The 60,083-nt window shown below is 31.0% G+C and overlaps 3 protein-coding genes and 1 long non-coding RNA gene across 4 annotated transcripts; all 4 read right to left on the bottom strand.

Moving 5' to 3' along the window:
• Positions 1-1,976: 1,976 nt before the first annotated feature.
• On the bottom strand, positions 1,977-12,343 carry LOC134694658 (uncharacterized). The gene is made up of 3 exons (XR_010102575.1): positions 12,236-12,343; positions 6,678-9,659; positions 1,977-6,040 (listed from the first exon to the last, which is right to left on the bottom strand). It is a non-coding gene; the product is annotated as an uncharacterized LOC134694658 (long non-coding RNA).
• A 730-nt stretch (positions 12,344-13,073) lies between these two features.
• LOC134695372 (uncharacterized) lies at positions 13,074-16,575 on the bottom strand. Its single transcript, XM_063556602.1, has 3 exons — positions 16,496-16,575; positions 15,162-15,336; positions 13,074-13,323 (listed from the first exon to the last, which is right to left on the bottom strand). Exons 1-3 carry the CDS (start codon positions 16,554-16,556, stop codon positions 13,074-13,076), a joined length of 486 nt encoding a protein of 161 aa, XP_063412672.1. The 5' UTR covers positions 16,557-16,575.
• Positions 16,576-31,503: 14,928 nt separating this feature from the next.
• Positions 31,504-37,413, bottom strand: LOC134695371 (low-density lipoprotein receptor-related protein 6-like). Its single transcript, XM_063556600.1, has 6 exons — positions 37,313-37,413; positions 35,491-35,629; positions 34,671-34,845; positions 33,527-33,739; positions 32,535-32,647; positions 31,504-31,790 (listed from the first exon to the last, which is right to left on the bottom strand). The coding sequence occupies exons 2-6, from the start codon at positions 35,549-35,551 to the stop codon at positions 31,504-31,506; spliced, it is 849 nt and encodes a 282-aa protein (XP_063412670.1). The 5' UTR covers positions 35,552-35,629; positions 37,313-37,413.
• A 7,153-nt stretch (positions 37,414-44,566) lies between these two features.
• LOC134695154 (low-density lipoprotein receptor-related protein 8-like) lies at positions 44,567-50,339 on the bottom strand. The gene is made up of 5 exons (XM_063556354.1): positions 50,226-50,339; positions 48,214-48,388; positions 47,276-47,488; positions 45,927-46,042; positions 44,567-45,529 (listed from the first exon to the last, which is right to left on the bottom strand). Exons 1-5 carry the CDS (start codon positions 50,275-50,277, stop codon positions 45,216-45,218), a joined length of 870 nt encoding a protein of 289 aa, XP_063412424.1. The 5' UTR covers positions 50,278-50,339; the 3' UTR covers positions 44,567-45,215.
• Positions 50,340-60,083: the final 9,744 nt, after the last annotated feature.

Genomic DNA, 60,083 nt, shown 5'->3' with positions numbered 1-60,083 from the left:
TATGTTGTACCATTACATCACTGTCTCAGGTTAAGGGGAAGGGTTGGCACCTTCAAACATTAACCCCACCACATTATGTATGTTCCTGTCCCAAGTCATGAACCTGTAATTCAGTGGTTGTCTTTTGTTGCTGTGTCACATTAGCAATCAATTAGCATACCACATCTTCCTTTTATATTGAAACACAAATATTGACACATAAAAATCTGTCAGATAGAAAGTCAGAATGCGACTTATGGATAAAAACTTAGCAGACTTTCAGCTCACACTTATCATAAGTTAACACAATCATGGTTAACATTTAAGCACAATAAAATGTTCGTCATGATTGTATTCTCTTTGCAGCAGAATAAATATTAATAAAAAAAATGACAAAGATATACTTAGAGGTATAGGGGGAGGGTTGATATCTCACAAACATGTTTAATTATAACCCAGCCGCATTTTTGCGCCTGTCCCAAGTCAGGAGCCTCTGGCCTTTGTTAGTTTTGTATTATTTTAATTTTAGTTTCTTGTTTACAATTTGGAAATTAGTATGGCGTTCATTTTCACTGGACTAGTATATATTTGTTGAGGGGCCAGCTGAAGGACGCTTCCGGGTGCGGGAATGTCTCGCTACATTGAAGACCTGTTGGTGACCCTCTGCTGTTGTTTTTTTTATTTGGTCGGGTTGTTGTCTCTTTGACACATTCCCCATTTCCATTCTCAATTTTATTTAACTATACGTGTTTTACTACAGTATAGTTCACTTTTCCTGGATAGAATTAATAAAGTCATATTAATTAAAATCAGGCTATGCTGAAAAATAAATTCAAACTGACAAATAGTCAGGATAGTTCTTGTATCAGCTGTCTTGTATAATGTTTTTACCCTAATTAGTAAAATGATATTTGGTACAACAATTTCTTCTTTAGACAATGAATGTACTTATAACTTGAAAGCCAATTTGAGCAGGTACATGTAGCATTAAACAGAGAAACTATGTGGCAAACCAGTTAAAAAGGGCATTTGGATGGAGAGTTGTCTCATTGGCACTCATACCACATCTCCTTATATCTATTATTCAGGATCCATAAGAATTTAAAAAATATATACAAACATACATCATGGGAAGTGAAAGTTAGTGCTTCCTGAGGTTAGAATCCCTACTTTTTTGACAATCAGTGCTTTTGAATGGGGACATATGGTTAAAACACCCCTTTAAAAATGGCTGGATCAGCCCTATGGAAAAAAAATAACAATATCATCTGTAACATTTGATCTGCCTGATGATATTTCATCCGGATAGAATTTTGCTTATCATAACCATCTATCTATGGAAGACTTCTGACAAGCCATGTTTGTTAAAGTGTAAAAAAGAGAATGTAATGTATTGAGACTACCTTAAGATTATTGTTATCAATGGTGGAAACACTAAAATTAAATTAAAAAAAGAAGTGAAGTTGCATATATACATGTATGAGATATGTCAATTATAACAATTGACAATTGTAGAAATGGTTTTGCCCATACTTTAATAAGGCCTTTAGTTTTCTTGTTTGAATTGTTTTACATTTTTATTTCGATGCCTTTTATAGCTGACTATGCAGTATGGGCTTTGCTTTTTGTTGAAGACCTTACAGTGACCTATAGTTGTTAATTTCTGTGTCATTTTGGTCTCTTGTGGAGAGTTGTCTAATTGGCAATCATACCACATCTTCTTTTTTATATGCCCGTTTACGTCCTCAGGACGTATTATGGTACATGTATACTGTTGTCTGTCCGTCAGTCGTCCACTTGTTGTACAATAACTTAAAAACGCTTCATCCAGTTTGTATGCAACTTTGGTGGATGGAATTAATATCTATTGACATGAGCTCCCTTTCGATGTTTATAAATTTTAGATTTTAGGTTTCCAAGTTGTGGGTTTTTTATTCATTAAATTTTAATTTTATACAAATACAATACAAGTTCTAGCTTCATATGTACAAATAAAGGCAACAGTAGTATACCGCTGTTCAAAACTCATAAATCCATGGACAAAAAAACAAAATCGGGATAACAAACTAAAACCGAGGGAAACGCATTAAATATAAGAGGAGAACAACGACATAACACTAAAATGTAACACACATAGACAAAATCCCACGAGAATAATATATATATAACATCAAAACCAAATACATGAGTTTGGGATAGACAAGTACCGTGACACGTCTTATCGCAATGTGAATTTACACTCAAAAATAAGAGAAAACAAACGACACAACGTTATAATGTAATACACACAGAAACGAACTATAATATAACAATGACCATATTCCTGACTTGGTACAGGGCATTTTTAAAGGAAAAAATGGTGGGTTGAACCTGGTTTTGTGGCATGCCAAACCTCGCACTTTTATGGCCACGTGAAATATAACATCAAAATGACAACACAGGACTACAATATAAATAAATTGGAGAACACAATTAACAAAGAATCACACGAACAACAGCCAACAAAAGGCAACAAGTTCAAAATTTTAATACGCCAGAAGTGTATATTGTTCACACAAGACCTATGTGTGATGCACAGATACAAAAGTTTGAAAACCGAAACGAGTACAAAGTTGAACAGCATCGAGGACCAAAAGATCAAAAAGGTTGTGCCAAAAACGGCAAGGGTTTTCTGTTAAGTTACCAGAAAATCCCTATAATGTAGAGTAATTTATACTTTTGCAAACAGTAAATTTAATAAAATGAATATTCAAAAGATGAACATGATAAAGCTGAAGTATTAACTAATTACAGGAAACAACTGAAATACATTTACATAACCAGACATTTGAAACACAAAAGTAGACACATCCGAATACGTTTAAACCTCTACGTCAAGTGACGTCCTATTTGAAACTGAAAAATGACGAAAAAATGACGTCATTTGAATTAGTAAAACAGAGCATAAAAAAATGAAAAATGACGTCACATAAGAATGAATAAGATAGAATTAGGATTAATTTAAGATTATATATTTGAACTAAATACTGATATTGCATTTAATAACAAAGCACATTTTAATTCTTATTTATATAAAACTGAGGTAGCAATTAACTATATCATAAAACTATGTCCGGTTTTCTATGAATCTATCTTCAAACGTAAAATATCGTACTGATTACTTTGAACGAAATCAAATCTTATAAATGAAGACGGTGATTAATTTTCTTTACCATAACACATACATATAATAGAAAAGACGTCAACACATTTGACAAAATCCGATGAGAATTACAAATATAACATTAAACATTTAAACTAAATACATAAATTTGGGTTGGATAAGTACCGTACCACGTCTTATAGTAATGCGAGTTCACACTCGGCAAAACAGTCACAATCGGGAATAAGTCACGTTTGGTAATTAAAAGATTAGACGACATTATGACAAAACACAATCTACCATGTGGTAAAAATGTCCTTAGCTAGTTTGGTCAACGAAACATCGTATGGATCCACCAAATCGTGATGGTGTCCATAAAATTTACGGAGTGTCAATTTTAATCTGTCCTCCTCATAACTTTGTTGGAGCAGTTTCTGCGTAAGGAGCACACTCCTGTATATGAAGTCCGTATAGTGTGAACAAGCACGAGAATAACGTATCAATTGTGATATGTAAACACCATACGAAGGGGCAGAGGGTATGTTACTGCTGAGAAATGGGAAATTGATAATTGGGAAGTTGAAATCGTCCCGTTAATCATAGATTTTCGTTTGAAGTCGTCCATCTACGTCAATATTGAGGAAAAGATCAAGGTATGAAGCAGTCTTTCTAGTATCAGTGGTATCCTTAATTTCAAGTTCACAGTTGATATATGAGATGTAAGTATTGGCTGAAATATGGGTTATTCAATGATAGAACATCATCAATATATCGGAAAGTAAAATTAAAGAATTTCGCAAGGTGCTTTTTCTTTTTGTCTTTTAGAAGGTTCTGAATGAATTCTGCTTCATACGAGTACAAAAACAAATCAGCCAGCAGGGGTGCACAATTAGTACCCATTGGAATACCGACTGTCTGTTGAAATATAAATCCTCCAAACTCAACAAATACAAAATATCAATTATTGACCTTTGGTTCAGAGGTCAAGTCACACTGCAGTCGTTATAGCAGACGACCTACCCTCCTTTGATTTTACACGTACTTAACAAACTTCATATTAATCTGTATAACAATGAAAACAAATGTTTTGACATCCAATCAATCATGCATACTAGAAATGTCAATTATTTAACCTTGAAGCCAAAGGTCAAGGCTAAATTACTAGCTTCCCTGATGGTATACAACAAGCTGTCCCGTTGGTTTTACAAAAACACACAAAACATCATCGATTTATCTCAAAAGACAAAAATATTACGGCTCGGACAATTAACTACAAGTTCATAATATAACACTTAGATAGTTTTCAATAATTTGACCTTGAGGTCAAAGGTCAAGTAAAAAAAGCGGACTCGGTGGTACATAACTCACCCTCTTAATATTAAACACTAGCATACCAAATACTATTGCTGTATCTAAAGAATCAAATTAAAATCTGAACAAGAAAAAAATAATATTTTCAAATTTTTTCAATTCATGAATTTAAAGTTAACTCCCTTTTTTATCTATTTTCTTGTCAAAATTAGCTTGTATCTTTCTTATATGGACGGTGACCTACCATTTTTTTATCTTAACTTTTAAATTAATGTTTGGAGAATTCAAAAACACAAAATAAGGAAGTTCTATGGATCAGAAATACAACTTTTGATTCAAATAATGTATCAAATAACGTTTTTTCCTTCATAGTCTATACGAAATTTGTGTCAAAATGTTCATTTTGCCTTAAATTTTCAAATCAAAATTTTGAGCTTGGAACACTGGTGACCCCACTTTTTTATTTGATAATTTCAGAGTATATATCACTAATAAGTTTTCCTGAAAAAATATAAAAAATCTATGGATAAAAAATTAGACCCCCCATCTACCTTAAAACATTATTATTTACTGTAAATGTATGTATCTGTACTATCTTTCTCAAACAATATAAATGTATAAACGGTTACAGTAAGTTTGATAACTTCTCCATTTAATGAGACTATCCGTATTTGCAATGGATGATGATGTCATGCAGGGTACATTATATCAATTATAAATTCATGATTATTTTTAATTGATTAAATATAAAAAAAAAAATATGTGGTTTGATTGCAAATGAGACAATATCCACAAGAGACCAAATGACAGAAATGTATTATGCAGTTAATGCGTACATTTTTACGAATTAGCTTTCAATATTGCACAAACATGTAATAATGAAAGAAAAACGTATGAATTGCCTGTTTTCGAACTTAATAAATAATTATAAAAGTACATTGCTTTTATAAATCCTATATCAAGAATTTTTTCAACAAAATATAGTTTATCAGTTGTAATATATTTTAGATGGTACAATTAAATCGCATCACGTCAACACACACATTTTTGTTTAATGCATGCACGTTCTGACGTATTGGTCACTGAAAACAGCCTACTTAAATCGCCTTTTGCATTTTAAGACGGTAAATGTTTTTGTTCAAGTTTCTTTTAGAACTTTTTTAACACAAGTTGTCTTATATTCTGCATTGGTAATTAAAACCATTGACCCAAATACGCTAGCAGTATGGCTAATGCATATATATGTCATCTCAATTTACATTTTCGAATGTCCTCTGTTGAATATACTTATTATTAACATCATAGTCTGTGTTACGTTCCCAAGCTTGTCCGATTGTGTCAATAGTGTGTATAATAAATGTGTTGTGGTACTCATTCTTGCATTCTCATTATCTGTTATTTTTCCTTTAAATGTTTCCTTTAAATTAATGAATGTCCTTGTAACCATTCTTTTGGTAAAAGTTTGAAATACGAGATAACTCCAAAATTGGGCTTCACCGCATGTACAATGTAATGTGTCGTTTAAAATCCATACGTTCTTCTTTCGTGCCATTCATTTTCAAGTTCAAGAAGTGTAGTAGTGATCAATTATTTCCACTGCCGACATATCTATTAAACATAAATATAAATATTTAAAATATGAAGTTTTGTATGATATTCAGGGAAACAATCTCCATCACTGATTAATTGCATGTAATTAACAAAATGTAGGTCATCGTGTGGGCTTCCATATACTTAGTAGTTAATCAACAATTATAGGACATAAATATATAAGTTCATGTTTTCCATTCACCTCAACTGTACACCTGTTTATAGCACCAACAAGCAATGTAAAAACTCGGTATATTCTAAAGAGGACATTTACACATGAATGTTTAAATAAATGTGTTCAATGATGTCTTTTTGTTTACATGTCTGTGAATTTCAAGATACCAGGATTTACAAGCAAACACATAGAAGACCTGATAAATAATCGTATAGAAAAAAATATGAAAGAGGGGCGAAAGATACGAAATTGACATTTCAACCCATAGATAATAAATAAACGAACAACGCCATGACTTACAAAGAAATAAACAAACGAAAGTAAGTACACAAAAGTACACAAAATACAACATTTTTTAAGGATAACGATTATGAATTGTACGCATGGGTAAGACATCATACGACACTAAGATATTTTTGGAATATCAAAAGTTTCTATTTTCACTAATCTGAACATGCACTTTAAATAAGCAATACTTACAATGTAGGATATATTCAACAGAAAGTTAATTAAAAAACTGTAAGTCCGGTACGTTAAGCAAAACCTTCAAATAAAAAAAAAATGTCTTTGTTCAAAATACTGGTACCAGGATTTACGTAAACACTTGTCTGTATTTATATTGTATGTTTCTCTGTACACTTGTATCTTGTTTTTAGAGAATAAAGTATCTATCTATCTATATATCTATCTATCTATTTATCTATATTCATATAATTAAAAAAAAATGTACTGATTCTGTTTCGTCGTTGGATACTCTATATTTTAATTGTGTGTATAATATACTTTATTATTTTGTAGACAAGTGTTTGTGCAATGTGATATACTTTGTAAAGTCTAGTCTGCGGATAAAAAGCTGTTATGTTGTTGATCCACACTTGCAATTATCAAATGTGCGCGAAAAACAATAAGAAAAAAGTGTGTTCAGTTTAACTGTGGATATAAGACTATATGGTATGAGTGCTAGTAACACAAATCACCATCAAAGCTACAATTTGTAAAAAATATGTGTATATTTAAAAAAAAAAAAAAATTTAAATAACAATAATTTGGTTATGCATATGTACTTTTAAACATTGCTGTGCTAGTTTCTATAACACGTTTTGAATTACTCACCTGTGAATACAAGAAGAGTTAATTAAGTTCATGTTTGTAAAAACCTCATATATATATATATACATTAATTTTACTCATGTCCTTAAGGAAAAAAAGAAATATGATTATATCAAATTAATAAAACATATGTTTGTTTAAAATCATTATATTAACATGTGCAAATTTAAAAATATGTATAATCAAATATCAATAATTCATCAGATGACGTTCTTTGATTTGCAAACCATTCTTAATGGGGTGTATATTTTGTTTGCAGGAAAATATTATTCGATAAAAAAGAAAGTGGATACAGGTTTTATTTCAAATATGACCTTATCAAATAAGTCAAACCAAACATTAAAAACGTATAACACAACTTGACATATAAGATTGATGTTAACTTGAATTAGGTATCTAGAAAACATCTTAACTTTATTGTAGCATTCCACTTATGTTCATTGTCAATGCCCTCGAAATTAGATTTACGAAAGAACAAAGATCTGCAGTCTATTTTATTTATTATTATTGTTTCCCTTTTTTACCGGAAATTGATTCACATCACCGTGTAGGTACACAAAGTAGCATATGTTTATTCGGTTGTACTTTTAAGTTGGCTAGGTTGTTTTGTTCATTGATTACTCATATATGGTCTTGAAGTCATAAAACTTTGACCTAATTTTCCTTTGTACTCATACTCCAAAATTAACCAATCAAAATGTTGGATTTTAGGTTTGGAGCCTGATTTTTGTGCTTCGAGCACTGAGCAAAGTTTTATGACTTCAACCCCTGATGTCTGAGTTTTGAGCGTGAATAAATGACTGCTCCCTCATATTCTGGACATCCATTACAACGAATATTGATTGTATTTAATTGAAACATAGAAATCCCGAATTTTTAATGTTTAACGAACTACAAATTTTCTATAGGATTGTATGCAGACTTACCATTTACGTCAAATTAGATATCCTTAAAAATGCAAGGTTTCCTCATTCCACGAACATTGGTAACAACCAAAGTGCATATAATACACGAAGCTAGATACTAGTGTTAGTTAACGTTGACAATCTTTTAACGTAATGCGAATTAATAGCTATGAGATAATATTGATCATATATTACTCAATTTATTTCACTTGTTTGGGCGGAGTTCAACTGGTTCGCTCATAATAAACCAGTCCATCTATAGATAGGTGTTTTAGAATAAACTCATCAATGAATCGTCCAGTCATTCTTTTGTAAATTCATTTGATGACACTGATAGGTGATTAGAAATCAGTTATATTTATAACGGCAATCATCCTTATAACACACAATTTCAATTAGACTGTCCTTATGCAAATTACAACGAAAGCTCCGCCCGATCAGTTGAAATAACATTGGTAATAGTTGCAAAGCACAAGCAGTACATAACTATTACCCAATATTGTGACATTGACTCATACAAAAACGGTGGACATCATTAGCTAATGACAGATAAAAGTTGCAGATAAAATTGTATAAATAATATAAATATATTATATGCATTATATATTTAGGTCAATAATTCAAACATTTGATGCAAACATTATTATAATATATTCATCTTAATATAGGGGCAATATACATTGTGGGTATGCATGTGGTTGTTTAATTTACCATGTTTACTAATATACAATTAAACATTGTATTCCTCAATCGTAAGACATCAATAATTATACATAATAAATGTCATATTATCAAATTAAAAGAATTACTCAACCATATATGAATTGATTCGTTAAAACAAGTTTTTCACCCATTTGATGTATGGTACTGGTAATCTTATCAGTAAAATATTTGATTTATTGTCTGGATAAATATCGACAAATGCATGTAAAACATGTACATGTATCATCCTTCAATGGATTTTTGGAACTTTCAAATATGAAATGAAAGATGACTTTTAGTCTATTGTTTAGGCTTTTTATATCCACTAAACAGTGAAACGTTTTGCATATAGATTTTTAAAACGCGAATTATTTTGATAGATGTTATGTTGATCATTTGCAATTAGTGAAATTGAATTTTGTGTAAAAAAATGGTATCGTATATGTCAGATAATTTGTTTTAACCCTTTTTCCAATACGTTGATTCTTACCATAATAAAACAGTACACTATTGATTCCAGCTGTGTCTTTGTGTATGACCTCTGTCATTGTAATTGATGTTACTGTGACCTTCAATATTTGGTTACCATTTGAGCAATATATTTTGCTACCATACACATTAATGCCTATGTTTGTTCTAGTTTTATTCGTGCTGACAACTTTGATAGCATTTGTTCCATTGAGATCAGAGGATTCTAAATCACCTTTTTGATATTCCATCCAATACAAACGATTCTTATCAGCATCTGAAATAGCAATGGTGTTCTTGGATAAACTAACATCAGTTTTGATAGTTGAATATTTCAATATGGTGTCACATGGCATTCATAAAATTAAGAATGGAAATTGGGAATGTGTCAAAGAAACAGACAACAACCGAAGGCCACCAATTGGTTTTAAATGCAGCTGGGAGCTTCCGCACACAGCGGCATCCTTCAGCTGTCCCCTTAACAATTATGTATACACGTTCAGTAATAATGGACGCCATTCTAAAACGAATAATAAACAAGAAAATGAAACAACATGTACAAGACTAAGCTTTGGATTTCAAATATTTTGGCAAAGAACATCACTGAAGAAACATATATTGTCGAAATGCGCAACTGGTGCAAGAAAATTGGTACCTTTAATTTTATTAACAAATGCCGTTATTATCATGATTATATTGAAAGGCAAAAAACACACTTATTGCTTCACGTTTTACAAACGATTTTACTCTGTTTATTGGTTATTACATGTAATACATAACACAATGATATAACTACACACATAGTATTAGGTATAGGTATAATGATAAAGACACAGCTTAAATGTTGACGACTGTTGGGTGCAACAACGATTTTTGAATATAGTTTCGCAGTAAATTACAGTAACAACTATAGTTTTTCAAATCGAATGTTACGACAAAGGTTGAAATTGATCTTTTTTTCAAGGAATCAACACCGGTCTTACATCATTAAAAACTGCACGAAAGTTGCTTCTAAAAAAAATACTCGAAATTGATTAGTAATCAATCTCTGGCTTTAGCTTAACAAGTGTTTTAACATTAATTTTGGATTTCTATTGAATGATACTACAAAACTGAAATTATAACTTGATAATAAATATCTACATAATTACTACCAGCTCTACCAAAAGTAGGAATATCCTAAATGAGATTTACAGCATATTTGTTGATAGCTAAGATTCAAAGAGTTGTACATCGATATGAACTTTGTAATATATTAGTATGCTATAGATGACTTTTGGCTATTTCTCGCTTTTTTACACTATCATTGTCCTTTTGAACCTCCATTTTTTATGGAAAATACTCTTTTGTAAGAGAATAAAAGCTTGATAATAGCTCAACTTTTATTGTTTAACATTAGTTGCTCCCAATTCATAAATACTTGCCTAAGGAGAAAGTAAAATCGTAAGCATACTGAAAAATTCAAAACGGAATATCTCTAATTAATTGGAAATGTACTTTCAAACGCGATTGTAGTACTAGGGTAAGGCGTATTTTCGTCACCTTCCATAAACATGAACTAATTTCAAACGAATGGTAACATAACACCTCTATACTCTTCTTCCATAACATGTTCATAATACATTGTTATGTATTCTTTTCGTTGTTTTACTAAATCCAAGGATCATAACTTGAACTGGAACTGTAACTTGTTTAGTTAAGACTATATACCTATTATCAAATCAATATCTTGAAGAGTGAAAACAAAATGTGGACAACTGATTAGTTTCGTGATTTTTTTAAGTCAAAGAACCATAACTCTGCACAAAATTAAGTAATAAAAATTTGTAATTTTAAAAACAAAAAACCTACTTATAACAGTAGCCAAACTATAAATTATCCAATTGGCCTGGAAATTTCCTAAAAATATTTATTTACCTAAACATCACTTAAAATCCCTTTTGCATTTGCTCTAACTGTTTATGAGATATAAGCCAAAAGCTACATGTGACCCTTATGTTTTTGTTTTAGCAACAGTTGTCATGTTTGTTGATAGTGTTTGATTAAGTGTCAGTGTAGAAAAATGTTAATGTAGGCAAATATGTTGAACAAATTGTGTTAAATTGTTTTTAAAAGGCAATAGCTTCTTAAGAGATCAATTGGCTATTTCGGTTGTTTTCACTTTTTTGAAGAACTTGCAATGTACTTTGCTAAAGATTGTTGCTGTTTGTAATTTATCTTGATCTTCAAACATATTCATGATAATAACCAAAAACTGGATAATTTCTTTTGAGTTAACATATATATGTGGCAGCAACCCAACATTCTGTCTCTACATTTCAGGTCTGATAAACAGACGACGATGACGACAGAATACCGACGACAACAAGCCAAGTGATGGTATGAGCTCACATGGGAACCTTCGGACCCAGTGAGCTTAACAATGATGACAGAAAGTTTTAAAACTTAGTCATCTATATCTACCTACAATTTCCAGAGTTCTCTTTTCAAATCGCGGTTATTAATCATCGGAACGACACATGTTATATTTGACCTACCGAATTAGACTATTTACCGGATTTGTAATCACATAAGCAACACGACGGGTGCCGCATGTGGAGCAGGATCTGCTTACCCTTTCCGGAGCACCTGAGATCACCCCTAGTTTTTGGTGGGGTTCGTGTTGTTTATTCTTTAGTTTTCTATGTTGTGTCATGTGTACTATTGTTTTTCTGTATGTCGTTTTCATTTTTAGCCATGGCGTTGTCAGTTTGTTTTAGATTTACGAGTTTGACTGTCCCTTAGGTATCTTTCGTCCCTCTTTTATACCCATGTCGTCTTATTCTTTTAACACAAATTATTGTGTGTACATACCTATACCCAAACCAGTTACATCGACCGACTCTTTGACAGTCTGCTTTTCACCACTTGTTAATCTATATCTTCTTATTTTGTTTGTCTTGGTACTATAATACAGCCAGCTGCAATCACATAGTAAAAGGGAATAAAATCAAACATGAAAGAGTTATGAATTGATGGTGTTAGTCGACATCAGATCAGATGTTGGCATATTCTTTAAAAGGAACATTATGTCGCTTTGCTTCCATCTCATGAACACATTTAATTATTTTACAAATATGCTTATAACGTCGATATGTTTTCCATTTTTTTTCGTCATCGTTAAGTCAATATCACGTTGGTACCCTTTGGTGATATTCATCAGCGCATCTTTCATGTTTATTCGGTGGCATTACCATAAAAAACAACATATGTGAACCTAATTAATGATCTTAGATCCAAGTAAAACCCTTTACTATCAGTGTATTTCAAAAGTTATCAGAGTTGGTTGACTTTTATGCAATATCTGTCTCATATATGATAACGGATACTTTCACGTTACCTTTCCACGATTGTGACTTAACGAATAAAACGTTTAATTGGATGTGTACTTACATGAGCAACGAGACCGGTGCAACATGTGGAGCAGGTTATGTTAGCCCTTTCAGAGCACCCCAGTTTTGGTTGGCTTAATAACTTCCGTAATACATAGATACCCCTCATTTAAATTCAAATCGTCACCTCAGACACGAGTATAGCGAACACATTGTGATGTAAATCTACTATTTGACGGACCTCCCAAAAAAATTAAACAATCGTCCCTTTAGTAGTATTGTTTTGTTAAGACTTCTCAATGTAAACAAAATATATATCACTATCTCGAAAAAGACAGTTTTGCTGTTAAAGTATACCTGTTTACAAAATCTAATGTAATCGCATATAGTTGATCATCTTGAAGAATGAGTATCTTATTTGTTCCATCATAATTACACCTATATATCTTTTGTTGGTATATTTCTGTCCAATACACTTGATTCAATAACGGATCAATAACCAGAGCTATTGGTTCCCTTGCAGCTGCTACGGGTATTGTGCTGTAAGCTGTATCTGATGGATAACGAAATCTATGAAAAGTAAATAAACATTTTGTATAATATCACACTTCCGAGCGTCACTGTTGAGTCTTTTGTAGACGAAACGCGCGTCTGGCGTATATACAAAATTTAGTCCTGGTATCTATGATGAGTTAATTTACTACAACTGGGTCGATGCCACTGCTGGTGTAGATTTATTTCCCCGACGGTATCACCAGCCCAGTAGTCAGCACTTTAGTGATGACATGAATTATCATTGATATGGTTATTTTTATAAATTAACTGTAAACAAAATTTTAAATTTTTGAAATACTAAGGCTTTTCTTCCTCAGGCATAGATTATCTTAGCTGTATTTGGCAAAACTTTTAGGAATTTTGGTTATCAATGCTCTTCAACTTCGTACTTTTTTTTACCTTTTTAACTTTTTTTGATTTGAGCGTCACTGATGAGTCTTTTGTAGACGAAACGCGCGTCTGGCGAATATACAAAATTTAGTCCTGGTATCTATGATGAGTTTATTTCCGAACATGGAATAAATATATTCCGTGCGTTCGAAGCGCTTTTCAGGATTTCCTTCTTGAAATACCGTTAATTATTGCCAAAAAAGAAAAACATACAAAAAAAGTGCCTGTTTACGGAGTATATATCTCAAAATTGGTACGATATTATCGGGCTTGCATTTTCTATCATGATTTCCTTAAAAGGGGTTGCTCATCACATGGAAGCTATTAAACCAAGAGTTCCAAATGGTGAAGTTGAAATAATCCCTTCGTAAATTTCACGTTATGCTACTAAGTATATACGTTTCACAGATGATATCGGATATTTTTCTAATAACGTTACTACAATTTCGTTCCCTTTTCACGAATGTAACCTACAAAATTATACTTTTCACCGGGTATTTAAGAACATGAGTAACATAAAGGATGCCATATCATGCACATGTGGAGCAGGATCTGATTATCCTTCAAAAGCATACGAGATCACCCCAATTTGTAGGAGGGTTCGTGTTGCTTAGAGTTTTATTGTTGTAATATTGTATGTCTGTGTGTCCTTGTCTTTTATAGTCATGGCGTTGTCAGTTTTTAAGTCTATCAGTATGATGCTTTCAAAATATCTGATGATTTCACCGAGACTTTTTGTTCAAACATTGCTTTCATTCATTGGCGATCATTTCAAGATATCATAGTGTTATTAAAAACGATTTTCCTGATAAGTACCGAGCAGGTCACAACACTATAAAGTAACACTGTAGTAACTATTTATATGTATCAACATCCCAGCTGCGCATGCATACATATATTTCTCCAAGTTGATACGACTAATATTTCTTATCACGATGTCTTGGATAGTAAACCAGGAGTCACACGTGGTGAAGTAAAAGGTATCCCTTCGTAAGATTTACCCACGCCCTCAAAAGTGGTGTTCCTGTAATCAAGATCATGGAATATCTGTTTCACTGATGAAAACATGTACATGTATATTAATAATGTCGTATATGCGGTCTTGTCCACGTTTACCGAATTTACTGAGCGATTTAGCCTTATACAACATACATATGCATATTGTCTTTATATATGGTTCATATGACATAAGTGTTTCTCGTTCCTCGTTTTTTATATCGATAAGACAGTTTGTTTTTCCTAATTTGAATGATTTTGCACTAGTAATGTTCGGGGCATCTTGTAACTTGCTGTTCGGAGAGAGCCAAGGCTCCGTGTTGAAGGTCGTATTTTGACCTATAATGGTTTACTTTTATAAATTGTTACTAAGATGGAGAGTTGTCTCATTGGCACTCATACCACATCTTCCTATATCTTTATATCAATCAATTTCAGGATTATAAGAACATACTTAAATTGATTACCTCAAAATGTCGTCTTTATTATGCCTTGGGAAAAACACATATCCAGTTTTATAATCATAGTCTAACGAATATATATTACTTTGTAGATTCGATAATAAAGTTGATACTTCTCCATTGAGCAAGTTTCTTTCTTTGATTGAACCATGGATTGAAAAGATTATCTTGTTTTGTAGCCCTGGAATTAAATAGAAAAAAATATATTTTATTATAATTACATTCAGGTTTTTTTCATCTTTTTGTTTACTGCATAAGCCAAGCAAATATCGTTTTGGCTCTAGTTGCTGTATATTGTATTGGAATTTTTACGAAGAAAGGCTTAACTGTCTACTTTAGACACATTGAATCAATAGAAATTACCGTTCCAGATGCTTTGTGTGGTGTTGCACGTTGGCCATTATTTTATGTTGCTATCTTAATGTCTGTATACATTATTACAATATTAAATATCAAGATAGTATGTTATGATAACATACAGAGTTTAAGCATGTGTGAGTCTCACAGATTCATTTCACAGAGGCTTTGACATATTCGTGATGTTTTTATCAAAACAAAGTTTCACTGTATCTCTGTTCTGTTTTGCTTTCTGGTTTGCTTCTTTTGTTATGACGTTCTGTTGATAAGATATTAGAAAAAAATGACCAAGAAATCAGCTAACCATGCTGACCATGGCATGTTTATTCAAAAAGAAAAAAAATAACATATTTTTTTTACCACAATTCACGTCAAATAACAGTAAATGGGCAATGTCAGACATTGTCTTATAACTTTGTATACACCTTATGCTTGTTGAAGAGAATCTCAAAATAAATGCCATTATCTTTTCCCCTTAAATATACTGATTGCATTCGTTCGAAATAGGCGCCTTTTTTTTTTATAGAAAGCTTATACAATAAGCAAAAAATGTCCTAAAAATTTGACTTCAAATCGCCAAATTTCCAAAGTTTACTCAATATATTTTTTCTTAAAATACTATTTGGTCTTAATACAAAAAAAAGATCATCCTTTTGTAAGGAAATATAAATGTATATAACATGTATAAGATATCAATGATCACCTTTTAACTTGATACCAATTGTATTTATCATTTGTCGTAAAGAGAATTGCGTGCTCGTTTTGTTCCATTAATTTAAAACTATTACGTGAATGTCTATTTGAAAACAAATATGTGCCTTATTTGGTTTTCCCGTTTTAATGGTTTTTTACTAGTATTTTTATTATGTAGCTTGCTATTCAGTGTAAACCAAAGCTCCGTGTTGGAGGCCGTACCTTGACTTACTTTTATAAAATGTACTTGGATGGAGAGTTGTCTCATTGGCAGTCATATATCTACTTACCTCTACCGAAGAAGCAGACAAAAATAAGCAGCTCAATAAAAACACAAATACTGTATTTCATCACGATGTTATCTGCAAAGTATAAATAATTTATTGTTAATAATTCAAAGTAAAAACCAATCCTTAATGCAAATTGTTATAACATGTATAATATATTGAAAATTAAACATTTTTAAATGGTGAATAATCATATCGTTTATTTGTATCGGGCATTCTCTGTCTATGTTGTTGGTTTTTTATTCAGACTGTGTTGAGCTACTTTTCTGTTTGATAAATGTCTTAGTATTATTTGCATTTCCTTGGAATAAATAAAAGTATTAGTAGTACATTTTGTAAACCTCTGTTTAATAAAACTATTAAGCGAAAACAAATCCGAGTTCAATATATATAACCGAGTGGAAATTATCAGTTGTGAATGGAGAACAACGGAACAAACTTACTGCAAAAAAACAAATTTCAACGGACTAGTTTGTAGCAATAACCCTATACCTGACTTGATGCATACATTTGAGAAGATTTGGTATGAGTGCCTTTTAGACTCTAAATCCACGTCACAATTTGTAAAAAGTCAACCATTATTGGTCAAAGTGCGAGCTGCAACACGAAGCCTACTCTTACATCGAATAGCAAGCTATAAAGGGCCCAAAAATTGACTATTGGAAAATCATGTAGACACTTGTGAATCACATCAACAAACGACAACCGCTAAACATGAGTTTTCTGACTTAGGACAGATGCGAAAAAAACCTTCACCGTTACCTGAAACAATAATGTTACATCACAATCTAACAAGGAACACTATAAAACAGTATATTTTGCGAAAATATGATGTGTTAGTAACGAAATTACTACTAGTATCAATTACCCTGAGATGTACTATAAAATAAATTGCAAAAGTATTATATATTTCCAATCAAAAATCCTATTGACAAGCAAGGTAAATAATGAAATGCAAATATAAAATGTTGTTACTAAATTCTTCCGTATCAAATTCCAGTTTGATGGAAGAATGACCTTTCAGTTAATATTATGTTTCTTTTGTGTAAAAACTAGGTTTGACGTTCCGCATCCTTTGTAATACTAAAAGTTTTTTTTAGATATCTCGTAACGAGTATATTTTGTTTACATTTAACACAAGTAATGAATACACGAAAAGTGTTCAACGATAGAGACATGGATACTAAGAGTTGTAACAAATAAATTATTCTAAACTATGTACCTTTAATACAGATAATTTTCATATTATTGCTTTTAACCACGTCATTTGTACTGTTCAACCTTTGTATTTTAATTCAAGTAAAAGAATGTGATATGCTTACACTATATTTTGTTGAGTTTGTAAAAAAAAATGTATCATCAAACATATTTAGAAATACTTACCAACTCTATCAGCTAGTAAGTTAATAAATGATATTCCGTATCGATACAACTGATATCACTCTGTACAGTAACAAGTATTTTCTCATAAAAACTATACTTGATACGGTCGAAGTACTTCAGAAACATGATACAACGAAAATATAAACCATAACGTATTATGTCTTATATGAAAGGATTATACAATTTACGTGTATTCATTAAATATTTCACGTTCACACAAATAAATATTGATGATGATTGATTGCCAATGAGACAACTTTCATTAAGAGATAAAAACAAAACGCAGGCGAAAGCAATTGCAGGCTGATGTACGTTCTGCACGAATCAGAAACACATATGTGTACAGCCAGTTATGAAAGACCCCGACATAAAAATGTGAAACAATACGAATGAGACAAATAACAGTATAATTAATACAATGAAACTAAAGAAAAAAATTATGTCAGCTATGAAGGGAAGACAACTGTTGGACTTAAGTCTGACTTTGGACATTAACCATGTTAACTTAAGAATTTCTGTCAGCGGTCGATCTTTTACCATCTGTTTTTTTTTTTAAATATCAACAAAATGTAAATTTATAAATTGCTTACCTTAATTCGATAGTAGCACACATGACATAAAAAAACATAACAAATATATACTACGCTGAAATAAAAGAGTTCAAACAGTTTACGTGCAATTTATATGTTACCTTTTTATAATCATATCTTGTTACTCTGGAGACAATACTGAAAACGTTCATATACATGTAGTTTAAAGTTGACTGGAATTAACCAAAGTTGTTTTGTTTTTCAGTGTTAGGAATAAAATATTTACAACGCTAAAGATGTAATTAACTCTCTGTTTATTGAGAAATGGATGAACACAGCTGTATACGGACAACCAAAATGTGCAAAACATAGATGGTTTATTCAACAATTAGTTAATTATCCACTCATGCAGTAGACTTCTTACCAAACTTTTTTGAGTTTGATGGAGTTGTCTATCTTTGTACTAATCCCAGCACTCAATGTCAAATATCTTTCACCAGTCAATCGTAGAGTAAGTTTATCTCAATATACTCATTAAATATCAGATGATTATTGCAGTCAAATCTTCCATAATATAACCGTTCTGTTTTAGGAATATATTTTCTATTTCTCGTTATGTTACAACAAGCAATTTAAAACAATTCGTGCTAAATGGAAGGCTTTAAAACGAAAAAAGCAATTTAGTCGGAATAATCATAAAATATATGTATCTAATGAGGTTTCTTTTAAGTTAAAACAAGTTGGTGTAGGTCTGATGACATGTCCTTTCATTATCTTATGGTAATGACCATGTAGCATATTAGATTTGTAAACTTATTGAATAAATGTTTATTTTAAAATGATAATTGGCCAATACAAATAAGACGATGTGGTATGAGTGTCAGTCCGACAACACTCCATCCAAGTCATAATGTATAAAATGTTAACAATTATTAGCAATTTACGTTAAACAATTGGTCGTCATGAAATCCACGACCCGTAATTATCCCTCCAGCACAATCTAACTCTGAATTAAAATGCCTGGTTATTTCGGACGTATGATACCTCCCACATTCCAGTCGTTGGAACATAATTCTAAAATTTAAGATTACATAACTCGTTTACATATAAATTTAAAGTTGTAAATGCATTATTTTTAAATCTGGTATATCATCAAAATGGTTTTGTTAACATTTTTTTAATTATCTTATCGTGAATCTCTGAACAAGTGTGTGTTGCCTTAATTGCCTATCCTTTATTGTTTGTTTGTTAATTGCATTGTTTCAGATCTAGCTAATTTATGATATTGTATAGCTCCATCTTCGGTATCTTATGTTTTTATTGTGTAAAAATCCATCTCCCGACATACTTGTCGTTTGGTTTATGCTTAAAAGGAATCGCTTCGGCAGAAAATAAATTCAGGTTGTATACTTCGAATCTGGCGATGGAGAAGCGAGTAAGAGCATTATAATCATGACATAGTTTAAATGTAAAATGCATGTATTCAATTTGTTTACTGAGTTAATCCTAGAAAATATATATGCATTACGTTATTAATCACACATTTTAAAATTGTGTTCTATTTTGATCATGATGGAAAAAAGTAAATTCACAAAAATACTGAAATCAGGGGAAATCAAATCGGAAGGTTCTTAATCACAAGACATAATTTAATGACAAAACACATAAAAAACGAATGGACAACAACTGTCATATTCCTGACTTGGTACAGGCATTTTCAAATGAAGAAAATAAGGGATTAAACCTGGTTTATAGCGCTAAAACTTTCACATTGTACAACAGTCTCATCAAATTCCGTAATATTTACAATGATGCATGAACTAAACAGTCATAATAAATGAAAAAGTCAAACTATAGGTACATCAGTCATCATCGTGTTGCAATTTAAAAAAAAAAAAAAATTAACAAAACACAAAAGCACCTATCAAATCTAACATATGCATTGCTTCGCGTGTCTGACGTTAGAAAATGTATGCTTCACATATTTTTGTCGTTCAATACTTAAATATTGTCAAACAATTTTAAAATTTGAATAAACTATGTTAAAACAAATAATATAGACAAAACTTATCTTTAAAGAAGCATAATGTATACAAGAAAACACACATGTCATATAAAACACATAGAACAGATGTTGGTCTTGAATTTGTTTAATATACAATATCATAACATCAAATAGGTACATGATACATATACAATCTACATACTTCAGCTATATTATTATACTTACAACCATTTTATACAGAACGTTCTTTTACCTGTCAAATGAAAACAAATAAGTAAAATGATGTTGTCCTTAAAATAAAAGTTTTGCTATGTAAGATATCAATACGCGGGCATCGATCAGCTAACAATCAGTCAATGTCGGGTCAAACCCAAGTTATGATTTTGTTAGCTTTATAATAAAATCGTTGATTGATCGGAGGGACCAGACGATTCGGATGAATAACCCTTTTTGATAGTTAAAACTCAACTTTGTCGAATCAAAGTAATTAAATGTCAAAGTACGGCATTTCTCACAACGAACAACTAGCTATAAAGAGCAACACAAACTAGTTGTAGAGATCTAAATACAAATGTATTACAACTTCTAAAAAAACATTTTGTTTAATACGATCGGTTACTTCATCTATGATTTCTGTACAAATCATTACATATCTTAAGATTTCTAAGACTAATGATAATGCACGCATGTCGTGTGATTTGCCTAAATAGATTAACGCTCCCGAAAATACAATTGGAAAACAACCTAATGTCATGAAGGTCTTTGAAAAACTTATCTCTGCAAATGATATACAACCTTTGACATGAAATAAATGGATATAAACGATGAAACATTTGAGCACAAAAAAAAGCTTACATTCAATTTAATTGTTTTCTAAATTAATCCTTGATTATTAGCTTTAAATGTAAAATGATATTTCCCTTTGTGTGTTAAAAACATGTGTGCCACACTATGTCTTTTTATATAAAATATACAAATCAATGACACACATAGACTTCTGTTTTTGTGTTGATGTTTAAAAAATTTATGAATGAGGAAGAAACGATAATTTAATTTAATATGTAACACTGGTATTAAAGAGATAATCGTAACTGCAATTACGATTATCCCAATATGGCAACGGCAGATATAGGTAAAATCTTTACAGTAATTTTTCTCAAATGTAGCATGTTTATGTCCACGACGGAACGGTTCATATCTCCTTCAGTATCTGGTTTTTGAATTATGAAAAAAATATCAGTGTACAGCTTAGTAAGTGATTTCATGAATAGAATCATTCTTGTTGCTTTTGCAATTGAGGGATTGTGGGAAAAAAACATAAAACATGTGAAATTTTCCACTACAAAACTGTCACCTACGAAACAAGTATTTGAGATTTTGTATTTGTTCAATTATATTCGTGCACAACAAATACCAAGGGTTAGTTTCATGTAATTTTCAGTATGTTATCAACATAGAATATGATTAAATTGTCTCTGGCGAATACTTAAAGTTATTCCTACTTCATTATGACATAATAGAGTTTGGGCTAGAATTGAATAAGCAGTGGTTTCCCGGGGGGATATCAAATGTAACCACCTGCAATAAATGATTTAAAACAATATTTTTTTTACATTTACTTCGATTTTATTTAGGATAAATCAATGTTTTAACAGTCTTAATCACAAATCTGATGTAGGGTGACACATGCGTTTCGCCTGACAATTATTCCCATACATCATAACTTCCTTTAAAATTGCTTTTTCGCTCATTCCGATATTTTGTTAGATTCCTAGTTTTTTTAGTTTTTCTGAATTTTAACATAGTTCGTGTTTTCCCATTTCCAAATTTCTCCAAGCTTGTTGAACCTTCCAATTTTATGAAATTATAGTATGTAGCTGTTTTCATTAGAACTATTATTAATATATGCACACAAATAAATGTCATAAGATGTTGAAACGTAATTCATCCATCACCATAATTTAATCATGTGCTATCATTTATACGTCTTAAGTGTCACTAACAATTATACACTATCCAGTTACGATTATCTTCTCATTTTTCAATACCATAATTACGATTATCTTCTTTCCGAGTTACGATTATCATCCCGAATTTTTCAACGGCAATTTTCAAAGCACATAGACAATTCCAGTGCACCGTTAAGATTCAGAAATGATGTAATGGTATAGAAAAACCTTGCAGCTGAGTAACTTTTGACAAAAACATGGTGCATTTGAGAAAAGTGACTGTAAAGATTTTACCTATATCTGCCGTCGCCATATTGAGATAATCGTAATTGCAGTTACGATTATCTCTTTAATACCAGTGATGTAACGGGATAGATTCATTAGACTTTTACAGTTTTAGAATACGGACAATACGTAGAGACAAAATTACTGACTTATTTATTGATATTCACCAATTAACCGTATATTTAATATGTACAAACAATTGGAAACACTCGTCAAGAATAGTTATATATGTTTTAGCGGATTTACATAGACAACAAATCAATTCAATTACTATTTTAAAAGGAATGATGCATCTGCACGAACACACTGTTAAAAATACCTATTTAACATGTTGGATCAAGTTGCAACTGATTTGCTTTGCAAAAGTTAATCATCATTTGTAAGATTCGGTTAGTATAACAAAAAGCGGTAATTTTTTTTTAAATAAAACATACACAATATTGATTGATAACTAAAATAACATGAGAAAATAGAAAATATATACGTGGAATGTAGAAAGGCTGTTATCGTAGTGTTTCAATTATACCTTACCAATGTCTACAATGTATTTCTTCTCCTCAGAAGCAAAAGTTCCTAAATCAACTATAAAATAATTATAGTTAATACCTAAATAATACTTTTAAATGTACACTGTTTAAAAGGAAATTACCTTATCACAAACATTGACACACTTCAGTTAATTTTATTAATTCTCCAATTAAATCATGTGACATAAAATATGTCTTCTATGTATTATGTAATAATTCAACGTGAATGCAAATAGAGTTTATACCACTGCATCGATTGTTATACGTTACATCTCCTTTTTAAAATTGAGGTATCGAAAGGGTAAAAGAAAGGCGATGAATATTAAAGGGATGTTCGGAAATGGTAAGAAATGATGTGATTTCTCTTTGATTCGTCATTATACCTTGTCTAGTGAAAAGAAGCATCGTCGAATACAAAGTTAGGTTCATATGCTGCTTATCAACCTTTTTTTGCATTAAATAAGATAAATAAGAACGAAACACGACAGACAGTTATCAAATTATACGTTTGAACACATGGTTCCTAAGTTAAAACATATACCTGGAAAATGTTGTAGAATTTGTTTGGAGGTTCCTCAAATTCCAATTAAAATAGAATTGCAGGTAGTTTACATTTTCAAATGTCCATATGTGTCAGTATTATATTTATTGGTTTTCCAAGGATTTAAATAAAATCATTACGTTATATGTGGACTTCTTGAATGCTATTAATAATTTTATAGTAAAGGCTTTATGGAAATGTATTATAAATGTCTAATGCAACGAAACATTTAACCTTTGTATAATCTTTAAAAAAAAAAGAAGCAACAGAAACGATAGGGAAAGATCATCACATAAATCGAAAATTAACTGACAAAGACAGAAAAAAATCAAAAAAGACAAACAAACACAAAATTAACACAACATCAGAACCACTAACATAAGCCAAATAAAAACATCATTAAGATTTTTTTTTATCGTTTTCATTAGATTTTAATTGTTCAGAAACTATACTGTATAATGTTTTTTTTTATTTTTTATTTATTTCATCAAGCATCAGACATGTCAGAACTAAGAGTTGCATATACTAATCAATTAGCTTTATTATCTTCAACAATCTGTCCTATATTTTTCCAAAAATAATTATCTACAATTGGGACTAGTTTTACTATTGTTTCTTAAATGATAAATAAAAGCTTAAGATACCGGAGGGGCAGTCAAAATTTAATGATAGATACCTAACGTGTAACGAGTGACGCTATTGTGTATCAATTGTAATGCAGATTTCATTTCATGATTGATATTTGTGAATTATAATGCTTTTTAAGATATTCAATGCATATTGTATAAAACCAGGTTCAACCCACATTTTCTTTAAAAATGTCCTGTACCAAGTCAGGAATATGGCCATTGTCATATTATAGTTCGTTTCTGTGTATGTAACATTTTAAAGTTTCGTCGTTGTTCTCCTCTTATATTTAATGCGTTTCCCTCAATTTTAGTTTGTTACCCCGATTTTGTATTTTGTCCATATATTGACGAGTTTTGAACAGCGGTATACTACTATTGCCATTATGTATGTATTGTTTTTTTCATAATAAATTTCAACGTAATATGATTTGTTTAACACATGACATTTTAGACATTTATTAACAAATTAAAAGCCATAGGCAAAATTTCGAAAAAAAAGCCAAGTTGCAATGAATGGATGCGAACATAACATTTCTCTGAATCAGTTATCAAAATATAGTAAACCAGCTGCACTATCTTTTTGAATTCACTAACAACTTGTTTAATGCGCATTGTTTTACTATTATGAACATTGAATTGCTCATCTGAACACCCATCTGGTACCTTTGCATGCAGTTAAATGCATATTGCGTACCCAGAATGCATACATGGCAAAACTAACCCATCGTTAATAAATCCATCAATATACGATGATTTTGCATGGACATCACTTACTTATTTAAACGTGATCATTAATGCAGCCTGTTTGTTGCATTCATTTGTATTAATATTAGACAATTGCTTCTACTATCATCGAAGTACAAATCATTGCTGGAAATCGTGGCGATCTATCTGACATGCCATGTATGTCATTGTTAACCCAAGTCGTGTCCTTCTAATCAGGTTATGACAGGTTATAAGTAGCCTGATAAGTAGAAATATCGCCAATGTTTCCACTGCCGATATATCAATCAGATATTACATGTATAAACCCACATGTAATAACTTTTTTTGTTACATTTGTTGCAATAAATTACTATGATTTCCCAGTAAAAACATTTTTGTCCCTTGTGAAAAAAACGTGGTTATTGCACTTCTCTGACGTCATACAACAATCGACATTGTCAAGACGTTGGTAACGTCGGATAAAAAAAAACTGTGAATGGGTAGAAAAAGATATAGTTCTTTACATTTTCGACATTAATTTCATAAAAAAAGCCATTTGCCAGTGTAATAAAAAAAAATAACGAATCAAAGAATACAAATATCAAAAAAAGTTCATCTCGTGACACAACAACACTGATAATTAACTCATGCGCTGCACGCATTCGTGAATTTATGTGTTATTCTGTCACTCGTTGCATATGTTTCTCTATTTGAATTCTTTGATAAGTCATTCTATAACTATCATTTGTCTTTAAATTGTTTATTCAAATGATTTTGCTAATAATGGTTGTGTATATCACGTTTTGATTTAGGATAGAACTATGGAATAAATTATAATTATAATAACTATTCAGTTTCTGTTATTCCTTTGGACTACTCTTGTTAAAATCATTTATTGTTTATATCAAACAACTTAATTCATTATATGTTTGTCTAATTACAGGCAAAATATATATAACATTACCACCACAACTTTAACGAAAGAAATAGAAGCTTCCAATCAGACATATCACACACACACATCAGTGAACAAGTAGAGAAACGTAATATATATTCAATCTATTTGTAGTCTCAGGAAGAGGGCATTGGCTATGTTCATGTAGATGTGATGTTTTAGGAACATCAAAGGTTAGAAAAAATCAATGATTGACAAACATAAAACGATGTAACATAGAATAAGAAAACAAAACACAGTATGACAAAATAGATTTCATACAACACAAAAACATGACATATCAACGTCTGAACAGCACAAACTTCACTAAAATATCGTGTTTGATTTTGTCATGATGTTCGTTTAAACAGGGCAACCCTATATTTTGTAGATCATTTAAATGTTGGCTACTTCTGACACTAGAAGCTATATTGCTACTTTCCTCTTCACAAAATAAGTGTTCATATAATGCTATACAGTACTAAAACTATACTGAAATTAGTTTACATGAAATACAGAATAAAAATACTTTGGTTTATAGCATTTACCTGTACTGTACTAATCATATCAATCATAATGATTGATGTTTTTGTTCCTAGTGACAAAACGGATTTTTAATTTATCAAAACCAACCTGTACATGAATTATATTAATAACACAATTACAAGGCTTATTATCGTCACATGTTTGGCAATCTTTAGAATATGCATAAAATGTTTGATGTTTGAATAGTTATCAAAAGTACCAGGATTATAATTAGGTACGCCAGACGCGCGTTTCGTCTACATAAGACTCATCAGTGACGTTCAAATTGAAATATTCATAAAACCATTGCCAATTGGTGTATTGAATTGTTCTTCCTTTGGTATTTCACTTTCCTTATTTATGGTCAATATCTTATCTTTTAGTCAAGAAATGCTTGTATTCACTATTCAAATAAAACAAATTTTAAAACACAAAAACATGTATGTGATATTGATCTTAAAGTGCTTTCTTACTTTTCAAAACTGTCATGGATAAATATCAGATACCAATGGATGTCTACTTTACCATATGATACATGACATAGGCGAACTAAAATCGTCATATTTGATTCATGATGCTCGTTTACATGTTAGCTAAATCTGACATAAGAAGCTATATTTGTTACTCCTCTCTACAGAAAATAAGTGTACATGTAATACTGTACAGTGCTAAAACTATACTTGAATAAGTTAAAATGAAACACAGAACAAACAAGAATGTGACCCCAATACACGGATGCCCTATTCGCACTATCATTTTTTATGTTCAATGGACCGTGAAAATGGAAAAAAACTATAATTTGGCATTAAAGTTAGAAAGATCATATCTAAGGGAAAATGTGTAATACGTGTTAAGTTAATTGGACTTCAACTTTATCAAAACCTACCTCGACCAAAAACTGCAACCTGAAGCGGTAAAAACGGACGAATGAACAGACGAACGAACAGAAAAGCAAACGAACGATCAGACTGACGCAGAGACCAGAAAACATAATGCCCATAAATTGGGCATAAAATACTCTGGTTGGTAGCATTTACCTGCACTGTACGTATCATATCTCTCAATTATAAACAATCGTAATAATTGATGTCCGAACAACATGAACAATTCATATCTTTTTGTTCTTATTAAAAAAAAATATTTAATGAATTAAAAACAACCCGTACATGAATTATATCAATAACACAATGACATGGCTTATAATCGTTACATTTTAGACGTTGTTTAGCAATCTTAAGGCTATGCATAACATATTTGATGTTTTAACATTGACATGTCTGCAGTATGAATCAATCTGTTCCTGTTTTGGCACTCACTTGTTTCTGTAAAACAAAAACACAAACATTTTAAGTTTATAACGATTATTTCAATATGATTTACACAATTAATGGATGGCCTTGCCATGGCTATTATTCATTAAGAGAGTTAGAAACTTATTTTTGTTTGAATATCTAACTATAATAATAAAACGGCAAACTCACCAGAGGGAATATACACATTAAATACACTAATGTTGGAATTTATACTTCTATAACATAAACATGATCAATGTTGTTTCCGACAGGAAAAAAACAATTGATCAAAATATGTTTAAAGGGGTGTGATTCCCTTTAAACAAGCAAACAACTATGTGTATATGCCATCGAAAACGACATAAGAATTCTCACATGAGGACAATCTCGATATCGATTGTGTTCTTTGTCACAATAACACGGTGTGGCATCTATTGGAAATGATTGACATTAAAAAGGTAACTGTTAAACCAATGTTTCTGCTATTTAGACCAAATTATTTTAAAAGTTTCGTGTGACCTTATGAGATACATAATTGAGGTGAATACATTTTTTATAATTGTTTACAAAATAATGTTATAATTTTGCAGTTTAGAAATCATTGAAACAACAACATAGGTTGGGGTTTATGTTAGCATTATGATTAGGGTTGTGGTTGTAACTCTCATAATGATCATAATATACTATCGTTAATTTAAAATTCCGCTTTATTCTAGAGTTTCCATTCGACAGTTTTCTATGAAGATTTCTTCATTATAGTGACAATTATATTATATATATATATATATATAAAGATACATGTATTCTCAGACGATCATTGGAGTTTTTAGATTGACATTTTTTATTTACGTGCGACATAATACTAGATTGTGAACTTATTGAACATCTATATTCCATTTGAATTCATAGTTAGGAGATGAATTCCGAGTAAAGAAAAGTAACAATTTTAGACATGTATTTGAACAATTAGGTTGACATTTCAATTTGTATCATATGACTTGTAAAGTAACATACAGATATTGTTGAACTCTTTGTCTTTCGTTGGCTACCATTTAAAAGTAATTCCTGGCTGTATGACAACTCAAAGTGTCTCCATAACTTTAAAAAATATGTATAAAAGTATAAGTTCAAGATAAATCAAATCTGCAACATACTTGGTCATATTAACAGAACTGTTTAAAGATGAGTTATAACATTGTTGATTGTACAAATAACTTTAATATGAACATACATTTCTATCATGTTGTTTTTTGTCAAAAAGTTGTGTTACAAATTATTCTGATATTTTTCTCAATTGATTGTGTCATCTTTTACATGTCGGGGAATTTTTTACCATACGGTTTGTATTATAATTATTGTTGAAGGCAGTATGGTTTCCTCATAATTGTTTAATCGGTACTCATACTACATCTTCCAAGATTGTCCGTTTAAAAATTAATAAATCACAATGAAACTTCGGTTTTAATTTCGGCATGAAGCAATGCTGAATAATGTATACCAAGAAAAGCGTGTCGAACGCATTCATTTTATGCTGAATTGTTTTCGTTTTTTTATACATACTAGCACATGTAACCAATGGAATTTAATGTTATACACACTGGTGTGTTATGCTGTACTACTGCAGTAGAGAAAAATTTATATTTTGCAACTGTTCAGTTATCATAGCATTGTACTGATGTTGTTTACATGTTTAAATGGAACTTCTACAAAAACACAGAAGGGATATAGTTACGATACTGTTGTCAGGTCATTAAAGATTGCATATTTTGGCGTCAATATTGATTAATTTATAGGGTCTTTGCATCGGAACTAAACACATTTATTCAAAAACCAGTTGTTGGCTTGACACGCGTTATGTTCTTCTCATATATGTTATGATGGTATGATACTAAACCCCTAACGGGAAGGATAGTGCCTGATGTTCATATGATGAAATTATTGTCTTTCAGTCAGTTTAATTGAAGTCTGGAGCTGGCATCACAGTTAACTGCTAGTAGTCTGTTGTTATTTATGTATACTTGTCATTTTGTTTATTTTCTTTGGTTACATCTTCTGACATCAGACTCGGACTTCTCTTGAATTTAATTTTAAATGTGCGTATTGTTATGCGTTTACTTTTCTACATTGGGTATAGGGAAAGGGTGCATGTTTGCGTCTGTCCCTAGTCAGGAGCCTCTGGCCTTTGTTAGTCTTGTATTATTTCAATTTCAGTTTCTTGTGTACAAAAGGGGCCAGCTGAAGGTTGCCTCCGGATGCGGGAATTTCTCGCTAAATTGATGACCTTCTACTGTTGTTTTTTTCTATGGTCGGGTTGTTGTCTTTTTGACACATTCCCCATTTCCATTCTCAATTTTATTACATATAAAGTAAGTACATAAATGATGAAAAGATATTTACTCACCGTTGAAAATCCGTGCAGGCGGAAATTTATTATTGCTTTGGAAAATATTCTATATATAATTGCACAGTTCTTAAAAGCAAAGACAACGATAATAAAATATCCAGATTATACACAATTACACCAAGATTAAGTAATCCATTGATAGAAAGATACATCATCGAAATATAAAAACAAATATCCTTCTTCTACAATTCTTAAAATTACGATTCGGCAAAAAGCAAAATCAAGCATTCAACATTTGTTAATGATACTAGCACACACAGTAAAAAATAAAATAGCAAGCTTTTTGTTAGAATGCAGAACAAAATATTGAAGAATATAAACATACTTATAGCATAAATGTGTATTTTCAAGTACGTTTATCCGGATAAATTTTCTATGGTGAGTCTCATTCTCGTTTTGTGTAAATGAAGAGAACTTAAATGTAGTTCAGTACATACATTAGACAATTCCGTTTATTTTCCTATTGTTAGTCTTTTTTTATCGAGTATTACGAATAATTTTGCGTACATGACCTATGCGTCACTCTTTTTGATGAAACACCTTTTCATGTTGAGTTTCCTCATTTCGTCTTTGTTTTTGTGTAAATGAACCACTGGTTTTCTTTTCCATCGACATGCGTGTTTAACAATACGTTTATTCTTTATAAATCATGTAATAAACAGTTACAAAAGAAACTTCATATATAAATTAGTATCAACATAAAAGCGAAAGCAGCACCCAATAGTAAAAACTAGTGAGACATACATGCATATAGTAATAACTAAAAGTAAAACTTATCACAATGTCATATCAATTAAAACATGACAGCATTCCAATTTCTAGTGTTTATTAATCGTTCACAAATAAAAATAAAACTAAAGACAGGATTAAATACATGCATCTTTCATTTCAAAACCTTCTGTTGCATTGTGCATTTAATCATCTATTCTTTTTTAGTTTAACATCAAATTAAACTGAATTTATTAACGGTAAGTTCAAATTGTTGTAAGTGTTGTAGCAACAATACCGTACTCTTCTTTTTTTTGTATCACCTTTTGTTCTTAATTGAAATATCCTACTTGTGTAACACGATCTGCTAACTATTCTAGAGTTTTTGAAATCATCCTCCGATGGAATTCGTTCTGCCAAGTTATATGAATTGTATTTTGTAATTTTATTGTTTTCTTTTAATCCTTTTTTTTTTGCTATTGCGTGGTCGGTTTATTGTCGACTTATAAGATTAAATATCACTTGATTTCTTACAACCTTTTAAATGATTATAAAACAAGACAATAAGAAATTTAGGCTAAAAATCATATTTCCTCAAGTAGAATTAGTTTTATACATACCCATTTCGTCATACAAAAGAACACCTTGAGTTTTTGCAGTATCTGTGTGTATAACATAGGATGCTGCTGCTTGGGATGATATGACCTTCAATAGCTGGGTACCATTGGTACAGTATATGTTGCTATCAAATACATATATGCCTATGCTTGTTTGGAGTTCGTTCGTACTGAATACGTGAATGATATTGGTTCCATTTAGTGATGACGATTTTAGTTCGCCTTTGTCGTGTATCATATAGTAAAGTCGCCATTCATTGGTATCTGATAAAAAAATAAACTCATTATAAATACCAGGATAAAAAAAAACATTCACGTCAGACGCGCGTTTCGTCTGAAAAAGACACATCAGTGACGCTCGAGTCACAAAATGCTTAAAAGGCCAAATAAAGGAATTATGTCAACACTAAAGATGCATTCATCTTAGTTTTGATACTACATTTATCTAGTTTACTTCCTTTCCACATAATGGAACTTTGTAATATCTTAATATATAAAAAAAGAAGATGTGGCACGATTGCCAATGAGGCAGCAATCTACACAAGACCAAAATTACACAAACATTATCAAATATAGGTCACCGTACGACCTTCAACAATGAGCAAAGCGCATACCGCATAGTCAGCTATAAAAGGCCCCGATAAGACAATGTAAAACAATTCAAACGAGAAAACTAACGGCCTTATTTATGTAAAAAAAATGAAAGAAACACAAATATGTAACACATAAACAAAAGACAACCACTGAATTACAGGCTCCTGACTTGGGACAGTCACATACATAAATAATGTGGCGGGGCTAAACATGTTAGGGGGATCCCAACCCTCCCCTAACCTGGGACAGTGGTGTAACAGTACAACATAAGAACGAACTATAAAAACCAGTTGAAAAAGGCTTACTTAGAATCAAAATATATTGAATATTAATTTTTAAGTCAGTACGGATATTCTATACATTACCAAATATGTTTCATTTCATGTTCATTATATTATCAAAGAGATAGCATACCTATACTTAAACCAGTTACTTCGACTGAATCTATAACTGTATGTTTTTCGGAACCATTTAATCGTACTCTTCTTATTTTTCTTGTCGTTCCAAATGTACTGTAATACAACCATCTGCATTTCAAATAAAAAAAAAAACATTTCAAATGGTCAGAGTGAGTAATGGTTGATTGTATATATGTCATGTAATGAATTTCATCAATTTGTATTGTAGTCCTGTTACATGTATGTAATGTTGTCATTTTAATGTTATATTCAACATTGCTATAAAAATGGGAGGTTTGGCATACAACACAACCATGTTCGGGAGGCTTGACATACCACACGACCAGGTTCGGGAGGTTTGACATACCACACGACCAGGTTCAATTCACCTTTCTCTTCTTTAAATGTTCTATATCGAGTCTTACGAAATTGCCATGATTGTTATATTATAGTTCGTTTCTGTGTGACAACAAATTGAAGTTTTTAACGACCTTGACTGGCTATATAGCCCTTGCACGGTCGGGATTGTGTGTGTTTGTGTGTGTGTGTTACATTTTATTTTGTGTTTCTGTTGTGTGGTAGTTCTCATGTTTTATTTCATGCGTTTCCCAAAGTTTTGGTTTGTAGCCAATATTTGGACCAATTTATGATTTTCGAACAGCGGAATACATTTTGTACTTTTGTTGCCTTTATTTAATTCATATGTTGTACGTTTAAGATATTTCTTAAAGAGAACAGTACGTCCTTGTATTATAATTATTAACATTGTTTGATTTTGTATTTAACCCTTCTGATTTTTCTGACGTCTAGTCTGTTACATACACTTTTAGCCATCTTATACATGAAAACTCTTAAATATGAAAATCCGTAGAAAAAGTGCTTATAGTTTCAGAATTATTGTCTCAATTGAATACTTTTTTGTGAGGATCAAATAACTGTGAGAGTTCAGTGAAACATGTTTTTGTTGTTGTTTCTACTCATAGTTAGCTATTGCATAAATAATCAAACCTGTTCCGCTGATCTAGTGTAATAGCATATATGTTGTCATCTTGCAGTATACATGCTTTATTAAGCCCCTTGAAATTGCATTTGCAAATCTTTCCTGTGTATAATTCTGTCCAATATACATTATCGTATAATGTATCAATTACTAGTGATATTGGTTGCGCTGCAGTTATCACATTTTCTACTGAGTATGGTGTGTCTGCTGGATAACGAAATCTGTAAAGTTAATTTCAGAAAGTTTAGCATTTTATATTCTACAAAGTGCTGAAAATGTAAGAAATACTAGACCTAAAACTTGAACATGAACCTATTCACCAAACAACTCGAGAACAAAAACATAACATACATGTACTCCAATTTAGAATAAATTACCATGCCATTATGAATATATAAATAAAACTCAAACTCCAAGCCGAGTCAATCATTTATTTTCTATCAACCTGACATGAATTAGTATTTTTATATAGTTTAATCTTCTTACATAACATGTCTAGTATTACTGGTATATTATCGATTCGATTTGATTAACGAACTAATGTATATCCTTTTTATCGCTATTTTGTGCATTTTTCCTTTGATCTTTTTTTGTGATAATTTTCATATCATGCTACTTGCTCTGATGGAAAATTATCGCTAGAAACTAAGCATGCACGTGGCGTTGCTAACAAAATTGACATGAAATTGACACGAAATTGACAACGTCGTCATAGGTAAAATAGCGATCCCGGCTCAAGCGAGAAAATCAATCTCGTTGAGATATAAAATATAAGTCATAAATGAGAATACTTATCATGAATCCATTGTGTTCACAATGTAATTGTATCCCCTTCGTGCTATTTGAGCCAATAAACATGAAGAATTAAATTAAGAAGGGGTACCCAAAAAAAATGGCAAGTAACACACTGTCCTCACTAGGAACAAAAATCAACGACGATAACTGTGTACTCGGATCATAATATAAATTAATAAATGACATTACTAATATGACAAATAGTAATAATAATTATGATAATAGTTATAATGATGATAATTATGATAATTATAATGATGATATTAAAATGAATATAACAAATGATATAAAGTTAATAACAATCACATGCACAGTTCTTTAACTCAAAAATATATGGAATGTACTCTAAGTATCTACCTTGATATGACGTTTAAATTATGTCTCGGAAAATAAATATATCCATTCTTGTAATCACAATCCAATGAAAATATATTACTTCCTAAATTTGCCAAGAGAACTGATACGCTCTTTGAGCGCAGGTCGATTTCCTTAATAGTATTTTCAGTCGAATATATCAATTTGTTTTGAAGACCTAAAAAGCAAAAATAAGAATACGTTATTAAAAATGTCATATTTTATTTCTTATTTGATACATAACAGCAACATAAGTTACATTCTGACTGCTTCTAACACATAAATAACGTTTTAGTTCTTTATTTGTCCAACATATGTATAGATAAACAGCTAATTTATAACTTTATCTAAAAAAGAAGATATAGTATGATTGACTCTGAGACCACATACAATACCTTTGTATTGAATAATTACGTGATAGTGTCTGTGTACTCTTTGAAATTAGTTGTATTGTACTAAATGATATTGTCAGTTCAATAATATAACTATCAACTAATAATTTAATACGTTCCGTTTGATTGCATGACCTAAAGTTATGCAACAGCTATTGTCGGTTGCATCTAACAAGGGTTGTTCTTGTTAATATATAGATAGCACACTCTAAAAGAATCTACACCTTAGCCAGTAATGTATAAGGATAGTCGCCATTCTAATTTTATTTTAATTGGACCGGAAAGTGTTTTTGTTTCTGTTGTATTCTGATGCATTTTTGAGTCGATCTATTTTCTCATCTCTCTCTCGGCTATTTATTTTTTTTTAAATCGCTTGTACATTTTATTCATGAAGTCAAATTGAATATAATGTACAAAGATACATGTCTTACCTTGCCTTATCATGCAAACAAATATTACCAATTCAGACAAGATCAAAACGTAGCATCTCATGTTGTTGGTATGTACAAAGCATAGAAACAATTAAGACTTACTAGCTAAAGATGATTATCGGAAAGGAATTGAGTATTTCTGAAACAAAGAATTTGCAAGTAAATAGTTCATAAACAAGAAACATACTTCCGTACTGAAATGCTATTGCAGTGAAAGGTCATATATATATAAATGCTATGCTTACAAAAATTTCAATAAATCAAAATACTAAGGATTTGTTACCCTATGAATAGATTACCTAGTCTATAGTTTTGAATTGTTGTTCATTAATGCTCCTTTACTTCACAATTTTCTTTCTACATTCAATGTTCTTCATTTGAGCATTATTGACGGTATTTGTTAGCAAAACGCGAGTGAGGTATATGTAATTATAATCAAATAACATGTCATGTTATTTCAGTCTTTGTTATCTCGGCGTTTATATATACATGATATACATTTAATATAGATTATTATCACATATTTTGTACTGATATGTACGTTTTTGCATGGCCAATAATAGCCGGAAGTCAAGGTTGATATGGGTTTGTATTATTTGAACCGACTTATATGTGTTCAACATTGAAAAATAAAGTACTTAAACCCTTGTGTGAATTTAGAAATCGAATAAAAAAAAGAAAATACCATCTAACTAAGGACATTCCAGTGCATTGTATGTTTTTACAGTTGTGTCCTTTTTCATCAGTATGACTGTAAAAGAATACGTGATGTTAGTAGGTAGATTACCACACAACATACACATGTATGGTTGATTCAAGTTTATTCCAAAATCGTTTTTGTAAACAACCAACAAAAAGGTATTGAAATATAATATATTTTCAGTATATTTCTGAAATTTTATCCGGTAGCTTATTTATTTCATTTCATAAAAAAAAATGGTGGTACAAAAATTATTTAAACAATAACAAATATTCAATTACTGATTATTTTAGTATCTAGCCCTATAACAAAATCGATAGCTAATCAACGTTTGGTATTGGTGATAGTCATTTCCAGTAGTATTTGAGGGGAATACATTATTTGTCTGTATAGGTCATAATAAGAAAAACATGATAAAAACGTTGTATTCATATTGTCTACCATTCAATTATATTTGAATTTTTTTGTCTATATTTTGTTTTCTTTCTCTTTCTTACAACGTGTTACAACGGGCAAATCAACTAAGGAAACAATGTTGAATAGTAAACCGTAAATACTAGAGCGTGTAAAGGTACTTTAATTCATTTAAAGTAAACATGTACCCACGATGTATGAATTCTTAAACACAGATGCAATGCGTGTTTTAAACAAAATGTTTCCGCGTCAAGTTACTTTAAATCAGAGATTGACCTCATTTCTTTCATACATGTCTTTTGTATAAAATATGTTTATTGTTATACATCCTTTGTTGTAAACTTTTTTTAACTGAACTCTTTTGTGTTCGTATTTAAACTTAACCGTACACTTACTAAATTCACGAATACAGTAATGACATGAAGATCAGAATCACAATGTAATATAAAAGTTGTAAAAAGTCTATATCAATGGACAAAACCAGAAAAATATTTTATCTCGAAAAGCGGGATTTAAAAAAAGAGAATAAAATAAAATACTATGTAAATAGTATACTGCATTAATTGTGCAAGGAAAGAACATTCCGGTCAAAGAATGGCGGTTACACTTGTTGTAAATTGGCTCTTAAGATCTAGTATGAATTTTATGCATTGCCATAATAAACACAATACCGTACAAACACTACAGCTATATGTATCAATCACTTACCAAGTTCATCAGCAACCTGTAGAATAATCAAATTAAGCTTTCAGAGTTCAGTATGATAATTTCACTAAAATCTTAAAAACAAATACCAGGTGACAATATCGATGCGCTTCAGAGGATGTCATTGTGTGTCGATCGGTATGTTTTAACATACCGATCTTCTCACACAATGCAATCCTTAAACAAAGGACTAAATTCTATGGCTTTTTTGTTTAATAATGTTATTGTTATAGTGCTGCTCAAATATAAATCATATAAAAATGAAAAAAACTACCAACATGATCATCTAGAGGTAAAAGGAAGTGGTATTTTGATAATTATATTTTATACAAACAAAACACAAACTGTATATAGATTCGCTAGGAATATTATTATTTAATTACATGAATGTTATTTTCTATCAAAACGATAATGTCTTTTCACGGAAAAACCATCCTAACGATACCAAGTTTCATTTAAATTTGTTCCAAGGTATTGAATAATTAACGTTATAAACCAATAATATTACTCTCATTATAATTCCAATAGAAGTCTTATACAATATTCAATGCATATAGTAACTGTCAAGTCTTAATGCATAATTGGGATTCACTAGTATACAAATGTATATTTGAACTAGTCTTAACAGATTTAGGACATACACAGTACATCCGTTTGTTAATTCGTCCGAAATAGCAGAAAATTCGTTAACCCGTAGTTGCTATAACAAATGTAAGTGCTCTCTAAATGCATATTTTATTTTCTATGTGTATATAGCTATGTCATTATATAGTAACCACATTTTCTCATTTACTATATAAACCGGACAACAATGAAAGGAAAAACAACAGCACACGAGACACACAACACAACATATAAAACCAAAGAATAAATAAAACGAACCCCAATAAAACATGAAAAAAAAACATCCAAAAAAAGTAAAATCACAACGTAGAGAAATATCAATTCGGAAAATCCATAATCACACAGCAAAATCAAATAACAAATCGCATCAAAAACGAATGGACAAAAACTGTCAAATTCCTGACTTGGTACAGGCATTTTCAAATGTAGAAAAGGGTGGATTAAACCGGGTTCTATAGCGCTAACCCTATCATTTTAATGACAATTTCATCAAATTCCGTTATACTTATTTACATTGATGCGTTAAATAAACAACCACAATAAATAAAATAGTCAAAAAATGGGTACATCAGTCATCATCATATAACAATTTTAAAAGGAACAATTTAACAGAACACAAAAACATCTACTAACTACGAACACATTGATTGATTTGAGTGTCTGACGTCAGAAAATTTTGTGTACGTCACATAAATTTGTCGTTCAATGTGCATACAAACAATTTTAAAATTTACATAGGCATACAGGGTTAAAAAAAAAAATCAAAAGTATGTAAGAATACATTTCAGAAATAGACCCGAGATTTAAACTAGTCCAAAAGTTATATATATAATTTATAAGAATCCAAAAAAAGTTAGTTCCACTACGCAATTGAATGATTTTGACGTTTGTGGTTCAACGTATACAGTAATTCATAATAGAAATATATCATTATGACATATTATAGAACAAAATCATACTGATGCGATCTTCTAAAGTACAGAGTCACGTTATAAGGACAAAAGAAATACAAAAAGTCGCATATACAAAACAAACCACCATCAAATGAAAGCCAATACAAACACATTGGTGAGATGTATAAGTACCGAGCCACGTCAAACGGATATAACATAAAACCATTCAACAGTAAAAGTAATGTTAATAATAGAACAAAGACAAATGAAAGAACAATAACACACGTTGTACTGGGTGTTTATAAAAAGAAATAGTAGGTGTACTTTTCGTTCTCATAACTCTACTTTATTGAAAAAGAAAAATGCATTGCAAAGCAGAAGACAAATAAAATTATACCGTTACAGTTGTAGAAACACAATCACATGATTTGCTTGTTCGTGGTAAAATGTTCGAATACATAACACCTCCCTTTTATTAAGTTAACAAAATTTATAACAAGATACGTTTCTTGTACTCATTGTCATACTCCATGTTTCTTACTTCATGCATGCACAGTTACATACACAGGTTTTTATGACCCCGTAATAAAGTTACCGTCGCTATATACTTTTACCCTTGTCCGTCATTCCGTCATTCCGCAACAACCATTTTACGCCTTTTTTTTCTAAACGCCTTCAGATATTGAGCTAATGTTTGGTATATGAATTAACCATGATGAATTACAGATCAAGTTAAAGTTCGATCCGCACGGCTTATGTTTGCCGAAATAACGGGCTTGGGACTTTGATAAATTCTTGAAAATCACAAGTATATGGACTTTTTTCAAACACTTTAAGATATTGGGATAATTTTGGATACGTGAGTTAAGTAAACCAAGATGAGTTAGAGATCAAGTTTAAGTTTAATTCCGTTCGGCTAAATTTTGCCGAAATTGCGGGCTTTGGACTTTGACAAATTGATGAAAATCGCTGGTATACAGTTTATTTTCTAAACGCTTTCAGATATTAGACTGATTTTTGGTATATGAGTTAACCATGATGATTTACAGATCATGTTTAAGTTTTGTTCTGCTCCGCTATATTTTGCAGAAATTACGGCATTCAGACTTTGGTAAATCACAGTAATACAGTCTTTTTTTCTAATTGCCATCAGATATTGGGATGATTTTTGGCATGGTGCTTAACCAAGATGAGTTACAGATCGAGGTTAAGTTTTGTTCCGCTTTGTTGATTTCTCCGAAATTACGGGTAGTGGACTTTGATAAATTGTTAAATATCACAGATACATGTATTCAGACTTTTCCTAAACGCGTTCAAATATTGGGTTGATTTTCGATATGTGAGTAACCCATGGTGAGTTACAAATCAAGTTTAAGTGTTGTTCCGCTGTGCAAATTTTGTTGTTATTTCGGGCTTCGGCCGTTGATAATTTTTTGCAAATCACAGTTATACGGACCATTTTTTCTAAATTCTTTCAGATATTGGACTGGTTTTTGGTATGTGAGCAATCTGCTCCTCGATTTTTTTTCCACAATTAAGGTTTCACAACTTCGAAAATTATTGAAATCACAGTTTTTTTTCTATATGCCTCTAAGTTTTGAGCGGATTTGTGATACTTGAGACTACCATCATGTTGTGTTCACGAGTGTTATTGAAATTGCAGATTTTCAACTTTTTGAAACGGGCTATTCGTGTCGCTTTAACACATCTAGTGTATAACTGCAAAGTGATTCCTCATGTGTACGTGAGCTAGGGTATTGGTGATAAATTAGTATTGCATATAGGTTTTCGTAAATCCACCAGATATATATATCCCAAGTTAATACAATAGGTAAAATGTTGTTTGTTAGACTGTATATAAATCGGATAATGAATGTTTTAAGATTTTTCCTGTAACACGCCATAGAGTTTCAGGTTTCATTAAAGTATCTCTCTCTGATTTGTCTATCATTTAAACCATCATGACTCCTCTAGTTTGTTATACGACATACCAAAAAAATATTGCATTATGAAGACGGTCGTCTTAGATAAAAGTGTAATCACTATTCATCGTATCGTAACATTTATTCACTATCATGCATATTTTGCTCTTAAACAATAGCAAGTTCGAGATATAATATATCTCAACTTGTTATTATTTTCCGAATCTATGTATTAATATCTCACTCATTTCCTTTAAATCTATAGATTATTGAACATGTTTATTAATAGCTGATGTTGTTATCTATTGTTAATCACAGAGGAAATAGTATTCGAATGCCATCTAACTTTCTGATTGTTTGTATTGTTTGAGACTTTAAGACGGTTCAAATTTTCCAAAGACTACTTTCACATATTTCACTCGATATTCCATAAAGGTGTAAAAGAGGGACGAAAGATAACGACAACAGTAGTGTACAGCTGTTATGACAGTTCATCTTATAACATAAAATTCCCGTCTTTTACGATATTTAACCATATATAAAATAGATTCGGGTCATAACAAGTCAATTATCCTTATTTCAGTCTTTACTTATCTTTGAAAAAAATAACAAATTTAAATGCTGGATATTATTAGACTTACCACTGCATCGAGTATAATACGATATATCTACACTCAAGTCAGTGACATTTTTTAAATTTAAAACGCAAGTTCTGCCGAGCGTTTTGCATATTTCAAATGTACTCTCGAGATGAACAGTATGCAGGCAAACTTGTTCCTTTTTTTTAAAATGATCTTTCGATGTGACGTTATCAGACATGGTTGCCTTTTTTAATTTCGTCACATTAAAACATTCAGAGGAAGGAAAGAACACTCTACGTCATAATTGAGTTTTGACCAATTAAGAGTTGAACGAACCACACGTTGGTTCAATAAGAATATTGAACAGGTCAGGAAAAGAATCAATGGTGTAAGAACTCGATAAATTGAAATAACACATCCGAATGATTACAGTTATATACAGTGTAACAGAGTAATTTATTCCAGTTTTATCTAAAACATGTTCAACAAATTCCAAGTCATTTATTATAAAAAGTTTAATGAAATTAGAACTATTACATCTGAACATTATATATTGAAGCTTCAACGTTTTTGTATGACAATGATCAATAAAGTTCCAAGCATTCGGATGCAATAACCATTTATTGACGCCTATGCGGTACCAAGTACTGCGTTACACCGTACGCCCAGCTTCTGCCAGGCTATTTATAAAATAAGAACAAACAACTACTTTTACTTATAACTAAGTACGGTTAAAAATATTGTTTGAAAGTATGTGTTCAGTAGTTTCAAGTATCATAAAATACATTTTACAATCACTGTTTTGCCTTAAACATATCAATTTAGTCATCTTAAAAGATACAATAATGCTTATAAAAAGTCATATGTCAGATGTCTCAATTTGAAATTCAAATGATATTAATCCAAAACTAATTTCTTCTGTCGAATAGATGTGTTTTGACACAATACATGAACTTTATAAAGAATTATTTGCATTTTTTTCGGTTTTCGACTTTCGATTTTCACTCATATAGTTAGTAGTTCTTCTAGCATCATCTGCCTCTTTACACTTAACACTGGTACTACATTATATGTTAGGATGGTTTCATATAAGAGTATACAATTAACCACATCATACACACTTTTTCCATCGAAAACATTTCTATTTTTATTATTTTCCGTAAATGGAATGTATATTGATTGTCAATAAGACAACTACAAAATCAAAACTAGGAACATGTACTTTTGACTCTATATAGCAAGCATAGAAACAATAGAATGATATTCATATTGAGTACAGGTTTTGCTTCGCCGATGGATAAAAGTTTCATATATCATATTACATTTTTGTTATGGATTCCTTGTCTAAATCTGCAATACATACACTGTATATCGTGAACATGATCCATTATATTAATAAATACGTTTCGTTCATTTTTTTTTATATAAATAAGGCCGTTAGTTTTCTCGTTTGAAATGTTTTACATTGTCATATCGAGACATTTTATAATTGACTATGCGATTGGGGCCTTTGCTCATGGTTGAAGGTCATACGGTGACCTATAGTTGGTAATGTATGTGGTATTATGGTCTCTTGTGGACAGTTGTCTCATTGGAAATCATACCACATCTTCTTTTTTATATGACATTACATATTTCAATAGCCAACCTTTTGTAAAGTTGTTATGCGTTTCCTAATTCAAATGAAAATCAAATGAACTATTTAAACTTTTACTATCTAACTACAATGAATAAATATACCACTTACACTTAAACCAATGAAAATCTCTGTAAAAAGTCATCCTTTGGTCTACCGTCATCGCCGGGACAACTGTTCAATATGTTTACTGGCATTAAAACATGTTAAATAACATTTCTAAATGATAAAACGAAGAAAACATTACTGTTTTTTGTGTATTCATGTTTTAAGGAAGGAAAACAAACTAGCATTCTTGACACGACTCGACATCTATACTTTGCTTAGTTGACAAAGCAGCACATCGACTTTACCCATTTGTCAACCATGATAATTGTTGAATGAAACAAACGTACTTGCCACAGGTTTTCCACTAAACAACTAATTGACAAGTTTAGTTTTAAAACTGAACGATTTTTTTCTCTACTAGCATCAATTGATGTATTTCAAAACTACTGCATTTTTTGTATCTCTGATATAACGACTGGAAAACCGTCGTACACAAGCATTGCACAAGTTGGCACTCCGAGACGGTTTAGGAACAAGAAAGTGAACTGTGGTTGATTTTTATCAATAATACCGTTCAAATCGACGCTAGTGTCCGTATTGCCTTTGGTGTAAGGTGCGAATGATTTGTTCATTACAGAAGACCCTACATCAACTGTCAAGAATAAGATCAAAAATAAAAATAAAATATTGATATTTTCGTACTTTATCTTCATGTATGCATTGTTTGCGATTTTGCCCCTTGAAAATTATTCCATATCTTTTTATTTTGTATTAACGGTTATCAAATATTTCCCCATGAACAATAACTGTATGGTATAGTGTGTTTAATCTTTTAATTAAAATCATAATAGTTTTTCGTGAAAATTAATGGTAAAAATAATATATACTGTTGTGATCTGGTTGATAGAGGAGGAGGAGTGAATTCAAATATAACAGTTATTTAGCTTAAGTTGTACTCCTCGATGATGTCAGTGCTACATTTCAATGAAAAGTCTTTTTAGTGATGCCATTCGAGGTCATATCTATATATCTATTAATACTTACATATTAGTTAGACATGTTTATTATCCTAGCGTTTTCTGTAATGAACTAGATGTCACTATATATTATCTTACTATCAGTAAAAACATAGAAGTGTTTGTGTCATTTTATTCTTAAATTATATAAACATCAATTTATTTTAAAGAAACTGAAATAACAATACGAACTTGTAAGACAAGGCTCGAACACAAAATTGTATGCATATTCAATTCTGACTGTGTTCATATATGATCAAAAGAACAAAAACATGTTCAATATATAATCTAATGGATGTTAACATTAACATGTGCTTTCAACTTTTACATTAAACAATGATATTTTTTTTTATTATACAAAAAAAATAGAATATGAATCATGACTTATTACTGGCAATTTTGTTTATCAATAAGTATTGAATTGTACTGTAGTCAATTCTGCTATGCTATCAACTGCCAATAGGTTATATCAAAGCAAACTAACTAAATAAAAATATTACAAAAGCATTTAATATGATATCAGCTTAGTGTTTTCAGCCCAGGCATTCATATCAGAGAAAAGCAAATTATTTACAAATGCATAGTATGCGTTAAGAAGTTGTAAGTTAATAACTGTTTACTCTTTGCAAGATAAACATACATGCACAAGTATATAAAATTAACAAAAAACACTGATGTTCACGATATAGTACCATATTGATATACAAAATCATTTAGATTAAGAAAAGAAAATAATCGTGTAACAAACCAGACTTTTGGGTTTTGGTATATTGCATTTAATACATTGTTCAGACTATAAACTGTTCAATAACATGAAATACAACTTATTGATAACTCCAAGCTCAGTTTTATTATACACGTATTACCACACTTTTTGCTACTTTGAATTATTTATGCCTTTATGGTTTTTTTTCTAAAACATTGTTGTCAATATTGTGGAATTATATTACAGGTTGAGCTAGCTCAACCAAAACAAGTTTATTCCACCATGTTTTTCATATGAAAATTTCAGTACCAAGTAAGGAGTACGACAGGTGTTACCTATGTGTTTTTTATTCGTTTGATGTGTACGAGCTTACAATTTAGATATTTATTGAAGCACTTTTTGTTTAAATTTTCCTTTAAGTTTAGATTTTTGTTATTCATTTTTTTAAACCTTTTATTTTATATCTTTGAATACAATATACTAACAATCGCTCATAAAATTTCCTGTGAATACGTAATCCTTGATGTACTTACATGTTTCCTTATATACAATTACACTAAAAATTCTCTCTGGATCTGAGTATATAATATTCTTTATCATTGTAGATGTTGTTGTGACATTGATAATGGTGGTACCAGTTGCACAGTATACGTTGCTTCCATAGACATGAATACCTATGTTTGTAGAGGCTGCATTTGTGCTGACAACTTTGATTTCATTCTCTCCATTGAAATTTGAGGATTTTAAATCACCGCTGCTGTATTCCATCCAAAAAAGTCGACCTCTTATGGCATCTTACGTTAAAAAATAGTTATTATTTTATCTGTGGAAGGTTTGCTATTTTCTAAATAAGTTTGTTTTATTGCAGATGATTGACTCATTTATTCCCACTGTATCACTTGCTATTTGCCTATTTGAAAATTGCAGACGTATCAATCGAGCTTGTTCTTCGACTTTATTTATTGAAATATACCAAAAATACTCTGCAGAAAGCACTTCTATAATTAAGACACATGCGAAAAATGCATTATGTGTAGGAGATATATATCCATCAACAAAACTTCAAGAAAAGATAAAAATAATATAAATAATTTTGATTTTATATTGCTGCGAATATATAATAGAGATGAACAATAGTTATACCATGTATACCTTCCAATGAAAATGATGATTATTTCTAAGATAACTCACCTATGCTCAAACCATATATTCTGTGTGAACTATTGACGATTGTCTGTTTCTCAGTTCCATTTAGTCTCGATTTTCTTATCTTACCACTAGTTGTATAAGTACTATAATACATCCATCTTTTTATAGAAATAAATAAAAAGATTTGAAAAATAACATAAACAATAAACTCATCACACATACTAAGATTAAAATATTGTATTTTAGTTTTAGTTTGTTACCCCGATTTTGTTTTTTGTCCATGGATTTATGAGTTTTGAACAGCGGTATACTACTTTTGCTTTTATGTATGAAAGACTAGAAAAGACTCGAAAGTGAAACTTGAATTAGATAAGGAAAACTAAGGCGAAATTATTTCCAACATTAACGGTAATCAATTTCTTGGGTAGAAGATCAAAGGAGTTAGAAGTTAAATAGACAATGAATGATAATTTTAAAACATCACATGGTAATTCAGTGATGATTACTAACCTCCATCACCAGTGGCAAACAAATGATACTCTTTGAGTTGTCTAAGGTTAATGAACAAGTTGCATGGCTTGTTTTCTTATTACCTTAAAGTGAATGTATATGTTTCGTTCGTTATGCTGTACAAACAATTTACTCAAGTGAAATTGTACATCACTAAGTATAGCATGTATAGGGAAAAGTATTATAAAACTAAGCTGATATTCCCATTTGAATGGTGTAACACTTTATTTTTTAGGGGGCCCTCTTTAGCTTGATGTTCGATGTCATCCTAGGTTCTATGTTGAATACCGAACTGTGACATATAATGGTATACTTTTATAAATTTTGACTTAGATATAGAATTGCCATATTAGCACTCATACCAAATCTTTAAAGTAAATGCAAACATACGAAATTCGACATACGATCGGAAAAAATTCTGAAATTCTGGCTTCGATACACGTATTTTCAGAAACAAAATAACTAGTTTTATTTTCAACTCGCATGCCAGTGGCAAGACATCACTTTTAGATGAACATTTACATGACTTAGACTGTATTAATTTGTACAGAATGGTCTTACCCGGTTGATAAGAGTTTTTAAATATTTCAATGAGTAGGGAACAGTTTAACATATGAATATAATTTTACCCCAAAAGAATCACGTGAAAGTATATTCTTATTACATATTTGTTTTAATCAGGGAAAATATAGTCTATATGCAAATTGTCAGCAAGTCTTCAATATGGGATCAAAACTGTATTGTATGCCCTTAACCAATATTGTTTATTTCGTAAACAATAGGCGCAGGGTAAAGTGTACTGTTGAATCGTAATACCAAAATAACTTCGCCATTAACCAGTTCATAGTGATTAGTCATTTATTTTTTTATTTACTACGAACCTGTTAGAAGTATCTAATGTGAGAGCATAAAGTGGATCATCTTGCAGTATAAGTATTTTATTTGAACCATCTGAAGCACATCTATAAAGCTTCCCTGTGCCATATTCAGTCAGATACACGTCACTGTTAAATGAATCAACCGCAACACCAACCGGTTTATCTGCAATTGATACAGTTTCTGAAATGTATGGTCGTTCTGCAGGATACCGAAATCTAAAAGGAAAAAAAACCAATAGATATTTCATTACCTTTTTAGTAATATATCTTTAAACAAAATATTGTTTATTATAACTAATGTTTCATAACATAGTCACTACATACATGACTTTGTGTATGAAATCACCAGATATGACGACGAAGAAGGAGTGGGTAAAATCAATGACTACCTATGAGGGTTTCGCACAGCCTTTTTCCATATATACCACCTTTATAAGTTATTATAGGCAGTGAACTCTCTTTCAAACATTTTTCGATTTATCTTTGATCTGAACTTCGTATCTTTCTTGTTGATGGGGTGAATAAAACGCCTCCCAAGTCCAGTCTGTTTTTGTTTGTTTGTATCGATTTGATAGATAAAATCCTTTTCCAACTGATTTTGATAGTTTGTTCTAATGTGATATTGTAACAACCCTTCATTGTTGTATCACTATATTGTTGCATTGCTATACTACGTTAGATGAACGTTTTGCGTCATCTAAATTCTGCTTGTCACATCGTGTCTGATCCTATACAGGAGCAAAGGATTCCGTGGATATCGTTAATATTGTATATAATTTCTGTTTTAGTGTCAATGGTTTATAGTTGTCCAAGTTTTATTACTGCGTAACTTGTTTTTAAATTGGATTTTGACAAAGGTTTACACTAAAGGGATTCCTGTCTTATTGTGTATGTATTAGTAGGATCAAATGAGGGATAATATAAGATATGTGAAAAAATACCTCAATATATCATTACGTTCAAATCTTGTAAAATAAACATATTCATATTGATAGTCATAATCTATAGAATGTATAACACTTTGTAGATTCGTTAACAAATCAGCTACTTCTCCAGTTATTAAGTCGGTTTCTTTGATGTTCCCATAAGTTGAATAGATAAGTTTGTGTTGATGACCTGGAATAAAAAGAAATGTTTTCAAAGTACAGTTTAATGAAATTTTGATTTTGATTTTGATATTTTTGTTACTAACACAATGGATTCAACCCTCTCCCCCAGCTTTTGGAATGATTCGTAATTCCCAGTCTGCAGTTTTGAATGTAGTCGGTTTGTTTTCAGCTTGATATGTCCTTTTGTTATCTTTCACATCTCATTTCCCGCTTACGAGAAGTATCACTCATATTTTATATTAAGTCATACAAAATCATTGTCTGTTTGTTGTGTTAGGCGATATTAAACTACTTTTTTTTTTTGCATTGTTGATCACTAGACTATATCAGTCTAAACATTACCAGGAAGAATGTAACCTTTTTTCGAAGAACTAAATGTTAGAGTATATTCCAAAATCTTATGTTTCCATTTCCTCCTCTTATCATATTTGCATTTTATATCATTTGTGCATCATGAGTCTCAAAGTAGATTACCTGTGCGTATCTACAAATAATGTGTTGTCAGTAAAGCTCGAGGATAAAATTACAACATTAGTCCCAATTAATCAATGTGTATTGTAAAAATTTATGGTGCATTTAAACAATAGAAATGAGTGATTTAAGTCCTGATGTAGGTTCAAATCACCGTAGTTATCACTTTATTCGTTTTTTTTTAGTTACAATGAAAGCTGTCGTATATAAAAACATACTCCTTTGATTACGTGTTGACAATAAAAAGTATAAACACAGAAATACTGAACTCCGAGGAAAATTCAAAGAGGGAAGTCCCAAATCAAATGGCACAATCAAAAGTTCAAACACATCAAACGAATGGATAACAACTGTCATATTCCTGACTTGGTACAGACATTTTCTTATGTAGAAAATGTTGGATTTAACCTGGATTTATAGTTAGCTAAACATCTCACTTGTATGACAGTCGCATCAAATTTCATTACATTGTCAACGATGCGTGAAAAAAAAACCCAGACACAATAAGTAAAAATGTCAAAAATAGGGGTACAGTAGTCAACATTGTGTTATCATCTTAATCACTATAAAAACAACAAATGTAACGATGAGGCACAAAAAAAGGCATACATCAAATTTAACATCCTCATTTTGCTTATATTATACGATTTTTTTTACCTACCGTTAAGTTCCTTCTCTTCATCAATTCCATGCATAATTTCATTAATGTTACTCATATTTTTGAACAAATAGCGACACACAGATAATGTTTTAAAACAGTAAATACTTTGTGTATACAAATGATTTCTGAAAATACGATAAGATTAAATGCAACCACTTGTCGTACACACGCTACAGTGCAAGATAAAATATTTGACTATAGTATTAGCAAATAAAGGTAACAGTAGTATACCACTGTTCAAAAGTCATATTTTGAATTAGAGAAAAATAATCCGGATTACAAACTAAAACAGAGGGAAACATATCAAACCATCAAAAGAACATTTTACCGAGGTGCAACCAAAACACTTATGGCAATGAAACATACACAGAAATAAGCTGTTAGATAATAACTGCCAAATACCTGAATTGGTACAGGATATTTTAAGGTCAAATGGTGGTTAAACCTGGCTCTGTGGCTGTTTCCTGAACTAATCCAGCTTTATCACGGAAACCATATCAAAGATCCTAGTCACACGCTTTACCTTAGCTGTTAATGAAAATCAATCCGTACTGTTAGAAAATTTACCTCGTAATGTATTTGTCACAAAATACACTAAGTCACAATGTCATACTTTGGTTAGCATATCTTTATAAGCGAAAAAAAGATATATTTTTGGTGTAGTGCGCTTCCCACTTAGAAGAAAATGAATATGAATGTTGTAAATTCTTACCTTTGTCAATAAAGTTCACGTAAATCATAAATCCAAACAAAAGACAATTCATATTGCGATATAATGGTATTCAACCATAACCTGTTGTATCTTCATATAATTATAATTTCATAACAGTTACTATCAATCCAATTGAGCAGGTGTTATTTCTTACTAAGTGTATGTTACTATGTTTGTAACTAATACGGTATGCTTCATGACCAAATTTGTCAACTACAAACACAAACGATACTCGGATATCATACGCTGAGCTAAACCTTCAATTGTCCTTATGTATTTGTAAATCAAAAATATATTTAAAAAAAAACTTGATATCAAGTTAAAATGTTTGTAACTAATACTGGATGCTTCATGACCAAATTTGTCAACTACAAAAGAAATGCCTACTACACACACGATACTCGGATATCATACGCTGAACTAAACCTTCAATTGTCCTTTTGTATTTGTAAATCAAAAATATATTTTTTTTAAAACTTGATATCAAGTTAAAAATGTCATTTTATTGTGATTCGGTATAATTTATACAAATTTGATCTCAATAAAGTTAGTGTGACGGAAAAAAAAACATAAACATGATAAATAAGAAATTTTACTTCATATTTGACATTCAAATTGGAAACATGATATGTTTACACATTGTTTATATATCCTTTGGTTGGTTAGTATGTATCCATTAGTAGTCAATGTGCATTCGTTTTAAATGTACCATATAAATCCTTTTTTACAGGTTTTCTTTTTTTTTTATGTAAAACATAATATCGTGGTTTAATCTTAATTGTTAGTATTCAAAAGTCCATTAATTAATAAATGAAAGCAAACACATAATTTATTCAGATTTTTTGGGGAAGATTTATAAACGAACGTTCACATCAGTGCACTTAATTGTAGTATATTATTGCTATTTAGGGTACATTTACGTGTAGAGGTAACTATAAGTGTAATGAGGTAAAGCTCATAATATCGGATACATGAGTTTTGACATAAAATAAAGCGATCATCAGCATAGGCTATCACTTTGTTTATCTTGAAATGATGATATTATTGTTATTTAATGAAATAAAGAAATGACGCTTTATTTATGATGTGATATATCTTTCATCGACAACTCAATGACCCTTATGTAAAGCTACCAACGTATTCATTTTTACATAGTGTTACGCCTTTAAGGTAATAGATTTTGTTTCCTCTCCGATATTCCGGATGAGTTTTGACATATAATAAAGCGATCATTACCATAGGCTATCACGTTTGTTTATCTTTAAATGATGATATTAATTTTATTTAATGAAATGTAGAAATGACGCTTAATTTATGATGTGATATATCTTTCATTGGCAACTAAATGACCTCTATGTAAAGCTATAAACGTATTCATTTTCACATAGTGTTACGCCTAAAAGGTAGCAATTTTTATTTCCTCTCGGAAATTCCAAATGAAACTTTTTCAAATCGTACAATATGAAGATGCAATTCGATAAATATAAATAAATGCATTGTTCTTCCTTATATGTATATTTGATAGTGTAAAAAAACATGTAAAATACATATCAATAAATTCCCACTAAAAGTGGTGCTAGCCTTGTATTAACTGAATTAAAGAGCATTTAAAGGTTAATAATGATTTACATATTTGTTATTTTTACAATCTGGTATAAAACAGAGGGACGAAAGATACCAAAGGGACAGTCAAACTCACAAATCTAAAACAAACTGACAACGCCATGGCTAAAAATGAAAAAGACAAACAGAAAACAATAGTACACATAAAAGTACATAGCAAACCAAAGAATAAACAACACGAACCCCACCAAAAACCAGGGTTAATCTCATGTGCTCCGGTTGGGTAAGCAGATCCTGCTCCCGTCGTGTTGCTTATGTGATTACGATCTGGTATAACGGACATCTAACTTACGGATTAATATGTCCTTTTTAGGTGATTCAGGATTGATTTTTTAGATCACAAGGTAGATATTTTCAAAGGGATCCTGACACCAGGTATCTTCAAAAACAAAGACAACGTCTATCAAGTATTGTATGACTAATATATTATAAAACAATATAATATTATATTACATTTTTCAATAAATATCAATCAACAAAAAATAAATCTCTTCTTGCTTTACTATCTGTCTCTTTTTATGAATGTTATAACTTGAAGCTTGTTATAATAGTTAAAATTAAATGTTTCTTCGCATGCACACCATATACTGTAGCTAGGTCGAAGTAGAACTTCATGTAATTCGTACAAGAAGGTATACTTTGTAATGACAAAAATGTTTATGTTTTAGTCTAAAGATTGAGGAAATGATGGCTCCCTCGAACACAATTAACGAATATTTGGGTTGCTTAATTATCAACCTCACGCAATCGGATCAAAAAACATCTCTTGTACTAAACGTTCACCATAAGAAACACATAGCGCTCTGTTTTAGTTTACGTCCATGTAATATTAACATCAGCATAACATTTCAGTCTTCCCATTACAGATGTCTAGTTCATATTATTGTCAAACGTGACACTGAAATAATAACAGGATGAAATGACAGTCAGTGGCCCGTTGTCATTGCAGTATACTTTAAGTCTTTAATGCGGGCGCTTGTAGGTTTAAACACAATTCGGATCAAACAAAATTATTTTAAAATAATTTTGCTGTTTCTTCAGCAATCATTCAATCTTAAGGATTAACAGCAAAACATGTTGAGTCAATTTAATGTGTACTGTTGGGTGTATGTCTTTTTGCAGAATTTTACAGTTCGTCCCGTTGGGTAAAATCAAGTCAAATGTGTGTATCTACAATTAAATTGTCCATCTCGTTTCGAAAGATGATAATTGTTTTAATTTTTTTCCTTTTGAAATAGAACATAAAATAATACGAATGCAGGTTTAAATCGTTATCGTAATCTTGCTTCTTCCTTGTGCGTGAAATTAAGTAAAGATTTATACTAATTAGATCAACTTTTGTTTACTGGTTGGTTATATCTTTGAATAAGGGATAAATTCATGAATTCACGACTGAACAAACAATACGAAAAGACTTCATGTATGTAAAGCACGAACATGTATTTACTATTGTAGACTTGATATAAAATCTTTAAAATATACAGCCTTAATGTGTCCCTCTTATTGGAGGAAGATTTATTTTTTATAGAAAAAAATCATCGAAATGCTTCCGTTTACATTTTCGTTTGATATTTATTTTGTTTAATTAAAGGAAAAAGAGTTCAAAACGATTATAAACCTTTTTATGATGTCCAAAATCAATCAGTGTACAACCGTATTGAGAAAATATTTCTTGTTTTTTTGTGTATTATTACCACAGGAAGGGAAATGTCTCATTAGAAAATATTTCTTTTAATATGTATTTATAAAATAGAAGATGTGGTATGTTGCCAATGAGACAACTATCCACAAAAGACCAACATAACACAAACATTAACAACTATATGTCACCATACGGCCTTCAACAATGAGCAAAGCCCATACCGCATAGTCAGCAATAGAAGGCCCCGATAAGACAATGTAAAACAATTCTAACGAGAAAACACACGGCCTTATTTATGTACAAAAATGAACGAAAAACAAATAAGTAACACAAAAACAAACGACAACCACTGAATCACAGGCTCCTGACTTGGGACAGGCACATACATAAATAATGTGGCGGGGTTAAACATGTTAGCGGGATCTCAACCCTCCCCTTACCTTGGACAGTGGTATAACAGTACAACATAAGAACGAACTATAAAAATCAGTTGAAAAAGGCTTAACTCCTCAGACAGACACACAAAAAAGTGGACGTACGCGTGGCCGGGTACTTATACATCCTGACCTAAAAAGACACAATGAACAGATCTGAGAGTACTCGCAGTTATCTGATAGCTAGGTCAAAGCCACTGTTTTTTAATAATCCTGTGTTTGCTTTCTTTTTTATTTTGTAGATTGAACTGCATAATAATTCCTTTTGTTTACATGAAATAGGTGTTTTGTTGTTATCCGAATTATATTTGAATGTATACAATTCATTGCATTCTTTTCGAAATGGCAGGTAGTGTGTTGCATGGCCTGATACTCAATTGATTACGTCCATAGTTTTATCGTGGTGGACATTTTTTAATTATTTGTTAAATAAAGTATTTTAAAGCGTCACTGATGAGTCTTTTTTTAGACGAAACGCGCGTCTGACGTATTAACAAAATTTAGTCCTGGTATCTATGATGAGTTAATTTAAGTAAAAAAAACAACCTTTCGGAATGAAAATTTCACAACCCTAGACACAAAGCTAGATATTATATGGTAGTGGAAACTGCATAGAAACAAATTTCGCCACTTTGTCACCACTGACCCTTTACGTTTCAACATTTAAGTATGAAATCAAAATTGAACATTAAGAAAATATTACAAAAACCCTTCTTGTTCATTTTTCCCCATTTAAGAATGACAATAATAAGCTTTTTTGTTAATGGGGGCTTGAATATATGCATTTAAAGAATCCATGACGCTGACCACGGTTGTGATCTCAAATCGTATAAAGAATGCAATATTTAAATGCTATATAACTAACTAACGAGAAAACAAGCGTTTCAACTATAGCACATTAAGAAAGATAGACAGAGGTCTCAAAGGGTTTAAAAGAAACAGACTGAAAAAAGCTGAAAGGAAAAAAGTAAAAAACAACACCACCCTTACCAATAACCGGAAGTAATCGCAGGTTATATGGAAGGTTCAGTAGATACTGCTCTATAAGTGACAACTTTTGTTATGATAACATAAGATCAAGAGATCATAACCCTATGTGCGAAATATGACATGCCAAACGATAGTTAAGTCACTCCCTTTCAACACACACTAGTCCAACAGAGTAATGAGGAAGATCGACTTTAATCCACATTTTATAAGTTTTAGAGTCACCATAAAAAAACTGTTGACCATTACTATGTGTGTGCGTCTCAACTTATTAGAAAAATGTATTTGCAGTCATGAATATCTAGATACCAGCATAGTCGTCTAACCTATACTTATGTTGATAGAGCATGTCTGACTGAGTGTGTATTTGATGTTTGATAGCCATGCATTTCAGGAGACGTTTACGTTTTTGACTCACCTTCATTTGTCTTTCTTAATCAGCATTTTTTTTTTATTTTAAACGTCTGTGACTACTCCTGCTACTATTATCTCTCTATTTACAATCATGCGCAATTAGATAATCGTAAATATTTTATTATCTACTCTATATGCTGGCGCAGGTGCAAAGTTTTGATTCTGGTGTCTATGAGGTTTACAACCACTGGGGCGATGCCACTGCTGGTGGGGTTTTATTCCCTGAGGGTATCACCAACCCAGTATTCAGCAGTTTATTTTTTTATAATAATTAGGCTTTTTTACATCCGAAATATATTACCCTAGCTGTATTTGGAAAAACGTTTAGAAATTTTTGGTCCTCAATGCTCTTCAACTTCGTACTTTATTCTGGCTTTTTTAACTTTTATTGCTGCAAGCGTCACTGGTGAGTCTTTTGTGGACTAAACGCGTATCTGGCGCAGTTTTAATCCTGGTGTCTTTGATGAGTGTTAAGATAATAACATCAACGGTATCAATTTTTCTGCACCAGATGCGCAGTTTGAAAATCCAAAGTTTATTAAAAATATGAAGAACTATAATCCGAAAAGGTTCAAAAAGTAAAGCCAAAGCCGGGCAAGGAATCAGAGTTTCGCATGAAAAATAAATATTTCTGAATTAAAAATAATTTCTAACATAAAATTACAAAAGCAGCATTTGAAAAATATTAAAAAATCAATTTAGTAAAACAAGTCGGTTAAATTAAACACATTTGTTCAAAAACCAGTTGTTGGCATGACACGGGTTGTGTTCTTCTTATATATGTTATGATTGTATGATACTACACCCCTAACGGGAAGAATTGTGCCTGATGTTCATATGATGTAATCATAATCTTTTAGTCAGTTTAATTGAAGTCTGGAGCTGGCATGTCAGTTAACTGCTAGTAGTCTGTTGTTATTTATGTATTATTGACATTTTGTTTGTTTTCTTTGGTTATATCTTCTGACATCAGACTCGGCCTTCTCTTGAACTGGATTTTAATGTGCGTATTGTTATGCGTTTACTTTTATACATTGGCTAGAGGTATAGGGGGAGGATTGAGATCACACAAACATGTTTAACTCAGCCGCATTTTTGCGCCTGTCCCAAAGTCAGGAACCTATGGCCTTTGTTAGTCTTGTATTATTTTAATTTTAGTTTCTTGTGTACAATTTGGAAATTATTATGGCGTTCATTATCCGGATGCGGGGATTTCTCGCTACATTGAAGACCTGTTGGTGACCTTAAACTTCTGTTGTTGCTTTTTTTTTATGGTCCGGTTGTTGTCTTTTTTTACATTCTGTATTTTCATTCTCAATTTTAAGTCAATGTTTACTAAACGCAATAAATCGATCACTTAAAAATTCAGGCGCAACAATGGCAACTACATATCAGACATATTTTCCATGTGTACCTTTAACAAATCATCTAAACAGAAGATGAGCTAAATATTGTGAATCGCACTTATTGTTTGATTAAAATAAAAATAAAACATTTTTAAACTTAGAACATTTAAAAACAAAAATATGCATGCATTTTTGCAGTATGTTTTGGCGAAGAATTCATCAAGTATGAACTGTATCTGTTTTTATTAACAGAATAAAATATAATTACAACTGCGTATTAAAACAAATGTATTGATATGCAATCACACTACATACATAAATGCAATATACCTTAGTATTATTAAACAAATAGTTATTATCTGCATCTTATAAAAAATACTGCTTGAAAGATGGTATATTCTAAAGTCATTGTTAGTGGTGGCTGGTGAAAATATTTTTTTCAGGTTATGTTCATACTTTCTTTTAAAGATATTCGTTTTAATCTAAAACAAAATAACAAAAAACAATATTACAATTATCAAATACAGTGCGCATCTGCAAACACAGTTATCAAATATATCGCGCATCTGCAAAGATTGTAAGTACATTTTGTTACGAAAGAAAAAATAATTCTAGATTGATGTGATGCTACTGGAATTTAAAATCAAAAACTTTGTCATTGAATTTATCTTACTGTAATCGATAGGAAAGAAACAAAAATAAATCGATTCAATCTATCTCATACACCGAAAACCTATTTACATCTACTTCAAAACGTTCAGTAATAGACCAATGTAAACATTTCTATGTTACCAATACTTAAGAGATAACTGTATTGTACTTGAAGTTGTTTCCTTCTGTTTCAGTTTGTTGCCCTGATTTTGTTTTTTTGTCCATGGATTTATGAGTTTTGAACAGCGGTATACTACTGTTGCCTTTATGTCGGACGTCCATAGGTAGTTTTACTGTCGAAAATAGGCTAATGCCGCTACAAGGCAGCACTCGCACCGCAAAGTGGAAAGGGTTTAATATAAGTTGCAAAACTTGTTTCCCAATCCACTCTAAATAAATATGTTTACACTAAAACTAAAATTTAGTTTAGTCCGCAAAGCTTCAAATACAATACAGTTATCTCTATTCTAATGCAAAACAAGTACGTTATTCAATTCAAATCATTATTTCAATGTAAAATTTACATTAAAGAAAATTCCGTGAAAAGATGCGATCTTCTTTCGTCCCTAAACTACGTGACGTCTAGGGATGCTTCCGACGTCAAACGTAAACACCGGGCGTTTTCTGGCTTCCTGGCCGCTTCAGAATGTAATACATTTTGATAAAAAGAAGATTTCTAGGTGTAGCATGTGAGTTTTTTTTGTTATTTTTGTGGAAATGACATGTCAATACATTCCGCAATTCAAAATGGTGGCTTCCTTAGTTACAGACAAGAAGATAGAGAATTTTAGTGTCATCATATCAGAATCATTGATACAAAATGTTTGTATTAAAATGAGAAGTATAAGCAATTCATTGATATATATTTTCATGTACTGTGTTTCCAGTATATTTTAGTATATTGAAGGCAAAAAGATACAAAGTATATTGTATATAAGACTGTAAATCATACTAGTAACGTGTACATTGAAACATGTACGCTTTAAACTACATTCTGCTTTAATTTGAGTTTATTTTCAATTAAAAAATGTTTTTCTGTTTGTTGGCTTTTTGGTACAACATTTTTCATAATAATACCTTCAATCTATATTCGTATGCCAAGCAATACAATGTAGAATAGTAAATTGTCGGGTTACAGGAAACTGTCTTATTGTTTAACGCTTGATACATTATATGCTACGGTCAATATCAAGATAGAATTACATCTAAAAAAAGCTTTCAATTCATAAAAATCTTCTGAAAAAAAAAATTTAGAGACAGAAGTCGGTTAAATCAATCTTTACTTAACCCATCCGCAATAAATCGATCAGTTATGGTTGAAAAAGCTGGCACAACTGTGGAACAATATGGAACACATAAAACATATTTTCCATGTGTACATTTCACAAATATTCAAAAAACAAACCTAGGCCTAGAAAACTCTAGCCTCATTACCGAAACTTAACAGTGTGTATTATCACTCGATGTATTTGTCCGACGTATCTGAGTTGTTTAATAATACGCACTTTGCAGGAACAAACTATAAGATTGAAGGTAAATGATAATTTACATTTTACCTTGTTGACTATTAATTGCAAACACATGCACAATGTCTTCTCAATGACCATTCCACTCTTCAGTTCATTCTCGATACGTCTCAGCTACAGCCACACAATTATTGCCAATTATTGCAGAAGAATTGTAAATACTTTCACACATTTTAAACGAAAAATCAAACAAAATCAAATGCTATGATATGCATCATGTTATTGATATCAGGGTAATTTCCTTGAATGTATTTCTTGTTCATTAGAGAACAGTTCTATAAAATACGTCGAAGTACTGAGGTAGCTTGTGTAGCAGGATATGTTAACCTTTCAATACCACCTTATATACACAAGACGGTTCTCTGATAAATGTGTTGTAAGACATGGAATGTTACCATGATTTTGCAAGTCTACTTTTGAGTGTTGCGCTTTCCTGTTCGTGTGAATGATATAATAGCACATGCATTCGCTTTGTGTGTTGCAGTATCTAAATATTCCAAATATATTTATCAATGAACGGTTGCGAATTTTATCTTTAATGCGAGGAACTTGCCTACACCTGTGCATTTACTCATGAAGTCATAACGAAAAATGAATGCTATATAAATCTTCTCATGTAACATTTATTGAAAGAAACACATGCGAATATTTCTTTGAATATTTTGGATAAAGAAATCTTACCAACTATGTACTGTCTTACAGCTGGCTTAGTAACTATATCGACAAACATTGCTTGATAGTAAATAAGAGTTAAATACAGACTTGGAACTGAGAACAGTTTATTATGTTAGTGTATGTGCATGTACAATTCAAATACACAAACCTAAACGTAATTTGCAGTCATTGATAACTTTATAATACGTTAAAAAGATTTGTAATACAAGTACCGCTTATCACCCCTAGTTTTTTGGTGGGGTTTGCGTTGTTTATTTTTCCGTTTCCTATGTTGTGTCATATGCACTATTGTTTGTCTGTTTGTCTTTTTTAATTATTAGCCATGGCGTTGTCAGTTTGTTTTAGATTTATGAGTTTGTTACTTTGGTATATTTCGTCCCTCTTTTATGCTTTAAACTATTATCTTGTTACAAATATGCAAGATGTTTTCGTTACAAATATGAAATAGTTAAAGAGATCATAAAATAAAACGATATAATTAAACATGTTATAATTCAAAACTAAACGGCTGTATATTAAAGCATAATAATCATAATAAAGCTGTTAAATATCATGTGACT

This window comes from Mytilus trossulus, chromosome 13 (genome assembly GCF_036588685.1).
Source record: "Mytilus trossulus isolate FHL-02 chromosome 13, PNRI_Mtr1.1.1.hap1, whole genome shotgun sequence".
In the NCBI taxonomy this organism is placed as follows: Eukaryota; Metazoa; Mollusca; class Bivalvia; order Mytilida; family Mytilidae; genus Mytilus; species Mytilus trossulus.
Note: the sequence above shows the minus strand (reverse complement) of the source record. Positions and strands in the feature narration are given on the sequence as shown.

What these genes read in the sequence shown, in the direction of transcription:
- LOC134695154 (XM_063556354.1), bottom strand. Translation starts at nt 50,277, where the DNA reads ATGAATTGTCTTTTGTTTGGATTTATGATTTACGTGAACTTTATTGAC. An exon ending in CGTGAACTTTATTGACAAAG is followed by an intron (nt 48,389 to 50,225) that starts GTAAGAATTTAC and finishes TTTTTATTCCAG; the next exon opens with GTCATCAACACAAACTTATC. An exon ending in ACATTAGATACTTCTAACAG is followed by an intron (nt 46,043 to 47,275) that starts GTTCGTAGTAAA and finishes TTCTATAAAAAG; the next exon opens with ATGGATGTATTATAGTACTT.
- LOC134695372 (XM_063556602.1), bottom strand. Translation starts at nt 16,556, where the DNA reads ATGAAATACAGTATTTGTGTTTTTATTGAGCTGCTTATTTTTGTCTGC. An exon ending in TGTCTGCTTCTTCGGTAGAG is followed by an intron (nt 15,337 to 16,495) that starts GTAAGTAGATAT and finishes ATTTAATTCCAG; the next exon opens with GGCTACAAAACAAGATAATC. An exon ending in AATAAAGACGACATTTTGAG is followed by an intron (nt 13,324 to 15,161) that starts GTAATCAATTTA and finishes TACTTTTCATAG; the next exon opens with ATTTCGTTATCCATCAGATA.
- LOC134695371 (XM_063556600.1), bottom strand. Translation starts at nt 35,551, where the DNA reads ATGAGATGCTACGTTTTGATCTTGTCTGAATTGGTAATATTTGTTTGC. An exon ending in ACACTAGATCAGCGGAACAG is followed by an intron (nt 32,648 to 33,526) that starts GTTTGATTATTT and finishes TTTGAAATGCAG; the next exon opens with ATGGTTGTATTACAGTACAT. An exon ending in AGTAACTGGTTTAAGTATAG is followed by an intron (nt 31,791 to 32,534) that starts GTATGCTATCTC and finishes TTTTTTTATCAG; the next exon opens with ATACCAATGAATGGCGACTT.